At 38.5% G+C, this 72,089-nt stretch overlaps 2 protein-coding genes and 1 long non-coding RNA gene across 3 annotated transcripts in view; 2 read left to right on the forward strand and 1 right to left on the reverse strand.

The window, feature by feature from the left end:
* Nucleotides 1–9,742: 9,742 nt before the first annotated feature.
* On the reverse strand, nucleotides 9,743–29,120 carry LOC140341306 (uncharacterized). Its single transcript, XR_011922842.1, has 2 exons — nucleotides 29,003–29,120; nucleotides 9,743–10,506 (listed from the first exon to the last, which is right to left on the reverse strand). It is a non-coding gene; the product is annotated as an uncharacterized lncRNA (long non-coding RNA).
* Nucleotides 29,121–58,196: 29,076 nt separating this feature from the next.
* Nucleotides 58,197–72,089, forward strand: part of NTF4 (neurotrophin 4) — a 92,686-nt gene continuing 78,793 nt past the window's right edge. The window contains exon 1 of the mRNA XM_072425834.1: nucleotides 58,197–58,340. The gene's annotated coding sequence lies outside the window, so the exon portion shown is untranslated. The remainder of the gene's footprint in view (nucleotides 58,341–72,089) is intronic.
* SAXO3 (stabilizer of axonemal microtubules 3) overlaps nucleotides 68,535–72,089 on the forward strand; it is a 103,000-nt gene continuing 99,445 nt past the window's right edge. The window contains exon 1 of the mRNA XM_072425832.1: nucleotides 68,535–68,911. Within this exon, the coding sequence (XP_072281933.1) occupies nucleotides 68,867–68,911 (45 nt within the window). The 5' untranslated portion in view covers nucleotides 68,535–68,866. The remainder of the gene's footprint in view (nucleotides 68,912–72,089) is intronic.

Here is a 72,089-nt window from a genome sequence, read left to right on the forward strand (position 1 = left end):
TTGGAAAAAGATCAAACTTGCAGAATGCTTTTGCATTCTCCCTAATTGCTGTTTTAAAGCTTTGACCATAATTATAAAATGTTCTCAGTTGATAGTTGCTCTTCCACATTCCACATTAAAAAAACTGTTGCCATGTTTGGCACTGATGAGAGTCCAGTACAGGGTTCTATAGCAAAACAACCATTCACTGTAATGATCTACTCTTACATTAGGTAATAGATGTTACATAAATAGCGTATAAGTTCTTGCATATTTTGGTACCATTTGTGCCCTTACTTGCGGATACTTCACTGATGTATCACCATTGTACTGATGTGCTTTATCTCACTTTCGCCAGTGCATAAATGCACACTACAAAACTTTAGTACATTTACTAATATGCCCTCCTCCTCAATTTACTAAGACTGCGTCAACACACACTTCTGCACTTACCACCACTGCACTGACATGCACTACCGACTGACAGGTCAATACTATTGCACTAATCCCTACAAACTATTGATTATATATAGCAGAACTAGCTGCCTAAGAGTCAAGAAAAATGTATTTTCCAGCTCTTTACACAGTTTAGGAAATGGGAGTCCCAAGCACTTTCTCTGGTCTGGGGCCCATGTTAGCTTTTAGTGCCCATGCAAACCTGTGAATTCAGGTGCTGAGATCTCCCAACCAGAATACACAATAGTACCAAACACAGACCAGAAAGAAGCACTATAACCTGAATTGACACTCTTACTTTAGAAGAAAACATTATATTTAACCTAATTATTATAGAATTACATTTCTACCCAAAGCATTGATTTGAATCATGTCTGTAATATTGGTCTTGAAAATACTGACCATTTTATTCAGTTAATCTCTAATCCTTTTATCACAGACAAAAAAAATGCATGAGCCTTCAATAACAAAGCTAGCCACCACACTCTACTTTAGAAAACATCGGGTATTCCAGGAAAAGCAGATTTTACAGGTTGTTTATAATGAAACAGGGCATGAATTATAGAATGGGCTTGGCTAAAGGAGCTATGAAACTTGTCCTTTTCTGGCAGGTAAGACAAGGAAATTGGAGAATGCCTACCTAACTACTCAGCTATATCAATAATACAGCAGCTTTTTAAATAATGAATTCTTTGGCTGGCCTGTTAAGCAGCGTCTGGCTGGAGGCAACACAGGAAAAGCTTAGCACTGAGTGGATGCACCCTGTATTCAGATAAGGTCTTAGGGTCAGTGATTCTCCATAAATCCCTCATAATGGTGCAACTTAAACCTCTCAGGCTCCAAATCCTAGCCAGTCTATCTGTCTACTCCAAAAAATCAAATCTACACTGTTAGCATAAATTTGCATTTTATATATTTCCATAGATTTCACTTTTATTAAGAACATAAAAGGCTACAGCTGAAAAGGAAACCATACACAAGGCCCTTGGGGGATGCAAGATACTACAAACTACATGTAGACATACAAATAGCTAAAGAATGTGCTTTGTATCTTGTCCACTGCTGTCATTGACCAGTCTGTTGCAGCTGCCTTCCTATACAAACATACTTATTATTATTTTTATTAATAATAATATTTTAGTGTAGGCAAAGGGGTGAGTAACAAATGGGGTTCCTATTTTTTAACCTTGTTGGTATTCTAGATTGCCTAGCCTGAGTTATATAGTAATTTTTGTAGGGTGAAAGGATGGACAGGCTTTTGAAAGGCAAATTAGAAGGTGAATGTTATTATTTTAGTAATGTATAGTATACTTCTATACTTTACACAAATCAAATAGGTTGTGAAAACGAAAGAAGATTTATATGCGATTACTTATATACAGTTCACAGGTTTCAAGTATAATCGCAGCATAAATTTCAATGGAGTCTCAAGTTCCCGACACGTTTCGCCCTTGGGCTTCCTCAGGGGAGAATTGAGATTGGAGAATAGCTTGAAAACTGAAGTTATGTATTACAAAAATTGCAGTGAAAGAGAATAAATAAAAGCATCTGCAGGACTTCCAAACCAACTTATTCCAATCAGGGAAAGGGGGGTATATATGATAGCAATATAATGCTGTTAATAGCCCAGAACAAAATGTAAAGGGAGAGTAGGATAGAATACATAAGATAATTACATCCCTGGATGTTCTTTCCTGGGGTCTGCAGTTATTGAATTGATAAGGAGAATGGAATGGACATTTCCAGGTCAGGAAAGTATATGTCAATTCAAATCAATGAATGTTTTATGGTGTTAGAGAGATGGAACCTTTTAAGGAAGCTGCAGAGCACCATATAACTGCCTTCACAAAAAGGATGGTTACTGGTTCAGCTTGAGAGTCTGTTTCTATCAGTGCTGGTCGTGGGAGCAGCTGACTGCCGGCTCCTTGCCAACTTTACTCCGACCACCATTAATAGAAACAGAACCCTACATAATTACCTTATTATTAATATTAATGAACAGTATTTATAGAGTGTCAATATACTATGCAGTGGAACTAAACTGAAAATTAAAAAAATCACACTTACCTTTAATTCCGCAGATCCCTCAATCACTCTGGAAAAGTTCTCAGTCGGGTCTTGCACCATCCTGGAATTCTCTTTCATCCCAATGCTGCCATCCTCAACCATCTTCTTCCTTCTTCTGGCTATGTCACCTGATCTCGCACCGCGCAGGCGTTAGATCGGGTGAGGTAGTCTGCTGAGATCAGGTATGTGCAGAAGGAGCAGCCAGGAGCCTCTCGGTCTGCATGACAGAGGTATCCCCGGAGGCTCTGTGCTCCCATTTTTAGTTTAGGTCCGCTTTAAATAGGGTTAGAGCCCTGTTTAAAACAAATCTGTCGGAAAAGAGAAAAATAGGGGTTGCCGTTTTGTACCATTTTCAAAAATTCCTGTTGCCAGATTGATGTCTTTGACTTTAATATTTTGTGAATAACTAACACAAGTATGCAGATCCCGACTCTGGAATTCTCTGTCTGCATTCATCTGCTGAAATTTGTCTGGAATATACAAACCATCTTATACTATGCTTAGCTTTTTGAACATCTTGCCTGGCAGTGGGATTGTTAGTAGCCCATTATGTATAGTATTAGCCACTAGTTACTGATCTATAGCAATGTCTATACCCAGCAATCCATAGCCCAATGTTTCCAAGCCATAGTGCCAGTTTGTCCATTGCATACAAGAATCAAAGAGTTTAAGGATTCATTCCTGAACTATAATAACCACTAGCAAGTGCTTACTTTACTAGCAGATGTTATAGACATGTTTGAAAACAAATCAGCATTTCTCCTTATCATAAATCAGGAAGGGTTCTTTGAACACCAGAGTGTGCCTGTGGGCTTCTTTACACAAATAAGGAAACTACCTAGTTGTTTATTGCAAGTTGCCAGTTAAACAACAATTATGTATAAAATGTGTGGAAGTCTTTAAATTTGAAGCAATTACCTTTAGATGTTATCACATCTACAGAACTTATAAGAAAGCTGAAGTGTTTACTTTCCTTTTTAGCCACATGCGATTAACAGGAAGAGCAAAAAACACTTTATACATAGTTTAAACATAGTAAATATTTTAGGATACTTACACAGGTGTTACATATCTTTATGATTATAAAGTTGAAAGACGCGGTCCTAACTTGTATGTGACCAATAAATTGTTAGAGGTGTATTTTTACATTTAAGATATTTTTGCTCTTTCGGTTGAAATGTTATTAGGATGGACATAAAATAGTAAATGACTAAATACAAAGTTGAAAAATATACACATGATCTTTATTAAATGGCAGTTGGCAGTTGTTAAATTGCTTTATTTACTGTGTGGTTTATAATTATCAATTATATTTAAATTAACCTGTGGATCGGACAGACAAAAACTGACAGTAGGTGGCAATCGCCACAAATCACTGTGTCTGTCATTAACCAGACCCACTAGTTACTAAGACCCTTGTATTGTTAGACTTGTTTGACCCAGGGAAATACAATGGAACAGCCAACTGCGCACATGCATACCACAAGTTTGCTAAGTGTAATGACTACTTATATGTATATATACTTCTTATGGAAACTTATATTTAAAAAAAATTGAACATGTTGCAATCACAATTCTTCTGTGTAAAATTGGAATTACCAACTAAAGTAAGTATTTCTCAAGATAAATTAGCTGTGTACACGTGTGATAGGTAATTGCATGAACACAAGGTTTGCAGTATGTTGAAAAATATATGTTTTTATATTTATCAAAATACTTTACTTTGTAGTCATTGAAGGACACAGTAAGATGTTCACACCCAAACACCAGGTATTAAACAAAAAAGGTCAGTCAAAACAGTACAAAGGAAAACAATATAATATAATAACAGTACAATAAACAGTATAATAAAGATTCAAAAAAATCCATGAAAGCAAAGCAGTGCTCCAAGAGGGTGAAAAAAAAATAGAAAGCATTGTCCCCTGAGGTTGAGATATACACACCGCAAAATTTTATTATTATCTTTGCAAAACTATTGTGGACAGATATCAAGGTGGCCACCTTGCAAATGAACTAGCAGGCCACCGATAGAAAGCTAACAGGTAACACATGGTCTGCAAGCCATGTGTTGGGAACCAGAGATTTTGATTATATGCCCTGTCACCCAGTACTCTACACCTGCTGATGGCGCTACGGTCTAACCATCAGGAACTTAATATCTCACTCATGTCCTTCAATTACAGCAGAAGTAAACTAAAACAAAAACTCACTCACCTTCACTTTCGCAGATCCATCAATGCCTCCAGAGGTTTCCTGGATCAGTTCCCACATCATCCTGGAATTCACCTCTGTCCTGATACTTCCATCTTTGTTCTGCCTACTGCAAAGGCGTGAGATAGCGTGACATAGCCTGCGGTAGGTGGGGGAAAAAAAGCTCCTTCGCGCATGCCCCTGGGATGTATGATGTATGTATCCCTGGAGGCTCTGCACTCCCATTCTGACTTTATTGCCACAGGTTTGAACCCCCCCCCCCCCCCCCCCCCAAAAAAAAAAATATTTTTTACTATATATATAAGGATTGTCTTTAGTTTAGGTCTGCTTTAAGTTACATAGTTGCTATCTCTTTTAAAAACATAAGAAAGTAAAGATTCTGATTTGAGTGTTATGCCTACATCTATTGAGCAAACCAGAAAGAACACCATTTTGATTTTGCAGGTTGTTTGAGAATGGAAAATTCCACCATTCCTACTGGAAATTCTTCCTATCTATGGGAGGCTACATATTTTATGGTGAACTGATGATTAGCAAGTCAATTTGCTCCTGTCTTTTGTGAAGTAATACCATGCTCAAATGCCAAATATCATAAAATCATCAGTAAATATTCTGGGGAGAAGTGATTTTTGTATGAAACATTGACTCCTGCACCCTGCTCCCTGGCCCCTCATCCTTTCCAATAATGAAATCAAGCTGTGTGGAATGTATACATGCTCTATACTGGGTGTCTGAACATGTAATGAATCCATTACCCAATGACTGCCCAGGATTACAGATATTTCACACATTTTGCTAGAAGCAAAGGATTTGTACTTTACCTTCAGCGTCTCTTCTTTTCCAGGATACAGTGCTATGTGTCATAGCAAATGTTTACTCTCCACTTAATCATTAGGCTCTTAAAGGCATCCTGTGAGAATATAAATATGGGTGCTGTCATTGCAGACTTGTTTTAAGAGAAGACACAATGCTTTTTGATAATTTTATTCCTATTTATTTCCTATTCATGTATAATTATTTTGCGCCTGCAGTGAGGGGTTGGTGATATGTGGCACTGCACAGCCTGGATCAAAACCTCAAGTACTAAGAAGCTAGCCTGTGCTTCCTTTTTTAAATTACCCGATGGATGTTTTAATGCTACAGAAGCTACATAAAAGTAATTTTGAATAAATGAACTGACAAACGAACATGGAATCACCGTTCATTTTGTATGACATGTCATTTACCCCATTTTACTAATAACTAAGACAATGTTGTTGCTATCTGTGTCCTGAGTGATAAATGTTACCATCATTCACAGAATTCACTTAAAAAAAAACATTTTCCCTTGTGGAGTCAAAGACTGTATTAAAAAATAGGGGTTCAATTATTTCCCTACTTTGTTGAAAGATGAAAAGTTTGTTTGGGTTTTGTAGAGTACTTTATTAATTCTGGCTAGACAACAGTATTAGGGGAAGTTCTCTGGAGTGCCTACAATAAACTGTATACTTTTATTTTACTTTTCACTTTTCCAGGCACCATTATTAATTGAAGTCAGGCAGGGTTTTCATCCATACTAAGCTCATTTTCTTCATAGCATTATTTATAGTGCAATTAAATGGAAAGGCCAAAAGACCAAAAGGTCAGGAAAATAATAATTATAATTTAGTTACCCTTCTATGTGAGATGACGTATTTATTACTTCTTACTATTTCTTTAAGGTTATGTAAGCAAAGATCCAGTGGTTACTTGATGGCCAGACCCCATGCCTTACAGCTTTAATCTTTATATCTATCAGTTTAAATGAGTATATATGTGTGTGTGTGTTTATACATGTTAAAATGTTTTTTTTACAGATATACACCAGCCAGACAAAACATTAAAACCACTGACAGATGAAGTTAATAATATCAGCTCTCAATCCTATTACTCAATCCTATTACAATGGCAACTGTCAAGGGGATGGATATAAGTCATCATCTGAACAGTCAGATATCCTAGGAACTATGTTGAAAACAGGAAAAATGGGCGAGCATAAAAATCTGACAGACTTTGACATAAAGGGAATTGTGAGGGCTTGATGACTGGGTCAGAGTATCTCCAAAACTGAGGATCTAGTGGGGTGCTCATGGAAAGCAATGGTTAGTACAAAATGTGCTCCCAGAATGGGCAACTAGTGAACCAGTAACAGTGGCACTCAAGTTCTTCATGCATATGGGAGGAGAAAGCCTTGTCTAGTTTAATCTGTATATGGGGATTCTTCCATAGACACTGATACTGCGGACCAGTCAAAGTGTGCCTACAATGAGCATGTAATTGACAGAACAGGACCGTGTTGCAACAGAAGAAGGTGGCCTTTTTTGATTAAAGGACTAGTGCCATTTTCTTGTAAGTCATGTAGATGGCCTGGTGCTTGTGAGTCATTTATTTGGGGAAGAGATGACAGATGTATACACTATGGGAAGAAGTTGGTGGAGAGGTTGGACTACAAAATATTTCTGCTAACATCATAGTGCCAGATACCACGGGACACTTTCTGAGGACTTGTGGAGTCCATGCCTTTAGAGATCTTTTTGATGGTACAAGGGGGACATACACAATATCAGGCAGGTGGCTCTAATTTTTTAGCTAATTAGTGTACATGCAACAATTTTCAAATATTATAGTATGATTAATAATTCTACTTCCTTGGTGGAAATGATATGCTGAATTCTTGTTTAATGTTATGTCTTGCCTAGTGGAACTACATGGTTATTATGTAATTTCTTGTTATATGTTGCGCTATATATATATATATTTATATTTATATATATATAATCACTGTATAAAGTTCTGTAGTGCCTATCTGTATGGGGCCATCTTCACTGTAGTCAAATGTATCAAGCCTAGGATGGATGTGGGATGATGGACATTGTCCTGCATTTTTCACATTTTACAGGATCCAGGACAATTCACAGAGTTGCAGCATGCCCTACTATTTCCCACTTATCATTTTTAGATCAACTTGCACAAGGTGGGGGTGTTATGCCTATCCTATGGATTTTAACAATTTGGGTTTCAGGGGACCTGAGCAATCAGAAGGAAGTGTGGAGCACAGTGCTAGAGCCCATTTGTTGCCTTTAGGTTATTTGCACATGCTATATAAACATAACAAATCCACATAGATTAGTTTTTTGTAATTATTATCTTCAAACTAGATATTTTTAATTGTCTGCATTGTTTCTAAATATTGAAACTTACCCAGGTCTTTGTGTAATGGACTCCTAACTTGTAGACTACAGGTTTATTCTATAACCTTACATACTTGGCACCAGTTTGACTTAGCATCTCTATGACATGCCTCCAAATTGGAGCAGCTCCTATTAAAGATAGCTCCATTACCTAATGAGTTGGTCTTGGTTTGTTGCACAAGAGATCTATTCTTTAACAGCCCCACTTCTGCAACAGGTCAGATAAGGTCTCTTAGGGCTTACCTTTCTAGGGCAGTGGAAAAATCATCATTATTATTAATTTATTTTTCACCTGCACTGCTTTTTCAAATTGCCCTTGGCCACGCTGTTTGGCTGTCACCTTAGCCCCGGACGATGAAACCCAATCGATGCCAGGATACGTCAATTAAAGTAGGTAATATGTTAGATTATACCTGGGCCGAGAGATATCTAACACCAGTGAAGATAAATGCACTCAGCCTCCATCTGTCTGATCCCACCTCACCTTGGTGAAAGGTGTTGCAGGGCTTTTTTTTCAGAATTGGTGCCAATACATGTGGCCATGCATACAGACCTAGGGGTAAACACCAAAAGCAAACTTAAACAAAGGGAGGTCTTGGATGTTTAGTGACAGTTAAATAAAATCACCTTTGGGTCCCATATTATTCTCTTGCTTTTATTTTTTTTAAATTACAACAAAATTTTGCCAAAGGGTGTTCTGGATTTAGGAAAAGTTTACACTGGGAGTAAGGATTTGAAAAGATCCTGCATTTTATTTTATTTTTGCATATTTTTCATAATTCTTCAGAACAAAAAAATTGGAAAACGATGTTTAAAATTATTATAAATATTATTACGCATTGTAAAACATACTGTGTATACTATTTAAGACACATTAAAAAATGGTCATTGGAGTGGCATTGCAGAAGTGACTTGTGGGACGTATAAAGCAAAGGATACCTGTACTGTAAGTTAAACAAATGAGTGATCTACTAATGCTATCCAACAAATTCTGCAGCTGTGCTTATACCTAAAGTTCACTCATTTTCCAAATTAGCTACTAGAAGAAAAGAAAAAACACAGGTGTGCAGGAGCATGTGGCTCACTCCCTTTTTTCCTTGCGACAGAGAAGGTGCTTGGAAAGTGGCGGAGATGAGTGGAGGTGAGTAGAGAGTAGAGGTCAGACTCGAGTGACCCAGAGTTTGCACAGGACTTACAATCCTTGCTTCCAGTGGTTGAAAAGGAAAATGGGGAGTAAAGGAAAAATATGGTTACTGGGGCATTAGTGCAAATGTATTGCTCTGGCTTGCATGAGCAAAGCTCATATTTACTTTAATCTTAGTTCACTTCAATCCATATAGCACCCACCCCACTTGGTCACTGGGACTGCATTTCCCCATTTTTTTCTGTATAGCTTCTCTTTGTCTGCTTTTTATATCACCAATCACATTCAAACGTTTAAATCAGATTTCCGAAAGATACTTTTTAGAGCATACACTTTAAACAGAAAGAAGCCTGCAGTATATTTGGGTATTTTTCACAAAAAGAATTTGCAAATTAACAGAATCCTAGCAAAAGATTGGTGCACTACAATAATTCTTTCATGAAAGACTGCACAAGTTTTTCACAGTTGAGCTTTCAGTTGAGGAATTGTGTACCCATATGCTTTATCTCTGACTGTAGTTGGGATGAAGAAAAGCAAGAAAGGATCAAGTGTAAATCACTTAACAGCTGCTTAACATGTCATTCACAAACCACTTACTTATGATCTAATTTATTCATCAAGTGCCAACACAGTACAGAAAACCCAGCGGGAGTGTATGAATGAGGACAGCACTCAATTCTAATTTTCTGAAGTATTTTATTAAGGAAAAACATGTACTAAGAGAATGGGGTCTGCCATTATTGAATTCTGTCTAAAACTATTAGCCTCCTGGCTGTCTCTGATGGTAGAATTTTTTTACAGCTTTAGCCTGTTTACAATTTTCTAGCTAGTGAAGTGGGAAGGACTACTAATCTACACCAAACTGCTGACTTTTCCTGGCCTGATTTTAAAGGGAAAGTTTGATGTTTTGTTTTATTATTTTCAGGATTGAATAAACATTTAAAAGTTTTTAATTTTTTTTCTCAGGTAATTATGTAACAATGTCAATGAATATAATGTAGTCTTATCTCTTGTCATTAGGTGGGGCCCCTAGCTACATTTTAATTCTTAACTTCTGTTTCTTTACCACCTCTTGAAAAAGCCTGATAACTCAATAGCTCAAGCTGAAATGTAAACTCACAAAGTGAGTTACAAAATGTAGCTTCAAGGGCACAGATGCAGAGTCCACACCACTGACAGAAAAAAAAAAAACACATTAAGATGCAGACTGAGTCAGAGTCAGAGGACCAGGGGCAAGCAATGCAGAGTAGTACATCATAGATATCCTCAGTTAAAACCAGAGGCACTGCACAGGATTTACCCCTTCCCTTTTCCACTTCTGGTAAAATGATTTATGGGGGTCCTTTATATCAACTGCTTACATCACTGCTTGTTCCATTGTGTTCCAACAGTGTCAGTGACTTGAAGATGCAGTTTGATTATATTTAATGTCAGCTTTTGCTAAAAGAAGAAACAAAAATAATGATAGCTTTAGAAATGATTGGTTGTTTTACAAACAGTTGGCTTACAACAATATACATTTTACAAGCTGGCTTAATAATTTCAACTTTTATTTGATGCCTCAAAATTGACAAGGTAATCAAAATTGAAGAGGTAATGATTGATAATTGATAGGTTTTAAGAAATAAGAATATTTATGCACCCAATGATACCAAAAGTTTCTATTCTATTTTGACCAGGTACATAGCACATGCAAAGTAGTTTTACAGACAGATTGGGTCAGACTGATTTATGGACTGATTTAATAAAGCTCTCCAAGCCTGGAGAGGATACACTTTCATCAGTAAAGCTGGGTGATCCAGCAAACCTAGAATGGATTTCTTAAATCATTTGATTTTTTATAGCACAAGTTTTCAATCCAGGAACAGATCCATTCCAGGTTTGCTGGATTATCCAGCTTCATTGATGAAAGTATATCCACTCTATCCCTGGAGAGCTTTAATAAATTAGGCCCACTATATGGATGCTAGTTGCTTCTATGCCTTAGGTGAAATGCAATAAATGTTTTGATTTGAAAGTAGCCTAATGATATGTATGACATGTTAATAAAACATACAACATAGCAGTAAGTATAGTTTTAGAATAGAGAAAGAGTGCAGGCTTGTTTGGCAAAGTAAAGTAAAAATGTATCAATTGTATTTTTATCCAAGAAAAATATTAATAAAACCTAGATATAACATAGATCTACTATGCTAGTTTCTATGCTAGACAGTTTTCAGTTTCAGATCAGTTTTCAGTAACCACATTATTTAAAAGAAAATGGATAGAATGAGGAGTCAGTTGAGTGTTCAGTTGGCAACAGACTTGAGTGATTAGAGATTTAATAAGGTTTTCTGCTACTTCTAAATTAACCCATTGGTGATGATTTTATTAGGGTAGGTTGCAGTAACATTTCTTTACTTGACTTGTAGGATATATTTGATCTGTTATAGGGCAGTCAGTTATTATAAAGGAGGATTTGTCCGTGACCTAAAACATAAACTTTTAGCCTATATACTGTCACACAAATTAAGAGAATGATATTAACTTAGCGATCTCTAGATATCTTAGATGTCCCAAAAATGACGTTACCCAGAGGATGATACTATCGTTGGTGTATAGTGTGGAGGAACTGACTGTCAGCAGCCAGCCTGAAAGGAATGGTGAAAACCATAATCTTTGCTCATTTATACTGGAACACCAGAGGGAGGTTATTCTGCATACAATCATCTATATGGGCTGGTACTTTATTTTTTTTACTAAGGTATTACTTAATCAATAAAAGTCTGATCTGAAGTAAATCTGGTTCAGACCGCTCATAACCACCAATTTTTCTTTTCTCAAAAAAAGTTGGTAAATCTCAAATGAAAGTACATGTTGTTTACAACTACACCTTTAAAATCATGTCTGGAATGTCCTTTTCCCTATTTATGTCCTCACAGATTTACATGAATAGTCCTATGTTTTCAGTTTGTGCACCACTATTTAGCTGTAAGATAGACTATAGACAAAGCCTCTGGGAGCACACCTGCACTACGCACTGCACGTTCATGTTCATTGTTCATATGTTAGCACGCATACACTTGCTTTTAACCATAACTTCAGTCTTACTAAATACTGATTTATTGCTCATATTTGCTATATAAATTTGTTTTGTATTATTATTAAATCATACATTTCCTTTACATTCGGAACCATTCTTCCCTGGGATCTTTGTCCATATCTAGAATAGAAAAAAAAATGTCTTCACTTCTATTTTTAATTGTCCCAAGTTCTCTCCAAAGAATTAGGTCAAACTACATGCTGTCAGTTCTATGAGTTTTGCCACCCAAAGTATCTCCTTAAAATAAGGTTGTCCAACCTTTTTCTTTCAGAAGGCAACTTTGTAGGGGCAGCACTGGCATAGCCTCTATTTAGTGTGCACAAAGGAAATTTTTCTTATAGTGGCTAGATACTTGACCCAACATGCTATCTGAATATAAACAGTAAAACAAGAAAATGAGGTTCATATTAGCCCCCCAACCAAAAAAAAAAAAAAGAAAAAAACAGTTCAACGTTAACTGGTTTGCAAAGGTCTGCAGTCACTTCAGGCAAAATTTTAACTACAAAGAACTCCATAGACCACTATATGGGGACTTCCAAAGGCCTAAACACTAAAAATGTTTGTACAAACATATAAATGATTTTCAAAACCATATAACAGCAATGATGCAATGTAAGTATTGACATGTGAGCCCATTCTGATACAAAATATCACTTTATATTATCACAAAAAATGTGTTTATAGACTGCAGATTATGGTCTTATGCATTGGACAATGCTAATCAGATCTACAGTATATATAACAGACTGTAAAAAAAACTTAATAAAACTTAATAATTTGTTTTTCAAATTGTAGTAAGACGATATATTGCTGATAATTTATATGACTTACCCTGTAGCTTTTGTCAACCAAGGATCTTTAGGCATATGTTTGTTTCTGCATCACATTTGTTTAAAAAATGTTACTCAGTATAGCATCACAATTATTTGAATGTGGCCATATGCATTACAACCTTAGTGTCCTACATATAATATTACAATAAGTGTTGTTGGTCTTTAACATTAACATTAAACTATTAACTCATTAGGGACACTCAAGTTAAGGATGGGTCTTTAAGAAGCTCCTACACAATGTGGTTACCAAATAGCAGTTGAAAGTATCCTAAAATATCTGCATATCTGGACATTTTTCCAAAGGTTCTCCTAAACATGAAAGTTTACATTCAAATGTCAGCAGTCCAGTGGTGAAGAGCTACAAACAGGATGGAACATACGATATATACCCACAATACAGTATACACCCCTAGACATAAACTGACCAGTGAATGATCTATGTTACCATAAAGATGTTGTATTCATTTTGCTACAGTTTGATATGAGAAGCTGATTTTATAAACCATTGGGTTGTTTTAGTGTATGACAGAGAGGTAAATTCCAACTGAACTTTCAATTTAAAACAGCTTAAAATCTCAACAAAAAGTAACAAAAGGAAGAAAAGTGATCCGTTGCTCACTATATCATTGTAAGAATGGTTCTATCTTACCAAGCCTGAAATGTGTAATAAACAATGAAGAGGAAAGAAGAAAAAGACAGGCTTTTGCTGGCTTAATATTTGTATGTCATTAAAGTGTTTTCTATGTTCTTTGAAAAAAGACATTAGTAAGGTAATGTTGAATTGAAAGTGTATTACTTTATAGTTACATATTACAATACATATGAACTATATAGGTATAGAAGATAGCAAATCAATAAAAAGACATACATGTGAAAAAGTGTTAATCAAAGATATAACAAATTAGAGTGCATCAAAGAATTGTGCTTAAGAAATCTAAGTGTCTCCAAAAATTTCAAGATGCGTTTTGCCAAATCAATGGCTTTCTTAGGGGATCAAGAGATACAGAGATTTACTTAGTACAAATAAAATGTAATCATATCCTAATGCATAGAAAAATAATATATTGATAATATAATATACCAAGATGGATGACTCATTATCATGCATATTCAAAAAGAATTATATATACAGGTGAATGGGTAAATATTCAAACAATATAAACAATTATTTATAAACAAAAACATTACTATTCTTATTTATGTAAACATTTAATATTTTCTGATAAATGATTTTCTCAGTTAGTAAATCAGCATATATAAGTTATAGGGTTAGTTAACATTACATAAAGTTATTAAAAGGACTAACTGAAAGTAAAAAGAGTGAGTCCAAAGTCAGAATGTGAGGAAAAGGAATCGCTGTGATGTTGTGAAAGATACCAAAGTAGATATTGTGCTGGATCACAGGGTCTTTCCTCCTCATTGTTCTCAACAAAAAGTAGTTTAAAGTTTTGTAAAGAGTGGAGTCAGAATAAGTGCAAAGGTAGAAACTTTATTTCGTACATTGTATATTTCAGGGTAGTGGAGTTTGTGACAGGGATTACCTTTGCCCATTAAAGCAATATACATGTTGGATACATGTTGGACTACCAATAGTGACACTGACCACTTTCACCAGCTCCTTCAGATAAAAGTAAAGGTTATAGAAGCATTTAGGAGTAAATAAGACTCTGCTGGAAAGTTTTTATCTGCAGGTACGTCTCCCGAGATGTAGTCCTGCATCAGGTCCTTGTATCCTAGGTTCTCCTTAATAATCAAACAGTATAGCTATTTATCAGTTTGTTTATAGAGTCTAGTATATTAAAATGTTTTCAGTGATGCAGATTATGTGGTTGCCAACATTAGTTCAACAGCTATGACCTCTAGAAGACACACAAGGTGGACCAAACCTCCAAGTGAGCCTCAGTTCTCATTTACAAAATACAAGATATTCCAGACTTCATTGGTGCCATTATTAGGGATTCAACGTATGAGAAAAAAACTTCCCTTATACCACTGAGGTTCTCTTCTCAAAAGGGTGTGCCTTTATTTTGCCCCTGCCAATTTTTTTTTTTTTTTTGCCCACATTATGAAACTTTTATATTGTATTTCTGTTTATCAAAGACTAATCATTAGGTCAGAAAACAGTTCTCCAACATTCCTAAAGTTTACCTAGCACCCAAGGTGGTTCCCAGAGTTCTGGCTTTGGTATTGGCAGAGCTGGGAACCAGGGGTATGTCACTGAATGCCTACAATGGCAATCTAGGTGTTAAAACCTTATCGGCTTTGGTCCCCCATCTCAGACTGCGTGTGGAGTTTGTGTGGCTGGTAAATTACCAAAAATCATCTCTTATTCCATGACAATGTCTGAACTACTTGTTACTGATTCTGAACACCAGAATAGCAAAGCTCTTTTTCCCTAGAGGAGCTAAAACCATTAGGACTAATATCAGCAATATCCAAACCTAGCGCAGCGTGCCTCTTTACAGAGACATGAAACTCTTGGGTTTGGGAACTACAATTCTTGGTAGCAGTTTTATATCTCTCTGCAGTTTCTATGACTTGCAGGGAAATAGACAGAAAGAGTTTCTGAGTCAAGCAATGCATCAAGCTAGGAAAAGTCTGTCCTTGGATCAGAAAGTGTTTCTTTAAATCTGCCTGGGGCAAATCAGACATATATCTGACATCCCATAGCAATCAAAGAGTTTTCCAGGTTTAAAGACAGAATAAGAGACAAGGTAGAACATGCAGCTGGTGTTCTAGTCACCTGTGGATGTTACATTTCCTGACCATGTCTTAACCCAGCTTAGTTTCCTCCATGTTCCCTACAGAGAATCAGGTAAAAATGGATTGCCACCACTCTGGTATGCACAACTGAAAAAGAAATACAGACATAAATTCTCTAGTTTTGTTCTTGACCTGTTTGGCCAAACCTTTTGTCTCCATGTCCAATATTTTCATTCTCAGGGCATATTTTAAACAATGTTATCTCTACCTTGATCCTCATGTATTTTTCTTGCTAAGGTAAACCACTGCACCTACAACTGGCTCATAATTTTAACCCTTGGGCCTCCACAATCACTCAAATGTACAGTTTCCTTTAGTCTGGAATGAATCAGTGCCTGGGCTAACCACTATCAAAGACCAACATTTATATTTAGCGATTTTGTTTCATCGACCTTTAACAACACATTTCATAGTTCTTCACAGGGACAGGGTTGTCTTGGGGCCTAAACCATCCTGACTACCAGAGATTGTGTTCTTCTTTCTAAATTAGGAGGTCAAGCTACCCTCTCTGTTCATTTTCCCTCCACCCTAAAGTTGGTACCAGCTGTAGAAGTATATCTGTTAGCAAGGGCTCCTTTCTGGAATAACCTAGAAGAGAATTATTACTAAAATGCCTGTAAAGCCACAAAAATACACATACCAATGACCCAGTAATAAAAAAAAAACAAAACAAACAGTAAATGTATGTCTCATCTGCAATGTAGCAATGTGAAAAGCTAGTATATTGACAATATAAGAATAATTCAATAAAACAATAATTTAAGGATTGTGAGAGACCTGAAACACCAATGGGCAGGTATCTGAATGATTATAATGATGTGTAGCATGTCCTGGCAAACATTAAGTGTAGTTTTGCTGTATTGACAGTAAGAGGATCTTAAAAAGGCTTGTGTTGCTGGAACCTGAGCCAGCTTACATCTACCACGGTACTAATATACACAAAATTTGCTGGTTAGTATCGTAGCACAAAAAAGTATTTTAGAGGGGGCGTGGCTTGACCGGCGAGTGAGATGGCTGTGTGAACCCGGAGCTCCTGAGACGCCGGCCGCAATCCGCCTAATATCGGGACGATACTTACCCATCCATGGGCAAACAAAAGAAAGCCAGAGTGGGGAGGCTTCCCCCGATCTCCGGTGCCGCTCCTGGATGCGGGGCAGCCCTCCATACGGGCGTACATTCGGGACTCTTCTCCGGCGTCCCCCTCAGCTTTCAAGATGGCGCCGGCCTCTAATCCACGCACGTGGCGGCGGGCAGAGAGAGGAGATTGTCAAGAGGACGATGATGCACAGCAGGCAGTGAGACCCACGGAAGAGGAAGATTTACATTCATCCTCCCCCCGGAGCTCTGGAACATCATCCCACCTTGCGGTGAGTCCGGCTGGGCATGGAGAGGGTAGCCATTCCCCTGCACTCTCCCCTCAGGGAGAAGACATGCAACTAGGGGCACCAGAAGACCCAGTAGATGGGGGTACAGATGCATTGCAACAGGAGGGGGCCTCTCCATATTTGAGGGAATTGTCACCACCAAGAGCTAGGAGGGAGATTGCTCTGGGTTCATCATTATTGAACCTCACCTCCTCAGTCAGTAATACACCCTATCAGGGTAAGCGGGCAAGGGAGGACAAGGCCTGGAAGAATGGGATTTCACCCAACCAATCCATGAGGAGAGTAGAGGAGCCTTCCTTCACGGAGACTCTTTCTAATCCCAATTGGCATCATTATCTGCAGTCTCTTCCAACTAAAGATGACTTTCAAAAATTAGTGGCAGATGTTCAGGCTACTTGCCGCACTGAAATTGGGGCCTTACGTGCTGACCTACAGTCCCTAGCAGGTAGAGTGGATGACCTAGATGATACGGTGCTTCATGCAAAGGAAGATATAATTGCGCTCTCTCAAAAAGCAGAGAACAGTGATCAGAAAATCAGGGAGCTACAGCGGCAAATAGAGGATATGGATAATAAATCCCGCCGCAATAATATTAGAGTGCGGGGTCTTCCAGAAGCGACCAGAGATGTTGACCTTAAACCAGTCCTGCAAGCCTTTTTTGCCAGGATGCTGGGGCGCCCCTCCCCCAGAGAGGTCCACATTCAAAGAGCCTTTAGAACAACCAGGCGCCAGGGATCAGCCGCTAGACCTAGAGATGTGATTTGCCAATTAATGGATGCTCAAACAAAAGATGACATCATGACTACCACCAGAAATATGCGTAACCTTGAATTTGACGGAGCACCTCTTCAACTTTTCCAGGACTTATCATGGCATACGCTACAGCAGCGCCGCCTTCTCCAACCACTACTGACTGTTCTTAGAGATGGTCATATTTCCTACAGATGGGGCTTTCCGTTTAGCCTCATAGCCCGCCAGGATGGCAGAACTCTCACTTTGAGGTCCCCGGATGATTTGGACTCTTTTTGTAGAGAGCTGGGGATAACCCGCCCGAAGCTACCTGGATGGGAGCCCGAGACTTTGGTTCGTCCCCGCTCCCCCCAGTGGCAGCGGGTGGCTTCAAGGGGGAGACCCAGGGCTCGCCGGAGGGATACAACTCACCCACCTGATCGCTCCCCTCCTTTACGCCATTGAATTTATGGCTCCCCACATCATGCGGAGCCTTTATGGTTTAACAATTTAGAAAAGTTCCAATGTAATGATTATTGTTGCACACTCTGTTCTATTCGCACGGTTTAGAGTTGATTTGCTGCTATGCTGGAGTGGGGGTTGATAACCCTCCCATTGATATTGATATGCCTTGAATGATATTAGTGCCATACCCGTTATTTGGTAGTATGTTACAACACTGAGTGACATTAGTGACCTACCTGCAATCTGGCTTTCTCCCTTTGCTCTGGCAACGGGCGTGTTTTTTCTATTGAAATACCCGATACTGATGCTGCCCTGGGGGGGGCTAGGGACTGCTTCCAGCATTTAGTTGGGAGACACCTGGCCTCTTTCTAGTGGCATTTCCTGTTAGTGGCCGGCGTCGGCCAAACCCCCTTTTTTATGTTTTCCATATTTATGGCAGGGCTTCGGTGGATTCCTGACTTGAGTCCGCTGCCAGTCTGGGTTTATTGTCCCTCTAAAGGGAGTTGCTCATCTGTTGTAAGATGTAGTTCCCTATCCTCACCTAGTGGGAGGTGGGGACCGGCAGATGTCAACCCCTTTTTGGTCGCCATTGGGCGAATGTTCTTATGCTGGTTTGTTTTCTTTTCCCGGTTTTTGTGTTTTTCCCACACTGTTTGGAGGGTCATTTTTGAGCCTCTCTCCCCTTTTCCTTTTTCTGAAAGCAGCACTGTGTCTGGGTGTCAACGGATGTATTTGATTCTCTCCAGATCACTACAAAGGTATTCTGAATACAGGGGAGGCTTTACAAGAGGCGCTGTGGTTACCATGTTACTTTAATGGCTACTAAGGTTTTATCTTTTAATGTCCGAGGCTTAAATTCTAACAAGAAACGTAAACTGGCCCTTAGGGAATTTAAACGGCTGTCCTCAGATGTGGTCTTCCTACAGGAGACTCATTTTGATAGCTCGGGTAATTTTAATTTTGCCTCCAGACTTTACTCCCAGGTGTATCAAGCCAATTCCCAATGTAAGAAAAAGGCCGGAGTGGCAATCCTTTTGAAAGATTCCTTTAAATTTACATTAGCCCGCTCAATTATTGACAAGGGGGGAGATATATTATTTTAAATGGCTCAGTACAAGGGGTGTCTATCACCTTATGCAATGTGTATGCTCCTAATCAGGGTCAGATTCCCTTTCTTAGCAAGGTTCTCTCTCTCCTTAAGAAATTTGATCATACATATTTAATTGTGGGGGGTGACTTTAATGTGCTGTTCTCCCCGGCTTGTGATAGACATGCTCTATTCAACTCCCAGCTCTCTAGGCAGGGATCCAAACAATCTAGGGAGTTTAGACAACTGATCAGGAGATACCAACTTTATGACAATTGGCGTATCCATCATCCCTCTTGTAGACAGTACTCCTTCTACTCCTCCTCCCATAGTACCCATACCCGCATAGACTATCTGTTTACTAATCTTCCTCTTTTGAGGAATAGTGTCTCTGTGGAGGTACATCCGATCTCCTGGTCAGACCATGCTCCTGTCACTTTAGAAGTGTCCCTCTCCCCCAAACCGACGGGAGTGTGCCATTGGAGGCTTAATGATTATCTAATCAAATTGCCAGAAACCAAAGCCTCCCTCTCTGCTAATTTAAAAACCTTTTTTAGGGAAAATGTTGGTTCTGTCAGGCATATGTCCACACTTTGGGAGGCCCATAAGGCGGTGATTAGGGGACATTGCATAGCTCTCGGCTCCAAACTTAAACGGGACTCTAATTTACAACGCTCCCTCACCACACAGGCCCTGCGGACTGCGGAGGCTAAATATATGTTACACCCATCGGTAAGACTTTTGAGGGAACTGACTACCCTTAGGTCTAAACTTCGTGCTATTGAGTTACGAAAGGTTGGCTGGCAGATGCAGAGAACTCGCCAGCTATATTATCATAAAGGTAACAAGGCAGATTCGTTGTTAGCCCGCAAGCTGAGAGATATGCAATTAAACTCCTCACCGGGGGCAATTAAAGATAAAGGCGGGGTGGTTCACTACGACCCTTCTCAAATAGCCGCTTGCTTTGAAGCATACTACTCTCGCTTGTATCAAACGGTTCATAGGGCCCAAGCCCCCTTGGGGAGATCACTGTTCCCTGCTATAGATTCTTACTTAGCACAAGTGGATCTTCCCAGGTTGAAACCTGAGAGCCTGGAACAACTTAACTGCCCTATTACAGAGGAAGAAATTGTGACTATCATTAGTCAACTGCCTTCATCCAAGGCCCCGGGGCCGGATGGCCTCCCCTATTTATATTATAAAACGTTCTTGCCAGAGCTCTCCTCATACCTTCTTCCATTATTTAATGACTTTTTGAAAGGCAAACCGATTCCACCCTCAATGTCTATGTCACATATTACGGTTATTCCAAAACCAGGTAAAGACCCCTTAGACTGCTCAAATTATAGGCCAATTGCTCTCTTAAACTCGGACTTAAAAATTTTTACAAAAATTTTAGCCTCTCGGTTATCAAAGTTCCTCCCTGCCCTTATTCATGGAGATCAAACGGGTTTTATCCCGTTTAGACAAGCGGGAGATAACACTAGGAAGGTAATTAATATCATTGATATTATTAACAGACGGAAAACACCGTCGGTGATACTCAGCCTTGATGCCGAAAAGGCTTTTGACCGTCTTAGCTGGCCATTTCTTTTGGCTACCCTGAATAAAATGGGTTTTAGGGGCCCTTTTGTTAAGGCGATTGAGGCCTTATATGCGGCCCCTTCAGCATCGGTCAAACTCCCTCAGGCATCATCCAAGGTATTTGCGATTAGAAATGGGACGAGACAGGGCTGTCCTTTGTCACCCCTGCTTTTTGCTCTATGTATAGAGCCGTTGGCGGCCTGCATTCGCTCAAATCAAAATGTACACGGCATTCAGGTGAAAGGGAAAGAATACAAGCTCTCATTATACGCAGATGATATTCTATTGACTCTCTCCCAACCGCTTATTTCCCTCCCCAATTTATGGGAAGAATTAACGAGATATGGGGCACTAGCAGGATTCAAGGTGAATTCCTCTAAATCAGAGGCCCTGCCCCTTCATATCTCTCCAGCTACTCTGCAAACCTTACGGGACTCTTTCTTTTTTATCTGGCAAGAACATTCCCTCCAGTACCTAGGAACGCATATTACCACCACTTATCCACAAATTTACCCATATAACTTTCCCCCGCTATTTTGGGAGGTGACAAATTTATTGAATAAATGGAAACACCACCAATTATCACTATTAGGTAGGATTGCCTCGGTTAAAATGATGCTCCTTCCCAAGCTGTTGTATTTATTTCAGACCTTGCCAGTTAAAGTCCCGTTTTCAGCTCTAAAGAAGGTCCAAACGGAGTTTATGCAATTTATCTGGGCTTATAAGAGACATAGGGTGGCTAGATCTATTGTTTGCACACCCAGAGATGGGGGAGGCTTAGGGGCCCCTGATCTCCATAAATATTATGTAGCGGCCCACCTAAGACATTTTGTACTGTGGACCTCCTCACGTCCCCCTAGTATCTGTGCAGAACTGGAGAGGGAATGGATAGCACCCATTTGTCCCAATGCTATGTTGTGGAGCTCCTCTGTAAGGTTGAGGGATGGTGATTTGACGGCGCCTATGATTTTCTCGAGGAATATGTGGAGGGCTTGTAAGACCAAGTATGATCTGGCATCTTCTCCTTCCAGGGTAACTTCCATAATATATAATCCTCAGATCCCAGACAGTCTTACGCACTCAATGGCCGGGCCCTGGAGGGACAGAGGCTTGTTCCACATTAATTGTATCCTACACCCGGTGGAAAGGCGGATTACCTTTGCTGAACTGAGGGTCAAATTTGAATTACCCCGATCCTCATTCTGTGCCTTCCTACAGATACGGCATTATGTCTTATCTTTGCAGCCCTCTGCTACCTTTCAGGCCCTAACTTCATTTGAGCGACTTTGTCTAGATGGCCCTTACACCAAAGGAACGATCTCCTCTATATATCGTCTCCTACATGATGGCTTGCGGGGTAGATCTTCTAAATTTGCTTATATGCTCAAATGGGAGGAGGTACTGGGCCAATCTCTAACCCCAGAAGACTGGTTGGATATTTGGGAGGCGGCCCATAAGAGTTCCATCAATGCCTTATATAAAGAAAATCTGTACAAAATTGTCCTCCGATGGTATCACACACCAATGGTGCTCCATCGTTTGTTCCCTAATGTTGACCCCACATGTTGGCGGTGTAGTCTACATCAGGGTACACTAGAACACATATTCTGGTTTTGTCCACTTATAAAGCCATATTGGTTGCAAGTTAATGACTTGATTTCAGATGTGACTCAGGTACGGGTCCCTCTGGATCCCCTGAACCATTTACTGGGGAGACCTCTTTTACATGTCCCAGGTACATTTTGTAAATTGATAGCCCATATTCTAGTTGCAGCACGTACACTGATAGCTTCCAGATGGAAATCAAAGTCTCCGCCTTCTTTGGAGAATCTCTATGCACGGATTCATGAGATCCGTCTGATGGAATATCTCACGGCAACTATTAGAGATACAATGGGCAAATTTGAGCTGGTTTGGGAACCATGGGACCGTTTTTATGCAAATTTATGTAACAGTTGATTATGCTTTATTTATTCTCCTATAGTGCTATACCTTCTGCCTCAATTTCTACTGGTGCGCATATTGTTCGAGATCTATATACTTTTCTGTGGATGTTAATTTGCACTGCATACCTGTTGTATGATTCGGAAATATGCTTTGATACTTTCTTATAGTGTTGCTGCCCCTTTTATGTTTGTTTTGTATTTCCCTTTTCTTTTTTCTGTACCCTGTTTAAAAATGTTTTCAATAAAAATATAATTGCAAAAAAAAAAGTATTTTAGAAACATTTACATTTCAGTACAATATTTTTTTTAAACTGAAACTTTCATTACTTGTGCAGTGCTTTTCTGCACACAGAATATATACAAAGCTCAAAGCCTGACCCTACCCTAAAAAAGAAGTGAAACTGAAAAACTTAGCAACCAGCAACTGTATAATAAATTACATATAGCAATAATACACTATTTCTTGAGAACATTTTTAGATTTAAAACCCAACACAAGCTTGATTTTTTTTTGTCTTGGGCAGTAGGGTAGGAAGCCTGTCTGGTTAATAATGTAGTCTGAGACTCCTTATTAATATATCCTCTCACTTTTTTTAGGCAAGAAGGGAAAATTACAACACTAGGTACAACACTACGTTGAAACAAATTACCTTTAAAAAAACAGTACATTGCGAAAAGGATTATTATTGCAGTGTGGTTATTTCTGTTTTACTGACATTGCTCTTTTTTTCCTGTACTGCTGTCACATAAATTGAGGTGATATCTACTCTACAGGGTCACAGACAAATTAATTCTTTACAAATTCATAATAAAATTGTTTTAGCTGGAGCTGGACTTTGGATCCAATTATGCCTGCTTTACTACTTTCACTACCAAGACCTTAAGAGATATGGTACAGCAGTACAAGCAGGATGGTAAATAAACTTGAGTACAATCCCTACCTGATCAGTTTGAATGGAATAAGAAGTAGGCATTAGGAGTCTAACAGACATATAGAAGACCCCTTATCAGACTCAAATAATAGTGAAAAAGTAGAAAAGGTGTTAACATAGTAAAGTTCTTTTACCTGCATACAAACAATTACAGAGGCACACAGGAATACCAATATGACAACAAACTGTTAAGGTTAAATTATTTGTCCTGCAAATAAAAGGCTGTCAGCTCCTTAGAATATACATACACAGATTACGAATTTAAGAGAGCAGACAAGCACCAGCGTATCTTTCTTTATGTTGTTCTAATACTCCAACGTTATACTCATTATTTATTACCAATGGGTGGGTCATACAAAAACTGATATTACATGTCATCCAATCGCATAAAGATTAATGTCTTTTCTCTCATTTATGGTGTGATATGATATCTCTTCTCTAATATTAAATATTACCCATGTGTGTACATAAACTCTGTGCCTGAGTAAACATGTTTTTGTGCTAATGGGTCATGTTGCTCAAACTCATCCTCATTTACTGTTTACTTATATAATCAGTTACTAAAGCAGCTTAAAATTCCATTTATATCAAACTGCTCATCTGTGGGTCATCTGCTTTCTAAAAATATATAATATCTTGATGTTTCAAGCACACCTTTTTATACAAAAAAATGCATTTTAAATGCATCTAAAATCGCTTTACCAGCAAAAGAGATAAAAGATCAAATTTAAAGGACTATTGACTACATTCAGTTTAGGACTATGCTTTGTTTCCATTTTGTGTGAACAGTAATGTTTTTTGGAGTGTGGCCTTAAACTGTACTGTGGTATGCTGTGGGTGAAGGTCAATGTATGTTACAATTCAGTGAGCGCTTCTCAGGTTTTCACCTGAAGTGACACTATGCTAACCACTATGTTACAGTAAATTTGACATTCAGCAAATATTCTTTGCAGGTGAATCTTCCAGGTGCATATTTCAAATGGCAGTGATTCATTCACCAGCAGATGTTTGATAAAATCAAATTTACTACTTTACAAATAGACCCTTATATCTCTTTTTGAGGAATGATGTACTATACTAAAAAAAGTATCCTCTGATGATACATGCCCAGAGTGCTAACATCTAGCATCATGTTATACATCATTTTATACAAGATTAAAACAGGTCTGTCACCGGTGAAACAAGATAACAATGTTGTAGACAAGAACAGTGGATGAAATGCACAAACTGATTTTGCGATTTTAAGTAAACCTGTCTCTTGCCTATGCTGACATTTAGCTGCAATACCAATCACCAGAACACATCTCAGCACTAAAATACATTTTCTTCAACAAATGTCACTTGTTCAATTTTATTCCTCCAAATCACATCAATAAATGTGAGATTAAACGAATGAATGTAAACATTTGTGTCTCACAATCGCATGTATGCTTTTCAATCTTCCTCCTAAATTGTTTGTTATGACTGACTTATGTTTGAAAAATACATACATCGTCTTTTTAGATTATGATTACGTGGATAGCTTACAATCAGGCTGGTGACATCATTTATGCTTGTCATGTTTCGGGCCGAGTTAAATGGTGATAGCTCAACTGTAATCATAGGATTTGTAAATCTTTAAAAAAAACCTGATGAATATGTTGAATTTCACATCATCAGTTTAGACAAAGTACAAGCTGCCATTAAATTTTATTGAAAATTTATAGATTTATTATTTATATAACATTTATATGAACTTATATAACCTTATAAACATGTTAGATGCTTAGATGCTCATTAGTGCCTGCTGTGTATATGAGCTCTAAAGTCAACCCAAACCAAGCCCAAGAGCTGAAAAAAACATAATGCTTGTTGGATATATATATATATATATATATATATATATATATATATATAAATATAGATATACATACACACATATATATACATACATACATATGGTGTTCATCCTTCTGGCCTGTAGATGGCACTTTTCCAGTTTAGCCCTTTAACCACACTGCTAACCACAAAGGGATTGGGATGAGCAGGTATGGGTCGCCAGATGGTCAGCAAAACTACCTAACTTCAACTACACTATAAAATACAAACCGGGTTTATTTACAGGATTTACCAACTATATACATGACCAGTGTCTGTAGCACATCTTCAGAGCAGAGCAGAAAAGGAACCAACAACAACCCAAATATAGATTGTCTATAGACTGAAGGAGTAAACAATTAGAACAGTGACATCTACAGGTCAGAAGGATGAACACCACAATACTTAGTTACATAGTAGGTTAGGTTAAAGAAGAATGAAGTTCAACTACTAGGGAAATAAACATATCCCAGATATAAAACCCTATGGACATAGTTGGTCCAGAGGAAGGCAAAAAAAAAGAACCCTAGTACAATTTCTTCAACAGGGGAAAAAAATCCTTGCAAATGGATGTTTCCTGGATAAACAGTCTCTGTTATCTTTACTTTAAAGCCTTAATACCCAGTTATAATATGTGCTTCTAGAAAATACATCCTGCTTTTTCTTAAAGCAATCTAAAGTATTTGCTGGAAAAGAAACTACTTCCTGAGGGAGCCAGTTTCACATTTTCCGTGACCTTACATTGAAGAACCCCTTCCTTATCCGGAGCTTAAACTTCTTTTCCTCCAGAAGCAAAGAGTGCCCCCTTGTTCTCTGTAATAATCTCAAAGTGAATAATTGGGAAGAGAGTTCTCTATATGGACCATTTATATATTTATACAGGGAGATCATATCCCTTCTTAAACATCCCTTCTCAAGATTCAGTTCAGCTAATCTCTTCTCATAGCTGAGCTCCTCCATTCCTTTTAGTAGTGTTGCGGCTCTTCTCTGCACTCTCTCCAATTCCACAATATCCTTTTTGTGAACTGGTGCTCAAAACTATATTGCATATTCCAGATGTGGTCTGACCAATGCTTTGTACAGGGGCAGGATTATGTCTCCATCTCTGCAGTCTATTCCTCTTTTAATAAAAGAAAGTACTTTACTAGCTTTAGATATTGGAGCTTGGCATTGCATGCTGTTATTAGGTCCATGATCTACCAGAACTCCCAAATCCTTTTCCATTTCTGACTCCCCCAAGTGTATTCCCCCTAGACAGTATGAAGCATGCATGTTGTTAGCCCCCAAGTACTTTACTAGCTTTAGATATTGAAGCTTGGCATTGCATGCTGTTATTACGTCGATGATCTACCAGAACTCCCAAATCCTTTTCCATTTCTGACTCCCCCAAGTGTATTCCCCCTAGACAGTATGAAGCATGCATGTTGTTAGCCCCCAAGTGCATAACTTTACATTTATCTATGTTAAATGTCATTTGCCACTTGGCTGCCCAATTAAACAGTACATCCAGGTCTGCTTGTAGATTATAGAAATCCTGCATGGACCTAATTCCATGACATAGTTTTGTGTTATCTGCAAACACAGAAATGGTACTTTTAATCCCAAACTCTATATCATTTATAAAGATGGTAAACAGTAAAGGTCCCAATGCTGAACCCTGGGGTACACCACTAATAACCTTAGACCATTCAGGGTTAGAATAATAAATCACTACTATCTGGATGCGGTCTTTAAGCCAGTTTTCTATCCATTTACAGATTGATTTTTCTAAACCTATTGACCCTAACTTGCATATTAACCGTCTATGGGGTACTGTGTCAAATGCTTTAGCGAAGTCCAAGTACACTATAACAACTGCTATTCCACTGTCTACCCGTTTACTTACTTCCTCATAGGTAAATTTGTTTGACAGCTTTAGTCTTTCTTGAAGCCATGCTGACTATCACTTTTAATATTATTTTCTAGCAGAAACTCCTCTATCTTTATCAAAATCTCTAGGACCTTTCCAACTATGGACGTTAAACTAACGGGTCTGTAGTTACCTGGTAATGACTTTGCTCCCTTTTTGAAGATAGGAAACACATTGGCCTTACACCAATCTATTGGTACCATGCCAGTGACTAAAGAGTCTAAGAATTAGAATAAAAAATTAAAATGGCTTTGAAATAACTGAGCTCAGCTCTTTGAGGACACGTGGATGTAGTCCATTGGGTCCTGGTGCTTTGTCAACCTTAATTTTTCCCAACTGTTCCTCAATCATATCAATTTTGAGCCATTGTGACTCATTTAAAGCAGTGACATTGCTATTATAAATTTGGACATGAGCTCTGCCATTTTACTTTGTGTACACAGAGCTAAACAAAAGTGTTTAGTAAATTCCCTATTCTTGTTCCTTATGGTTTTTTCTTAACATCAGCTGTGAGCCACATAGGTTTTAATTTTAGCCTCTTAAACTTATTACCCATTGGAATATATTTTTCAGTGTGCTTTTGTAAAACATTTCTGTTCTGTTCTTTGAGGACAATATTGTCTTCCAGCCCAAGTCACAGAGCGGTTCCCTTAATAATGGAAAATTTGCTCTCTTAAAATGACATGTTTTTATCTTTCCTGTTTTTGCTTCCTGTTTACAGCTTACATTAATTGAAATCATATTATGGTCACTGCTACCCAGATTCATTTTTTTATGCACATTGGTTATAAGCTCTGCATTGTTAGAAAGAACTGGTTCCAGCAGAGTATCATTTCTAGTTGGGGCTTCTATAAACTGTACCATAAAATTACCTTGTAATAAATTCACAGAGTTCCTCCCTTTTGCTGTTCCTGTAGTGCCATACATACATACATACATACATATATATAACTCCAGGCAAAAGCGTCTCTTTAGCATTCCTGCTTATATATTTATTAAGCCCAAAAATAATAAAAACAAAGCAGTCTTCCCTCACAGGGGCGGTATTAGCAGAATGGCAGTCTTTTTAAAAAAAAAAACTTAGGCTCCCGGCTAACATACACCAACTGCCCAGAAAACAGTGGTTCACACCGTCACAGCCCCTTCTGCTTAGCACTAGGTGTGCTATATATGCTTATGGGCCTGGAATTGGGAATCTGCCCCACTCCAGCCCCAGGCCAGAATTTTTAAACAAACAGCAGGGAAAGATGAAGCTTCCCTGCAAACCAATCACTGCTGGTTTCACCACAATCAAAAATCACAGTCCCACATAATGTCCATCCAGAACTTTCCCAGTAACACTTGCCCTCTTTATCCTTGTCTTACTTTACAGGTAGCCTACGGGTTAAGGACATCCAACATACAGACGCCTCCGATAAAGAAGGCTGGAGCAGGGGTGTTTTGCATGACTTGCAGAGGAAATCTTTTGCTAAACACAGCTGAGGTTGTGGGTGATCTTATGGGGGGTGAGCTCTTTCTGCAGCCTCTGGTAAATCTTTAATGACCAAGACAAACCCTGCAGTTGTTTCTTTTTGCACAGCTTGTTCCAGAAGTTAATGAATGTCTAGGCTCTACAGGAATTTTTTTTTTGCTTTGTTTGTGATTAACTCACAGTGAGGATTTTATACAGCAGGGGTCGTCAAAATCTGGCCTTTAGGCCAGATATGGCATAGCCGGTAGTTTGTTTTGGCCTAACGCCCCCAGGCAGATCCGGGCTAATGCTGGTCGGCAACCTGTGGCTCCGGAGCCGCTGGTTGCCGGCGGATCGGCCAGGGGGCGTTAGGAACTGCCGGAGCCGCTGAAGCTCTGAAGCCGCCGGGGCTCCGGTGTTGCCCCCTATTTACCATGGCCAGCGTTGATACTTCCGCCGGCGCGGTAAATAGGGGGAGCTTCCCGCAATGCAAACGGAGGAGAGGGCTTTCACTTCAGGGGGCACTCCCTGGTGGCAGGCCCACCCCTGTTATACAGTAACTGACACCACGCTGCCTAATAATATGTTGGGAAAAACATCTGTCCTAATTGCATTTATTAAAATAATGTACAAACCTACAGTCCCTATCTCGTATGTAACCTGAAACATACATATATTTATATATAAATATATTGAATAAAATAAAATAAATAAAAATGTCTATACTGCATGTAATAATTGTAATAAATGTAAAAAATGTAATAATAAATGTAAAAGGGATAATAAGTAAGGGTTGGAGTTACAAAGTACAGAAAAAACACCTACCTCCTTCTATTTAGTAGGCCCTGGGATGCAGTTTTTTTTTTTTTTTTATAAAGAAATGAATCTGATATTCACTGAAACAATCTCTGTTTGAGAATCAATTCCTGCCACTAAAATGCGTGGACCTAGAAAATTCTCTACTAGGAAATGTTTTAGTGAATGTCAGATTTGCTGCTTTATAAACTGACCCCAATGTGTTGAATCACACTGGGAAACAAGTGTATTTACTCTATGTATGCCTATCAGGGTGACAATAAAAATGAGTTGTGCTGTACAATGTGCACACACGAACTATTAGTATATTAAGAAAATGAAATTATCTAGCTGGATTCACTAAAGCTAGCAGCTTGTGATTGATGGTATTTTGAAGACATACTTGAAGCTGTAATTCTGACAGCTAAATATACATAATCTGTGACCTTCTTGTCAGTCATATTGGTGTCACTCCCCTAGCTGCAACCTGCTGAGTAGACAATAAAAAAAACAGAACAAGCTTCCAGACATCTAGGGAGCTGGTCACCATGCCAGGATTTGTTATCATTTATTTACTAGAGTCTGCAAACTGCCCAACACTTCACCTCTTCTGGTGTTGTTTGGATTAGATCTTTATTGGTCCCTGAGAGAAATAATACATTTCAAACATCTCTCTCCACTCCCTGCACTTCTCATTTGTCATCTTTGAGACTTCTCGCTTGAGCATGGTGGCCGCTTGCTCGGTCGTGACTTCTCTCCATGTTCTTTGTGCTGCCCTCTGATCAGGTCTAAGTTGCACCATTTTAACTTGGTGTATAATGAACTCACTCGCATTGTACATAATTGATGCCTGATGAAGCAGATCTAATTTGTGAAATGCGTCGAAATGTACATGAGTACTACTTCTTTTTGATATTGTGTTAATTCATACTTACCAATGTCATTTGTACGCCTTGTTGTTTGTTAACTATTGAAATCGAAATCACTATACATGGAGGCTCTTTTTTCTTGCCTGCAATGTATAAGTGTTGCTTTTAACGAAGATGGTATTAATAAAATGTTTTATAGAATAATATTCTATATGTACTGCCTTAAAAGTCCCATATTTATAAAAAAATTCTTTCTAATAAAGAAGCAAAAACACAACAGTGGTACAGGTGTAGAGGAAATAACAGCAGACTGATTGCATTAAACAATTACATTAATGATTTCTTTCAAATCTACCTAGAGGTCAGCAATAAACATTATAATAGAAGGGTAACAAGCTGTCAGTGTGTGAAAGAAGATAGGAAGTGCATCTGGAAACACATGCGTCACACTTGTTTGTAGTGTATTCCGAGGAACTTGTTGGCATTCCTCTGTGATAGCTTTACTAAGTCACAATAATTACCTCATTATGTTTGCTCCCACAATTCCATTTGTGACACATTTGCGTTGACCTTTACTGATGATAGTAGCTACTAAATCATGCCAGCAGGCAATTTCACTTTATTTCTTTTAACCATTAGAGTGATGAATTCTAAATTCTAAGTACTACAACTACCTGAGGGCTACTGCAAACTATTTCTCAGCTGGGAACATAAGCCGCTACTATGGTAACCTTTTAAGAGATTACAGCAAATACATCACCTTTACAAGGCCTTGCAGGCCTCAGGCCTGTGGAACTGGATACCTGGCAACTATTTTGTTCCTCATAACACACCTTTGCCACATACGTTAAGGTCTGGAATATACAGACTTTGTGTCAGCCAAAATAAGCATGATTGATTGTCACAAAATAAGCATTGTAAGTGACGCATGTTGGTCACTCTATACGCATTTATAACTAATTTCACAGCATAAAGCAGAAGTAAGTCTTCCAGGCCAACTTTTGAGAAGATATATGACTAAAAAAATTAAGCTGATGCTGAAAGACTAAGAAGTCCTGTCATAATGACCAAGGAACACATGTTTTGCCATGCCTACCAATGGCACAATGGTATTCTTTAGTCAAATGGCAACAGGAAATAATATGTCAGCAGCACGACTATAAGGGGAGTGGCCCCATGGAATTGTCACCCCTGGAACCCCCTTTTCTCCTGTCTGTCATATTATCCTGTGTGGAAAAGATCAATGTAATGGTTGCCTCATCTGCTAAATGTATACTAAAGTAGGGGCTCTTCTTTGGCCTGTTTTCTGGTCCTTTGTTATTTCTTACAGGCAATTGGCTCTCGGCGTCACTGGGCAGAAGAGCTATAAAAGGGGCTAATGCTGTGCAGTTTAAATGTTATTGATTGGCAGTTAACTTTTGGAGGGAAAGCAGCTGTCCAGTGAGAAGTCACTGCAACCTATATATTCATGTGGCATTGTCACATTTTCTTCAAGACATCACAAGCAATTTATCTGTTACAGGTTTTCTCTGCTCCTTTTATGTCGCAGTTGCCTTTAATGAAATTTACTCTTGGTTGTGTAAGAATTACACTTGAGTCTTAATGACTAAGTTATATGGTTATCTGTTTCAATAAATAAAAAGGTTAAATTTAATTTAAACCCAAAAAGGGGGACACAGCCTGAGTTTGGTTGTGGAGTTTTTATTTAAAAGTAGTTGGTATCTAAGTTTAGTTGGGGGAGGGCCTATGGGGAGTACAATCTAATGCAACACCTAATAACAACATGTTAAAAATAAAATGTGAGAATCAAGCAAAATATACCATGAATCAGTTCTATGTACTGTATGTAAATTACCTAGAAATACAGGTGTAATCCCACCACCTATTGAGCTAGAACTCACCACATCAGATTAACTACCTGCATACAGGTAAGTCAAAAAGCATTTTATCTTCCACTTTCCTCTATGGACCTAAACTTTAGAGATCCAACCCTGTGAGAGTATTAAATTAGCAATGGTTTTATCAACACCTCCAGAAGTCTACCCTTTTATATTACTTTGTCAGTTTATAAACTGAAATAAATTGTATGCACCCTAAATAACTGCTATATTTTCTAATTGCTGTATTGGAAATTATTGTTAGACCTCTGAATTTGCAGGGTTACATACGAGATTGGGACTTTAGGTTTGTTCTTAACTTGAATTTGTATGTAAGTCGGAACAGGTACATTATTTTAATAAATGCAATTAGGACAAATGTTTGTTTGTTTGTTTATGTTTGTCTCAACATATTATTAGGCAGCGTAGTGTCAGTTACTGAAAAAAATCCTCATTGTAAGTTACAAACAAACCAAAAAAAAAGGAGCCTTTGACATTCATTAACTTCTGGAGCAAGCTGTGCTTTGATATGCAAAAAGAAACAACTGCATAGTTTGTCTTTGTCATTAAAGAGTTACAAGATGTTACAGATCAGCTCCAATCAGATCACCCACAACCTCAGCTGTGTTTAGCAAAAGATTTCTCCTGTATGTCATGCAAACCGGCCCCCTATCAAGCCTCAGTCCTACACCAGCAGGGAAGCCCCGTTCATATCTAGGAGGCATTCTTTTGTTGGATGTCCTCGAGGACTACCTGTACAGAGCTATACATTCATTTTTGTTAATATGATACTAGTGGTTATTATTATTATTATTACATTTTTACATTTATTATTACATTTTTTACATTTATTACAAATATTACATGCAGTATAGGCTTTTTTTATTTCTTTTATTTTCTTATATTCATTATATATATAAATATATACAAGTTGACAATCGAAAGTCTGGCCATCGATAATCCGGATCCTTCAGTTTCCTGGGATGAATTTCAGATCGCATTTACAAAACAGGGACTGCAGTACGTACACTGTTTGGCCATCAATGTTTTCGTGGCGCTGTTCTGCAGAAACAGCTGTTAGGTCTTGCTTGCTAAACTAAATACACGTTGAGACGTCCCTGCTGCCTGCTCCCTGGTACTGTGCCAGATGTCCGCGGTGCTGCAAGAGGAAGGCTGGCCCGTGTGTGGAGGTAGGTATAAAAAAAAACCCCGGCACTCCTCAGGTCTGGGGGCTGCCGTATATGTGTGTGTGTGTATATATATATATATATATATATATATATATATATATATATATATATATAGGAAATCCCCAGGTTACATACAAGATAAGGACTGGTTTGTACATTATTTTAATAAATACAATTAGGACAAATGTTTGTCTCAACATATTATTTGCAGCATGGTGTCAGTTACTGTAAAAAATCCTCACTGTGGGTTAATCACAAACAAAGCAAAAAAAAACCTACACATTCATTAACTTCCAGAGCAAGCTGTGCTTTGATATGCAAAAAAGAAACATTAAAGAGTTACAAGATGTTACAGATCAGCTCAGCTCTTAAGATCACCCACAACCTCAGCTGTGTTTAGCAAAAGATTTCTTCCGCAAGTCATGCAACCTGCCCCCCTTCAAGCCTCCATCCTGCACGTGAGTGAAGCCCTGTTCGTATCTAGGAGTCGTCCGTATGTCGGATTCCCTTAACTCGGGGACTACCTGTACTGAATTCTGAAAAAGTGTCCAGAAAGACAGGCAAAGTGCAAAGGACTGGACAAATGTTGCCTGTGTGCTTTCTGCTGATGTTACCAACTTCCTGATCCTATAAACTCCATTACTGACTTACCTGCCTGTTCCACACTGTGTCTTTGTGGAAGTGGCCATGTTTGCGGAGGCAGAACTTTATTTCCTCATGTCTATCCCTCCAGCAAGGAGGGAAGGAATTGTGATGTCAAATGATACTCATTATTGTTATTACTTTTTTAAATATGATCCAAAGTTTATATTTTTGTTACAAATGTTTGTGAACCTCTAATTAGAGTCAGGTGTGATAATCAATGGGATGATAATCAGGTATGAAAGACCCTACTTGTTATGTTTGAGCAAAGGCAAACAATGAATTTCAGTATAGAAACCTGATCCCACCTGTAAAACGTTTTGGCATATTCATGGTTAGGACATGCCTTGCTGACTCTGGACAAGAATGGCCTGCTATCAATAATAAAACAGTGATCACTGAATCACACCAGTGAACTCTGCAAGAGTACACTAGTTACTAGAGGAAGGGTTTACATACTTCTGCCACATACAAATACAGTATGTACAATACAGTAAGATTTCTTCAATACAGAAATTATGTTGTTTTTTTTATTCCTCTATTTAAATCTGGTTTTACAACTTACTTAAAAGACAAATCATGCTTAGTCCATATTTATACAGAAATGAAAAAAAAAGAGTTAACTTTAAAACTCCACTTTAAATAGTTTCAAACAAACAAACACAGATAAATAAAAGTAGAACAGCTAGAATGAGAGATTATAAATATTAAAAAACACCAGCAAAGTGTTAGCAAAGTTTATAGGAAAAAGGAAAATTACATTTATGACCTTTTGTAGAAACTGTTCACACCAATGTGTTTTGTACTTTGTTGAGGAAATGTCCTATGTGCTGCATTTTCATTTGTTGGTTATATATTGCCATTTAGAGGACTTGAGATAAACCTACAACCCAAAATATCTTAATTCCATTTAATTTCAGTATATGTTATGCATACATGTGTATGCATTTTGGTGTTCACTTTCCCATTTCAGTTGTCTATACTAACTATTCTGAGCATGTTTACTTTATCTATGTGCCCATCTGGAAACATTTAAATATTTGAAAGAAACTTTTACCTATGTAAACTTCATGCAAAGCCATTCTTGAAGTCCAACTCGAACCAGTATTTTTTTTTACTTTTGATAAAGTAGATCTCTGTCTGGTTTCAATTGATTTCTTTGTTCCAGTTCCAGTTGCAAGAATTTCTTTTCTGTTGAAACCCATCACAACCTGAAAAAATGTTGTAATTAGGACAGCATGTAAGGTTTTCCCAGTTGGGAGAGTTGGGACCCAACTAAAATACTAAACACTACTCCTCCCTATTGTACAATAGTGAAAATGAACCCTTCTATTCTATCTGCTGAGAATGGTGCCATCCTAGCTATATATATATATATATATATATATATATATATATATTTGACACTGACTTTGGTACCTGGCATTTAATTCAGGGTTTGTCAGTGAAGCACTGACATATGCATACTATAGCAGTAATCACCAGAGGTATGCATAGGGTATAGCACTAGAAACTAGAATAATAATACTAAAGAGAAAAAAGATAGGTTTTGGGACTTTTAAGGCCAAATTAGGTACAAATGACATATAGTTTTAAATACTTTATTTCAATATCAAACATATACCAACCATATTTCAGCATAAAGCATATCATAAAAACAGTATCTCCTGAACTAAACACCAAATCAATGTGTTCTAGATTTCCATCGCGTTTCGTGAAATACCGGTGGGCAAGCAGTCCGGGCACATCATCATTTGCCACATGTTCTCTCTATCTCTTTTCATGTTTAACTGTCTGCTAGACAGGACCACGCTGTTTAGCGTCTAAATTGTCTTTACAAAGTTCTTTTAAATCTGTTGTTATTTTTTGCATGAGAAGCTCTCCTCCTATTTACACATGGATTAATAAGGAATAAAAGGGCCTCACTTGGAGACATGTGCGTTGGTTACTGCCTTCCCCTTGCTTAACGTTTAGAACATTTTACGGGTCACGAGATGCTGGAACTGATGTAGGCAATCTTATCTCCTGAAACTGTCATGAAAAAGCGGATTTTTTATTCTGCGAAACGCGTTGACAATCTGGAACAAATTGATTTGATCTTTAGAACAGGAGATATTGTTTTTATTATATGCTTTTATGCTGAAATTTGGTTGTTATATGTTTGATATTGAAATAAAGTATTTTACGCTTTATGTCATTTGTACCTAATTTGGCCCTAAAAGTCCCAAAACCTATTCTTTTTCTCTGTAATGTTTCTAAAAACTGGGGATGTGGCCTTTTGGCAATTTGAGTAGAGGAAATCTCACCTTACTACAATAATAACACTACAAAACACTGCATTGTTATGTTGAATTAGAATTGAACAACTTTTAATAAACAACATCAAAGGTAATCCGTTAAATTAGTGGTTTTGGGATTTGTTTTAAAAAAAGCCCATTACATGCAGAGTCATTTATCTCTATGGAAGGCATGCTTGTTGGAAGCTGTACTAAAAGTGCAGTAAATGGGGTTATTAAAATGGAATACAGTGATTTAAAACTCTTACCAAAATACTGTTGGATAAAGAAGATGGGAATGTACACTAAATACTCATTAATTTCTGCAGCTGTTTCTTTTACAAAAATCTTTCTATTTGAACATAAAGTGAAATTACTATAACTCCATAATGCAGTCAAAGATTGGTGTGAAAATATCAGGAAGCTATTTTAATTGGCCTCACAATTTGAAGCCCACTTTACAATGATTGAGAGATTTCAAACTGTTTTGATTGTGTTTTCTTTCCCGAGGCTCAATGCGTGTGAACACCATAACGTTTATAAAGTTTGCTAAGCCTACCTGTAATCTGGAAGCTGAAACATGACACACCCAGGATATGAAGAACTTACATTTTTATTTCTGTTTTAAGCCTCAAATGTGTTATCAGCAGGGAAATGTCATAAAAACACAATAAAATAAGAAATGGCATATGTAGTACATCCTTTTAAAGATTAAAGTTAAACTTTAGGTAGATATTAATATGCCACTCTGGAGCAAGCCGGGCCAGGAAATTTCCAATAGAATACATCCACATGCTGTGTTACAGCATGAAGAACATGTAGCTAAGTGGAAGTGAAACCACACTTGGATGTGGTTACATTCTATAGTTTTTTGCAGCTCCAGATGGCTTTTTATCTGTTTTTTTCTCTTACACAAAACAATGTAACTTCTATTTCAAGGTATAACCAAACCTGATTACATACTATCTGGGCCAGTGTACAATAGTTTTGGCTATTGTTTCTGATACACTGATTTTTTATTGCAAGTAAAACTCTGCTTAGTATGTTTCCATTTGCTGCTTTCATGGAATCATGCACATTGACTTGATGTTGGCCAATTTATACCAAATATATTCTTGAGGATTAAGATTTTGGGAACAATTGGGAATACCATGATGGGAAGGGTCTCGTTGGAATGTGAAGTTGTGTACTCTATTTTGACATTTTAGAAAAATTGTAGGGCAGGTTAATGTGGTTCTGTGAAAAAAAAGTCAAACAAAGGTAAGGCCTTTAGACCAAAACAACCTAAAAAAGTTATTATTTGTATGTGTTTAAAGAATATGGTGTCACTGGTGCTATCCATAAAAAGTGGGCTGTTCTATAACATCTGTAACCACATGGTAAAGGCTTATCACAAGCATGTAATTTTTCCCGTGTCCAATTGTTAAACCTTAAAAATAGCTTAAGTCTTTGCCTTGAAAAAGGGCAGAATTTAGTACCAAGCTTTGCTACCCCTTACTCTGTCCTCTGCCTGGTGGTTTTTCTGCTGTTATTGCTTTCTCTGTATTCATCTCACTACAGGATTTCTTCAATTATTCTGATTACTATATTTATGGGGCTGGGCTGCCTATAAATCCAAGGGTCAACTCTTTTGTCTCTGCTATGAGACTTAAATTATTTTAGGAAAGTTCCCTTCATGTTCTTCTGTTTTTACTATGGAACCTGATTTTTAGGAAGACTGTTTCAAGACATCCACCTTCTACTCTATAATGTTTCAAATTTTTGGTTAGAAAGACCACTTCAAGGGTCTTTTGCCTAATCGTTCAGGGTGGTTGGTGCTCCTTTCCATCATGGCACTACTGGCTAATAGAAATGATAAGCCTATCTAATGTATACATTAGAACCAATGCTCACATTTTTTCTTACCATGACAGCCATTTGAGCTTTTCAATGACCATATAATACCATGCAAATGGGATGTCACAAAAGTCCTTTCAGCCAGCAAACCCAGATGGCTAAAGTTTGACTTTTGGTTGCAGTGATAGTTGCCTTTTTTTCTGCTTTTCCGTTGATACCTGTCCTGATGAATCCATGAAAGTCAACGGAAAAGAGCACACAGCAAGGTACCACTCATTCATTCTTCCTTCTTCATAGAACAGAACGGCACTGTATGTACAGTGCTAATTTGTTCATCTGTCACCCCTTTGTTGCTGGAAATGATCACAAAAGATTTTTCCCAGCAACAAAAATTGCATTTGTGTACACAGCCTTTTAATTTGAATTTCTGAATTTTTTAAAATTATTATTGGGATGCTTATGTTGTGTCAATACCAATGTTAGGAACAATGTTCTTAAACCATGAAGATAGAGGAATGTCTGAAAAAAATCTTACTTTTTTTATGACATCGGCCTAGGATTTTAAAAGCCCAACTTTCAATACAGGTTGTCCCGGGTTACATATGAGATAGGGACTGTAGGTTTGTTCCTAAATCGAATTTGTATGTAAGTCGGAACAGGTACATTAATGAACGCAATTAGGACAGATGTTTGTCCCAACATATTATTAGGCAGCATGGTGTCAGTTACTGAAAAAAATCCTCACTAAGTTGATCACAATCAAAGCAAAAAAAAAAAAACTTCATCTGATATGCAAAAAGAAACAACTGCAGAGTTTGTCTTGGTCATTAAAGAGTTACAAGATGTTACAAATCAGCTCCACTCAGATCACCCACAACCTCAGCTGTGTTTAGCAAAAGATTTCTTCTGCAAGTCATGCAAGGGAAGCCCCGTTCATATCTAGGAGGCGTCCTTATGTTGGATGTCCCTAACTCGGTTACTACCTGTATAGACATATACATTTATTCTTTTTTAATATGATACCAGTAGTTATTATGGTATTGTGATTCAATGTTAGTACCTCTTAAGTTTTGGATGAAGTCTATCTATCTATCTAAAAGATTGTTCCCATGCAGAAGCTATTTGGTGAGTTAGCCTATCAGTGGCTCAGATATGCTCATTCACAAACACAAGTATATATTATAATACAAACAGATGACATAAGCTTGCAAGTAGCAATAAACAGTAGTTATCAAGTAAAATATCTTAAATTCCATCATATCACCTCTATGAATACCAAGAAAGTGCCTTTGTAGACAGAATCCACAATGTATTCTGATAATATTGATGGACTGGCTACGACTAGAATCTCTCATAACCTTTTTAATGCATTGTGGGAGCTATGTTGTGACGCAAATGAGAGACATATACATTTTTTCCTAGGGTTTGACAGGGTTTTACTACAGTGTGTTTACATGTCAGACACACACGTGTTTAGACTAACCTGGCGTCCACACAGTCTAATGGACCAGACATACTTCAAAGATATAAACATATTTGATTCAACTGAAATATGAGCTTCAACATTGTAATAATGCATTAATAAGAAAAATTGAAGCCTTTAGCACTAATGGACACTAAGCCCATAAATTTCCAATTGTAATTGTGCTACTGAAAATCATAAGAAAGACTTTTGCTACTGTAACACATGGTAATGCACTATAGATGTATACTGTTGTGTATCACATCACAAAATCAATAGCACCGTGACACATATCTACAGTGCACTGCAACACACCTAAATTATACATTCGCCCTGTACATTGCATTAATGTCCAGCTGAAGGAATAGAAAGTAGCTTATTTGGCCTGTGTTCAGGTGCATTGACATATCTTTCATTTTTAAATGAAGATCCAAATAAAATGCACCTGTGTTGCAGCTCACTATGCTATGGTGTGAATGAGTCCTTTTATTAGGCCAATACACAGCCAGTAACATGTTGGGATACTTGACAAGAATATACTTGTTTTGGGTAATGACTCACCAAGTAGTAAAGAAAGGATAAAGATAATTAGAGGCAGATTCTGTATTTCTGCCCACAAAGGTTTGTCTTAACCAGGTGTCAACCAGTAAACCTAACCTAGTAAGCTTAATCCTAAATAGGAACAAAATTCAAAAATGTACTATATATAGGGAACATTTAGAAAAGCTAACTGTGCCTAAGCTAAAATGTTTAAATTTTTTTCTGGAGTTCCAATCGACAAATAGCAGTGCAAGTCCTGGTATGTGAGTGCCTAGGCACTCCTATGCCTTAATCCCATAGCTGTACATCTATAGACATAAAAGTAAGGCAATTCTTCCTAAAAACTATAGTGACATTTGGTTAGAGAACTACAGTATATGTCCACTGTTCTTCTTGCTGGAGGCTCTAACATGAGGAAGCAAAGCACTGCCTCCACTAAGAAAGCCTCTTTAGTGCAGAACATGGTATGTTAAATTAGTGATGGGGAAAAGGTCAGCTGCAATAAATAAATCAGTACTTGTGACTAGTTCTTTTCCCTGTGCTTTTTTTTGAGCAAACCTTCCAGTTTGCAGGTTCTATTTACCTGGCCTACTCCTTATATAAAGAAACCTGCACTGTAAATGGCATATGTGAGCTGCCATTGATGGCATCTTATCAAAATGTTAGTATCTAGCTGTCAGGTTGATGAAATAGCTTTTAAACTTTCTAGTTAAACCTGTCCAGCGTAGAACAAGCATGCAACAATACTGTACAGCATAACTGTCCTAGACAGTGACAAGAAACTAAGCCCCACCTAGAGTTATCCCTGTCCTTATTTTTTACTGAGGTCAAGGAGAAAATAGAGGCAAGGTTTGGGTCCAAAAAAGGAACAGCAAAGAGTATGCACACATGCCAACACATGTTCTACCACCTGCTGAAAATTTTAAAAAATTGTGTTCTAATTTCATGGCTAATTTATTTTCACATCTTTTTTGTTCAATAAAATGCTTTGTGAATGAATCTGCTATTTTATATTACAGGTCTTTTACACAGGCTGAAAATGGTTTGAAATATGTATAAGTAATTTTACTTGAGGAAATTCCCTGCTTTATGAATCATACTTAAGTCTGAAAATAAACAAAATATTTAAAGTATTGGAGGAATGGAAAAATCTCAGTCTTTTGTGGGAGAGTAAGCCTTTTAAGTATGATAAGCTTCCCCATGATAACATACATCTTCCTCCTGACCCCATACCTCTCAAAACATTCTAATTTCTGCATAAAAGGAAAAATTGGAATACAGATGTTTCTAAATTGCTTGATGGTAAAATCTAGCAGCCAACTTTTGTCCTAGACCAGAACTGTCCAACTCTATTGTAAGAGGGTCACGTACAGGCCAAGGTTTTTATATAAACATTATTTTCAGAATCTTTTGGAGCCACACCTTACTAACTTAATTGGTCTGTAAGAGATATACTAAAATGTTGTGTGGATCTTGGCCATTGAGGACTGTAGTGGACACTTTCCTTGCTACCAAAAGCAATACATGGAAATATCCAAACACTATGCGTCATTATGTTGAATGTCCAATATCCATCACTTCTGTTTGCTACCATCCATCACTTTTGTTTTCATCTGTTTGTTAACTCCAGATTTATTATTGCTGCTTTAACACCAAATGATAGCTGTTCCATCCTGATTATCAATGTCCTATGTATGTAGATGGGAATCTGACCTAGATCAGGTGAGATTTGAGGAGGACTAGGAATCCCATTTATTTACACACACTTGGAAATGTCTATATCTGAGTACCAGGTCTGCTGGTACATGAATACACCTCAATGTGCCTGGAGACTTGCTTCTCAGCTTTGCGTCTCCATGTACCAAATTCTTTATTCTTTACTACAGTTAGGCTTTCAAGAAAATACTTCTCTTTTCCCTTCTGCCAAACTAGAAGGGCTTAGTGATCCTCTCACATTTTGTATGGAGAGGTTTATTCCAGCATACTCTCTAATTCTCATGAAATTTTTTTAGCAACATTGTATCTTCCTTTCTTGTTTGAACTTGAACTTCCTTGTTTACCACTGTTTACTTCCCTATTCCCTATTTTCTATTCCAGCATGGTGGCTCAGAAGTTAGCACTTTGGCCTTTGCAGTACTAGGTCCCAGGTTTGAATTTAGGCCAGGACAATATCTGCATGGAGTTTGCAGGTTCTCTCCTTGATTGTGTGGGTTTCCTCCCACATCCCAAAAATATGCAGTTAGGTTAATTGGCTTCCACCTAAAATTGACTGTAGACTGTATTAAGGACATATGACTATGGTAGGGACATTAGATTGTGACCCCCTTTGAGGGACAGCTAGTGACATGACCATGTACAGCTCTGTGTAATATGTCAGCGCTATAAAAATACTGTGTAATAATATTCCTATTCCATCATCCAAGGCTGTCCAACAGTTTTGGGGGTTACTTCTTTCAACTTAAGCTTCCATGGTCATGCTCATATTATTATACATATTGGCCACTTTGAGTCATTATAATTGTTTATAAAACAGGCCTTTACCCCATTTAATCTTCTTCCCTGCTTTTTCTTTTTTCTGTAATGCTATTTTGTTATGGTGCACCTATAATAAGCCTCAATACAGCACAATTTGATGTTAACAAATGTTTATTCATTTTCAGACCTCGATAGTGGTGGGCTATTTGTATGACAATTTGTTGATATTAGGTTTGATTCTTTTTCGTATTGTTGTATTTGATTGTAAAATCTTTTGTGTCTTTTCTGAACTAATGGTTGTTGTACTATACTTTTTTACCCTAATAAAACTATTGTAATAGGAAATATCCTACCACAACATTTTGAGCTACCATTTAATTATACATTATTATCATTTTTTATTTGACTTACAGTTTTAAAAACTATTTATTCCATATTCTTGTTGATATATTATATTTAGAAATAAGCATATAGACCACTAAAGAAAGCTCTTAGTGCAATTACTCTATCCTATATCAGATTTCAGGCATATAGAGTTTACTTGTGTAATTAATGTTATGTCTTGCACCTTAATGAGTATTCAAATTGTATGCAGATATACTAAGTTCAGTGAACACTAACTTTACAAAGTAAACAGTCTTTACTTTTTTAGTAAACCAATCCTTGTTTCCAACCACCCTATATTATCACTACTTCAAGTTTAATGCCTATTGTATTTCATTTAATAGTGCAATCTGGATAGCAAAGCGTTGTTAAACTTGCTTTACCAGGTGCCAAACATCATTCTGTTTGTTACCTGTGCTCCTGTGCTTTGCCAGATCCCTTGAGGCACAAATGATTAACCATCTTCCAACATGAAATAACCTAAATGCCTCTAACAACATTGGCACAAGGTAAAAATCAACACATGACTAAACGCTCTTTGATCTACAAACAGCATGACAAAAAAAACAAAATTGCTCTATAAGATACCATTAAGGGCATCTAAAATGTTTTACTAGATTGAGCTGTGTTTTTGGACAGGGCTCTGCTTCCTCTTGTCCAGGAACATAATTTCTTTAGTGTAGACTAAAGTGTAGTGGAGATTTTCATGTAGACTAGTGTAAAGAGTTATTATTTTGTTTCAACTTTTTTTGACATACAGTATGTTTATGTGCATTGGCTTTAGAAAAATATATATCTTGTTTTTTGTTACTAATTTACAGTATGTTACAAATGCATTTTAATGCAACCATCATTGGCCTCCATACTTATGTCCACAAAATACTAAAGTATTAGACTTTACCCCAAAAGGGGTCACTATACAAATAAAATCACAACATAAAAAAAATAAATTCAGAAAATCAGACATTTGGAGACTCATAGCTTTTCATAAACCTGCCAAAAATTTTACATTTCAACTCCTTGGAAACACCATTCAGCGTGTGCACAGAATTTTCTCTTGTGGACAGAATTGTCACCTTTTTCAAGTCCCTGTATGTCTGCAGGGATGGCATATTTCATATTACAACAAAATAAATTATATTTTATTTATATTGAAGACTGTACATCCAGTTTGTTACTTATTTATAATGATTTCAGGAAGTGCACTGAAATGACCTATCTCAATATTTAAAATAATGGGCTCACTGTATATATTCACTTTAATAATAGAGTCTTAAAGAGTACCTAAACTCAGAATTTTCACTTTACATAAAAGGGTAGACAACCCCTTTATGTAAGGTAAAAAATCTGTTTTTTTTTTGTATTTTAGGTTCAACATCCTTTTAAAAAAAAAGAAAAAAAAAAGGGTGCAGCACTGCCCCCTAATTCTCCGCCTCCTAGGCAGTCGAGAATGAACAAGAGAGCAAAGCCTTGGGCGCTCCTTCTGCGCCTGTCTGAGCATCTCGGGCATGCGCAGAAGGAGCCTTTTTTACACAAAGAGAAACATTTGCCGATCTCAAATTGTCAAATTTTTTCCATCCTACGTCACCTGATCTCGTGCCTGGGTCGGGTGACATAAGATGAAGAACCCGAAAGAGAAGACGAAGATGGCAGCGCCCAGAGCCCCGGCTCCAGGATGGGTGCCGCGACGACGTGGGACACAATGCAGGACACCTCTGGAGTGATCGGACTGCACTGCAGGATTAAGTGTAAGGTAATTGTATTTTTTTTTTTTTTTTAGTTTAGTTTCTCTTCAAGTCATTACAAAGTAAACATATAATGTTTACGGACGTAATGTTTTAGGAACAAAAAAGCAGATAAAAGTTGGAATCAGAGAATGATCTTTCTAGACAATAATGTAAATCCCACATGTGTTGTTATCAATTACTTACTAAGGATTCATTCGCACAAGTGGCACATACCTTTATTATTGTGCAGTACATAAAATGAAATGTAGTTCACATGTAGATAACATATATAATATTCATCCCTATATATGAAAGGTAAATATGGAGGACAGCATGTTTATTATTGTTCAGGTGCTTCATGGGAAATGTGTTCAAATTTATGCAAACGTGTTTGCTGATGCAGGTAAACTCATGCTAATTCAGGTTCATGTCTACAAAAGTCTGAAAGCTAAGTATAAAAAATGAAAGCAATTGTATGTTGCTTAGAAAAATAATTGTGTACAATAGGCATAAATCCTTATATTTGATTTACATATACATTGCATAATCTTCTGAATTACAGAATGATGGCTTATTTTTTAAAAGAGTTTTATTTTTTATATACTTGCATATATGTAAATTAAAATAATAATAAAATTTTGTATCATTGCATGCGCAAACTTCTAGACATACCGTATTTTCCGGTGTATAAGGCGACTGGGCGTATAAGACGACCCCCCACTCTAACCAATCATTTGGGGGTCGTGTTATATGCCCAGTATTGTACTGTTCCTTCTGCCTGTCAGATCTCACTATTGTGAGAGAACTGAGAGGCAGAAAGAACTGTACACTACTAGTTCTAAGTAATGAATGGGCACGTTCCTTTAATGAATCGGCGTGTTCCAGTGAAGAGCCAATCCAGGCTCTCCACTGGAGAGCCAATCCAGGCTCTCCACTGGAGAGCCAATCCAGGCTCTCCACTGGAGAGCCAATCCAGGCTCACGTCCTGCTTTTCAGCTTACACGAGTCCTGCTGTGAAGTAACGTGAGCCTGCCCAGGAGGACTCGTGTAAGCTGAAAAGCAGGAAGACAGAAGGAGGCGCAGGAGGACTCGCAGGGACGCCAGACCAGAGAAGGGACTCGCGAGGACACCGGACGCTGCAGGTAAGTAATGGTACCCGGCGTACAAGATGACCCTTGACTTTGTCATAGATTTTTCGGGGTTAAAAAGTCGTCTTGTACGCCGGAAAATACGGTACTTTATATACTCATTCATCCCTCCGTTCCCATACCATCCATGTATACAAAAAAGATATGGGCAAAGCATTTCAGTGACAATTTAGTTTGTTGCTTCTCCTTTAGTGTCTAATTAGCAGACTGCAGATTAGAAGGTAACAATACTGCATAAAACCTGTATCACCCTCCTTGTGCTGCCTGACAAAGGCATATAAATCACAAATGCTTTATAAACCAAGGTACTGATTTTACTTGAGGGTATAGGCAACTTGCTTTGACTCAACTATAAACTTATTGCTCATTGCTGTCAACATTCAAAACAGTCATCAATAAAAATGTCAATAAATTTAACATGAATAAATATGTGTGTCATTTTTAAAAAGTTTAAAAGGTTTAAAAAATACATCACCTGGACCTAGTCTGTATATCTTTCCACCTCTTTTTACAAGAGTCTGTTAAACATTTTTGACGAGGACATATACCATCTACTGGTGTTACTTGAGTAATAAGCAAGATTTTTTTACTAATGACATTTTTTTTGGGGGGGGGATGATTTATACTCGAGTATGTAGCCGACTCATCAAAGTTCATCTTTGAGTACAAAAACATAAAACCAGAGGTGGAAAATTTTTTTATACAATGATATGTATGTGTGAGTGATATCTGAGTATAGACCTGTAGTGACAGTACCACTATCTATACAATAATTGCCCTTGTACTCCACAGGTCGATTCCCATCCACAACCTAACAGGCTGACAATGAGGTATAGGGAAAGCCCAATGAAATGTATGGTAGCTCTCTGCAGAATTCAGGGAACTTCAGTAAAAAAGCTGTTTCTTTTCAGGTAGGTAGGAAGGTTTTGTCAGATGTGGTTTTGCAGGTAAATTTACTGTCTGATATGAAAGTGCAAGATGCAGGCAATTTGGATGGGGGAGGGGGACACCTTTAAAACTTAAATATATACTACAGGTTCTTGTGGAGCACTCTGATCCTTGCTGTTCACACTGCTTATTCACTTATTATACAGAAATAATTAAATGCATTAGATTGCACAAATCTTGTGATATGATCAGGTTACAGCAGCAAGATTCTGGCCAGAGGGCCCATACCAAACTACATATTTTCCTGTTGTCGGTCTAGGAAAATCTTTAGCTATTTCAATCCCTTAATTTTGTTTACATTAACAGCTACTTGAAAAAGGAAGGGTGTAAAGTGTATTCAAACATAATCATCTATAAGAAAAGGAAAACTAATCCAGCTAAGTCCCTATCAATGTTCTGACTAAATTACAGCAGTAATCTGCCATGCCAAGAAAAGGAATGGGAGAGCCAGTACAAATGGCCTTACTTAAAGGTACACTACGTACTTTAGTATTTAATGCTGTTTGTGGAATATAACCTATTTGCTATACTTATGGTCTTATAACATTCTGGTTTTCTGGATGATCCTAAACTAGTAGCTATGAAATATTGGCTATGCTATATAAGGGAGGCCCACAGCAGGGGACTAAGTGGAGGGCCAGCATGATAGGGTGTGAAGGCAGCCCCCTGCAGGTTTGGTAAGGGTTAACTCTAAGTGGAGGAGATAGGGGTGGGATTAGCTAGGGGCTGAGTCAGAAGTGCAGTAGGAGGAGAATAGAGGGGTTAAGTAGAGGGTTCATCGGAAGTAAGGCACAGTTTTTTGCTGGAAGAAAATTTGTAGGTAGGTGATCACATCATGGAGACACCCTAAACACCCTAAACATGCAGGCTGAGCAAAGCCTGGTCTAGGCCAGGCAAAGGTTGGGAAGGAATCTCCTTCACCGGCAGAGCTTTGGAGAGGGGGCTGCGGCTGCCAGGGAGCAGAGTCCCCTCTCTACAGCAGGTGAGGCCTTGAGAGGGGAGACCTCACCTGAAACCGCCCCGGTAAAGGGCGCTCGACGCGACTAGGTGCCTCACGTACTATGGGGCCCCAGTGGAAGCCTGGGACGGACGGCCCTGTCTGGGGCATGGCCACAGAGGCTTCTGGGGGCCTTCAGCAGTGGCCGGGGCTTCAGCTCCGGTGGCTGCAGGGAGTCGCTCTGGTCCCGGAAGGTCCTCCAGGTGGCAGGCATCATGGTGGCTGCATTCCAAGATGGCGGCCAAAAATGACGTGGGGAGGAGCCGAGATGCGTCACCAGGGACTCCAGGGAGTGAAGAGGAGCTGGCTCCATCCCTGGGAGTTCCCCGTTCAGAGGGGGAACTCTTTTCATTTGAAGAAGAAGAAGATCTGGCGGGCCAGGAACCGGGAGTGGTGCGGGGCCCTCGGATGGTGGCAGGATCCTTGGCTGCGGATCTGCCAGGTAGGGATCCTTGGGAAGAGTGGGGGGGGGATGGGGTGTTGTATCTCCTCTAATGTATGTTGCAGGGGTGGGGGAAAAAGGCAGTGTTGGGGGGGCATTGCAAAAGGGGTCAGTGAAGATAGAGGGCAGATGGAGCCTTTGGGGTAATGGGATCATGGGGGGTCGGTGGTTTCTGTTAGGGGGGAGGGCAACACAGGAGGTGAGATATCTGGGGACCAGGGACCACCGACAAGGCGGTGACAGCAGACGGTATGGGAGACGCGGTGAGAGGAGAAGTATACGTCTGCTTCAAGGGACCCCTGGGAGCCCACCTGAAGGAGAATATCTGCGAGCTGGTGTTAAAAGGTAAATACGTCGATATTTTTTCCCTATTACCGTTACAGTGATTTAATATGGATAAGCCGGTGGGGGAGGGGGCGTAAGGATGACAGAGATCAACGCAGATATCACTTGATTCCTCTCACCTTTTTTACCTGGTTGCATGCGCTTAGCATTATGGCAAATGTTCTTGGCAAGAGCCAGCCAGGGTTGTGTGCAGGGCTATTCTGCTACCTGGACACTATTAGGGAAGCCTACCAGTTGTATGGGGGCACGGCGTAACTGCGGTAAGAGGAACAATTTAGTTAACCTAAGGCAGTGCAGCAGTCTTTGAGATGGGGTCACAAATACATTGGTCTTTGGATGCGCATTATGTCGGTAGGAAGGACTGGGGGCAGTCAGTTTTTTCAGGGGGGGCGGTGGACAACAGGGGGTTGGATTGCCGGCCGGAAAGGAGATGGAAGGAGATGCTTATGGAAGGGGGCTTTGATGGCAAAAGCTGACATCCAAGCCGCCTTTCGCTTGTTGCCCATACACCCTTAGTGCTTGCGTTTTCTAGGTTGTAGGTGGCAATGGAAGTACTTTGTGGACAGGTGCTTGTCCATGGGTTGTTCTATCCCATGTGCCTTGTTTGAACAGTTTAGTACCTTTTTAGACTGGGTTGTAAGCACGGTGGCGGGAGTGGATTCGGTCATCCACTACTTGGATGACTTTCTGTTGATTGGAGCCGCCGAATAGCTCGGTTTGTAGGGTTTTGTTGGGGCGCTGCAGCATGTGGCGGATCGTTTTGGAGTTCCGCTGGCAGCAGAAAAAAACGGAGGGCCCGGGGTCCACATTCTTAGGCATTGAGTTGGATTCTGGGTATATAAAAAGTAGGTTAAGCTAGCAGCTTTGAGGGCAGAGGTAGGGACTGCTTGTGACCGACGGCGCTTAAAGGAAGTTCAGTCTTTGCTGGGAAAATTGACCTTTGCGTGCAGGGTGGTGTGCATGCATAGGATTTTCTGTAGAAGACTGTCTTTGGCGATGGCGGGGGTGAAATCACCAGCGACTGTCTGAAGAAGTGCAGGCGGATTTGCAGGTGTGGAAAATGTTTTTGGAATCATTCAATGGTAAGGTTATGTGGCTAGAGGGTCTGGTCGGCGCTATGGATTTAGAATTGTATACAGATGCTGCAGGCGCTACAGGTTTCGGGGCATATTTCCAGGGTGTGTTGAGCCGTATCCAAAAGAGTGGGTGGTGGCAGAGTTGGTAAAAAACTTAAGTGCTGGAGCTGTTCCCCATAGTGGTGGCTGTTGAGATGTGGGGGCGGGGCTTGGTGGACAAAAGGTAAGGTTTTATTGTGAGAATCTAGGTGTGGTGCAAGCTATCAATAGTTTGTCAGTCTCGTCAGGGCCGGCAGTGTGGCTGTTGCAGCATTTAGTGCGGAGATGCTTGCAACATAACATTTATTTGTTTGCCGGTCATATTCCCGGGGTGAGTAATGTTATAGCTGACCCATCGTTTCATTTCCAGTGGGACAGGTTTTGTGTGTTGGCACTGGGAGCGGAGCAGCGTGGGCAGCCCTGTCCGGAGGCATTGTGGAAGCTTGCACTGGACTAATTGGTAACATGATTCAATGGTCATTAAGCGAGAGGACGTGCAATAATTATGTGGAGGTGTGGAGAAAGTGGGAGCAGCTGTGCAGGCAGTTGGGGGGTTGGAGGCCTAGGGTGGAATCAGTGCATTTACTTTTGTTTTGATTGGCACAGGATTTTGCTAAAGGAGTCTCGGTGGCGGGGATTAACAAGAAATTGTCAGGCATGGCATTTTACTTTAAGTTGTGGAGAGGGAAGGATTTTACAAAAGATTTTGAAGCAGGCGGTAAAGGGCTTCAGGAGGGGACAAAAGACCCCGGATTATAGAAGGCTGGTGTCTTTTTCTTTGTTAAAGAGCTTGCTTCACGGTTTGGGGGGAGTGTGTGAGAGTAGTTATGAGAAGGGGCTGTTTAAAGCAGCGTTTGTTATGGCATTTTTTGGGGCTATGAGGATTGGGAAGCTGGTTAACCCTGCCCGTAGTAGGGCCAGGGGGGTATTGTTTCAGGATGTTCAATGGACTCCGGAAGAAGTGAGTTTGGTCTTTTGGAAATCCAAGACAGATCAGTTTGGGAAAGGTTTTCAGGTGCGGCTCATTCGAGTGGTGGGGTCCCGTCTGCCCAGCTACGGTGGTAGGGAATTTTCTGAGGTGTAGGCCTGTGGTAGGAGGGGGGGCAGTGTTGGTGCATGAAAACCAGGCCTTTTTGTCCCGTTTTCAGTTTATGGCAAAAAACAGTTTTCAAAAAATGCTTGGTGAGTATGGGGAAACATTCGGGTGGTTACTCATCCCATTCATTTCCGATTGGGGCAGCCACTGAGGTGGCTAGATGGGGTTTGGGGGAACCGGTGATTCAGCAGATTGGGAGGTGGGAATCCAGAGGGTCTAGTTATATATCCGGCCTCATCTGTTGTGATGGGGGGGTTGGCTGTGATCAATTATCAAGGTGTTGATGAGGGGTGGGTCACTGTTGATTGGTTGTTGGTTATGTGTGTGTTTCAATTTCAGGAATACGGCCAAGCTGGGTCTGGATTGTTGGCCACTCTTAAGTATGGTGTGGCGCCAGGAGAGCGGAAGTCCGGCTGGAGAGTCGGCAGCTGGGCTTGTCAAGAGAGGAGGCTTCTGTACGTTGGCTGGGAGGGCTGGGAGTTCGGGGTCTGTTATGGAGCAGGGTGCTGCCTGAAATCTGAAGATTTGCTGAACTGGACCGGCACCCAGATGTGGTGGTAATCCACGTGGGAGGTAACGGCCTGAGCCAGCGATCCATGCGTGAGCTGATCAGGAATGTTAGGATTGATTTTCTTAGGTTGCAGGTGGAGTTCCCTGGGCTGATAATTGTTTGGTCAGATATAGTGGCCAGAACTAGCTGGAGGGGGGCACGCTCCATGGAGAGAGTAAACAAAGCCAAGATCAAAGTTAACAAGGAGGTGGGCAGGTTTGTGGCCCTGAATGGGGGGATTGTGATCCGGCAATAGGAGTTGGAGGAGGAAACGTGGAGGTTCTTGCGAAGGGATGGGTCGCACCTCAATGCAGTTGGCACCAATTTGTGTTTCTTGGGGTTTCAGGACGGGGTGCAATGAGCTTTCCGGGTGTGGAGGAGCGCTCAGGCATGGGGTATCCTGCCTGGGCTCTGTGGTGGTTGGGGTTTAGGAAGGTAAGATTCCTGTTGGTTAATTTTGGAAGGGCAACCCAGTGGAAGGGTGCCCATTTATTGGCCTTATGGTGTGGCCCCTGAGGCAGTGCTGGGCAGCTAGGGGCCAGTGTGTTATAAAATGGTTCATTACATTCGGTGGAGCGGACTTTACCTTTCCTAGACCTACAGCCTTGTGGTTAAAAGTTCAGATGGTTCTGGATACAGTGCAATAGGGCACAGTGGTTTAAAATGGGGGTTTTGGTTTATTGGTTTATAGGTGAATTTTATAAGTGGTTGGAAAAAGTTTTATATGTTCAAGGTTTTTGATATTAACCGTATTTATGTTATGTTGATTTATATGTTGTATTTGGTAATGTATGTTATTTAAATGGTTATTGTTATTTATTGTGTTCATTAAAGAAATTTTATTATTGTTAAATAAACGGCTGCTTGCCAGTTATTTTAATTCAAAATAGATGTCGGAGTGTTTTTTGTGGAGAACGGATGGCTGGTAAGTAGGTGGGGGGTGGTTGATGTTGGGAAATGTTTAAATGGGAAATAATTTAGGTGGGAAGTGTTTTCGGGTTAAGGGGGAAATGTTTTAGTGGGAAGTGTTTTAATGGGAAAAGTTTTATTTGGGTGGAAAATGTTTTGTCATGGGAAATGGTTGAAAAGGGGGCTAAGATCTGAACTACCCTAGTCAAGTGTTGTAAGCTTCACCCTTATATTTTACTGATATGCTGATTCTGGTTTTACTGAATTTTATTATACCCTGTTCATTACCTGAATTTTAATTTGCCAGAAGTTACTATTCATGCTGATCACACATGTAACCTCACTTTCTGGGTCACTGATCTGAAAAAATAAGCATTTATTAAAACAAACTTTCTTACGTATCCACCTGTTGAATGTGGCAAGGGTCTTTATGCTTCTAAAATGGAAAACTTTATATAAACTAAACTCATGCTAGTGCAGGTTAATGTGTGCAAAAGTCTGAACTCCTCTTTCCACCAATAAAAGGTTTGCTAAAATCCAAGTTGATAAGACTAAAAAGGATCTTACCTTTGCTTTTATCAAGCAAGTGGTTTCACCATATACGATTCTGAACTGGTTAGTCTTCATCCATTTAGAGGAATATCACTCCTATCTTTCTGCTATCTAAATGCCCTACCTTCTCTTGACACATATTTTGGGTGAAATCCTGGACAGCCAAAGATGCTTCTCATTCCCCTGCTTCTCTTTTTATAATATGTTAAAAACATTTTTTACAACATTGTTGCAATCCTCCCCCGAAACCAAATATCCTTCAAAAGCAAACAAAATCTGCATGGAAAACTATGTAGTTTCAGTACCTTCTTGTTAGCAAATGTTTTCAATTCTGTGCCAGATCCATTCCAGGTTTGCTGGATCACCCAGGTTAACAGATGAACTGGTATCTTCTCCACTCTTAGGAAGCTTTAAAAAATTGTCCCATAGTGTTTAATAAATATGGGGCAGACAGAAACAGCTGGAGGAGAGCTACAGACTCCAGTCACTGACTAATACTATGCATTTGAAATTGAGAGATGTGTGTGCTAAAATCCAAGTAGCTAATCTCTCCCACAACTGTATCTATGTGCTTGATTTTAGCTTGTTCATTTTCAGTACACAAACAATAGCAAAGGCCAGTGCAGCAGAAGATTCTGTTTTTCTTTATTGATACACATGTTTTTCTTCAGCACTTAAGTCTATTTTAGACTAGCATGAATCAAGAAGCTGAACAATCTACATTGTAGCCTAATAAGGAGACCAGTTCTCACATGTTGCAACATCTAGGGAGAAGTATAATCAAAATGTCTTAAAGAATCTAATCTAATAATTACCTCACCATCAGGTTTATGGGAGGGCAGTGGAGAATTCCTTTCTTTGCAGAATATATGAATCTAGTTGCTAAACTGAAATAATATGCTGATTTAAAGTGTACATATATGTTTTTATACAAGACAGCTAAGGTTTTTTTTTATTATTTTATTATTTCTTTGTATACTTGTATACATCACCATTCAAGTGGTGTCAGGCGTCCAGATACTGAACATTCAGGATAAAAGATCATATGTTATTCGTATTATCAGGTGATTCTTATGAGGAAGTTTTGACTCAGGGCAATATAATGGTGTCATCACGAAGCTATAAAAATTTACAAACCATGATTAGTTTTAGTTTTTTTATTTACCTTGTCTTACCCCCTGTGGGTCTTGTACACATAAATCCTGTAATTTTAGTGATAAAAACAGCCGAACTTGTACACAAAAGGCCTATGGCAGAATGATGCCTAAAAATGTTGTGCATGCCAAAAACATAGATCCTGTCAAGAATGTTGAAGCCATGGAAGTTGTTGAAGCCATGCAAAGCAGAGAGCTAAGAGATGACAAATGCAGGGCATAACAACGGGTTGATAGTTACATAGTTCACTTAAATGTTTTCCTTACGAGCTACACATACATAGATAGGGAAAATTACTAAACTCGCCTCCTAAAGGTTAGGTAAATAGCCCCCCCCCCCCATTCCCTTCCTTAGGAAACTGTAAATCAAGGTAAGAATAAGAAAGCAAGGGGTTTGTTTGTGGCAAATCAAAAAATATATATATTGTGCTTAAAACAAATAATGAAAAGTATAACTTTCATAAAAAAGTATGATACAGTCAATTGAATCAGTTTTTTCTCTTTCCCATTACTGTCATGGGAAGTTAGATCATTTGGCTAGATACAGATATTCCCTGAGTGATTAACGGAAGAACGTCTCTTTTTCCAACACGTTTCACCAACTGGCTTCTTCAGAGGATGTGCAGAGAACGTTTACATGATTACATGTATCACAATATAATACAACAACATATTTTGAAGTGTATTCCAGGTATTGATATATACAATTTATAATCATATATAACATATATGTACACCAAGATTTTATAGTAGTTGCATTGGAGTAGAATGTAATATTGAGGGTATAGTGGCTTAGTAATGTGTGAAGTGTTGTTGTCAGTAATGTAGGAAGATTATAACACGTTAATATCTATGTATGAAATGTATGTTTCATCAAATGTATCATATTGATATGTTGCTTAAAAGAAGACTTGCCATATATACCTATATTGTTCTCCCACTGTAAATTCAGCCACTAGAAGCAAAGAGAACAAGTTTTGAGCAAACCAAGTGGTAGCTTGGTGCTTACACAGGAAAGAGAACTTATTTCCTACCCCAATGTGACAGCACTAGGCGTCTGAGTAACTAATCACCAAGCATTGTCACATGGGAGGAAGAAGCAGGTATTTTTTTTGGCTCACAATGGCAGTAAAAGAGCAGAGGGAACACAATGGAAAGAGTGCCATATGTGGGACTTAGGATGGCACTTATGTCACTCTGTTGCTTTGCCCCTTCAAATTTACTTTAGGAACAGAGAGCACCTGGAGGTATTAGAACATAACAAGATTATTATTCCAAAAGTGCAATGTGGAGGCAACAAATGTAATTAAGCTTGCTGGTTTAATTAACATAGTTTACCAGCATCACAAAGCACCTAGTCACAAGTCCCAATATAGATGGCAGAATAAAATATATATCTTAAAAACATATTTACCATATATTAAATTGTATCTGAATAACTGAGCATAGATATAGAAAAATATCACATTGAAACAGAATCAAATAATATTTGAAAATTAATTGAACTTTCATTGCCAAACACTAAAACACTTAATTGACAAGGTAATTAAAAAAAATCTAAACTCAATTATTGATATGCACCCATCACCTAGTGATGAGTGGGCAATAATACATTTAAAAAATATATAAACTTCCATTCATGAATTATGAAGGTCATGATGAAGGTCATAAATTATTGTTTTTTGGTATAATAAGTATTACAAACCAATCCTATCTATTAGTAATACTGTTACAAATCAATAATAAGAATGGTTACAAAACACTCCAGAACCAAGTTCTTAAATATGTTCCTATAGAGGAATACCACTGTAGAACAATTTTATCTCTGTCTATGTTAAGAAAATCTTCATCGCATCCACAGATATAAAACATTATATGGAGGAATAAAAGAAATAACTCAATTTGTGATAACAGTGAACAATATTCATTGTATTTACCTAAGTAGAGCTACCAAAAGTAAATGATCTTAATCCCTATACCAATGTCCGACAGATTGAAAATAATCATTCCTGATCATTTTCAGTGTTAGCACAAAGAACAATCACTCTTCATTTCTCTGATGAGAAAGTGTGTGGTACGAGGGGGGGGGGGGGGGGGGGGGGGTGTAACGTCAATATCTACGAACGATCGTGTCGTTATCTCTATGTGCAGGATCGGTGCTATACGATCGTTCGTAGATATCGTGCAGGATCGTCCGTCGTTTGTTTTCCAACGATAATAATTGGAAGTGTGTACGTAGCTTAAGAGTCATGGGAACCCAAGGTGTAATTGAAATAGGTAAAGTAGTTGGAAAAAGAGACAAATAGATTAGTTATCTGAAGAGAGATGAAATGTGACTGTAATAGTTGAGTAGGAAATGCAGAAAGCATATTCTGCTGTGCTAAAACAAAGGAGCACATAAACTAGAGTAGAATGTACACTAAGGAAAGAGTGAATTAAAGTAGGGTCATAAAATATAAAGTATGTGCTAAGTTGTTGAAAAAGTTATAGGAGTATTGGAGTTAAATTATTTTTCCTGAAATAAAAGGATGTTAGCTGTTTGGACCATGTTTACACAGCTTATGATAATGAGAGAACAGACACACTTCAGACTCCAGACATCTTTCAATATGTTGCTCTGATATATTACAAGATTCCATTCTTATACACATTAATCATTTCCAATGGGTGGGTCATACAATAATTGATATTACATGTCATCCAATGTGCACGTGATTGTTGCTTGAGAAGAATGGTCATGCTCATCTTAGGCGAAAATTTAATGTGTGTACAGCTAGTCAACGTGCATAGTTCATCAATTTGTCCTGGTGGATTGATGAATGATCATGTGGGACCAACCAGTGTGCTTTCCTCTGAAAGACAGCATGGCGGGATACCACTCCATTCCCTTTCTATAAAATTGAACAGCACTGTGTGTACTCTGCTCAGGACTTAGGTCTCTTTTCTCTCACCTACATACTACTGGAGTAGGATGATATTGCTACCTTTTTTTTACTTTTCCTACTAAAACTTAGCTCTATGTTTACATAAACTTTTGCCAGCTATCTTTTTTTCTTTCTGAATAAACATATTTGTTTGCAAATGGGTAATGTTGCCTAACTCACCTTCTTTTACTGTTTATTTATCTAATCAGTTACTAAAACAACTAAAACTACCATTTATATAAAACATTACATTTTTTTTTTTTGAATCAGTCCTAAGATTTGTTTAATAAGAATATTTATTATTACATTTTATTATATTCATGATGTTATTCCTAACCTTCTCATAGAATATAAATGTAGTATTCATAATCAAAACTAAGAGGTAACATCTATATGTATAAACAGTGCATTTACATTTATTTAAAGGATTAATGGGACTCGCACATCAGTCCACAAGCAAATAAAACAAAAAACCCTTTTTTACAAAAAACTACCTTATAATTGTTAAAAACATGACATATTAAAAATGTCAAAAACTCCAGTCTCCAGGGTACTAAAAAACAAAAATGAAAAAAAAAGGAATTAAAGACAAAAAAAAAACAAATACAGGATGTCCCTGGGTTACATACGAGATAGGGACTGTAGGTACAAAGTAAAATTTGTATGTTTGTAAGTCAGAACAGGTACATTATTTTAATAAATACAATTAGGACAGATGTTTGTCTCAACATATTATTAGGCAGCGTGGTGTCAGGTACTGTAAAAATTCTCACTGTGAGCTAGTCATTCACATTGGCATATATTCTCTGCTTTCAGGGAATACCATATTTGTTTGCTATTCATGTTTTTTTTCCAACTACTTTACCTATTTTAACTCAACTCGGAGTTCTCTCGCATTCCTCCTCCCTCTTTTTAGTGGACTATTTAAACAGCCTAGGATCATTTGAATTTAATTCTAAGATCACTTGCTGCTGGCAACCCAACTGATCATTTCAATCAGGTAAACAGAAGTGTTATAAGTTATTAACATACAATCTTTTTGTCAATTTACTGTGTATAAACTTAATTTATGTCAACCAATTTCTATTTGTTCATTGACTATTGACTACTGGTTGCAATAATATAGAGTCCACTTAGATTCTAGCAAACAATTACAAGTATTTTTTTATTTTCCTTATAATGTTTACACTTCTATTTTTTGATTAGGATTTTGGAAACTTTCATAAACAGGAGGAAATAGGAGGAGATACAGTTGTTGCACAGTGTTATTCTCCTATATGAACTTTCAAAATACCATTTTGTGATGTAGCCTGTAACTATTCACATTATAAATACATCAGTAGCAATGTTACTAACAGATATGATTGCATTGTATTATTTTTTTCTACTATTAAATCTATCATTCATGACCTTTTGAAAGACATTTTAAAGTTTTGTAGGTGATTTTTTTTTTTATTTTGTAGAGATAATTTACTCAAAGAGCATGTATGCATAGGGTGTACAGTGTTACTGTTTAAGTTTACCCCTGATCTATGCACTCCACAAGTGTTGGGGAACCCATTCAGGAATGGAGGAACAATGTCTGAAGTGTAACTCAAATAGGCTTCAAATCTTGTTAGTGGTTCTGTATACATTGGTAGTTCCTATAGAGAAACAGCAATCAAATTGGCTGTCATTGTAGAAGAATGAGCAGGTTGTTACCTCCTATACAGTAAATGTGTATGCTGCAGTTCTCAATCGCTTCCCAGAGCATGATTATTGTATGATTGTGTGAATATGTATTGGCAGGAGAACACAATAAATGATCTGTGACATCAAACCAGCTGTCAGCTTTAGGTGATTACATTTGAGGAATTTCCACCTGCAAACCCTTGACATTCCAGCAAAAGAGAGCCTATATTTAAAATAGATTTTTGCACATCCGGTTATCTGTTATATTTCCACCTCAGCAAGCACTCCATTTTAGACTAATGAAATTTCTAGTGTGCAGGACATTTTAAGAATTTAGGAATTTTAAAATGCCAGGTATCTTTATATATATATATATAAAGCTTCATTTGCAGACAACAGGCAAATATGAAACAAGTAGCACTTACACTTACTCAGAGTATACAGCATCCCTCTTAATTTTCATTCTGAAATCTTCTAACTATAGCTGGATATCTTGCATGTCAAAAGAGAAGTCCACTACAAAGTCCAATGTGTAATCCAAAGTCCAATGTGTAGTTGATCTTTTTCTTCAGTCAGTGGCCAACTGCTTTTGTAAAACAGATAGAAATTTTACATGAATAATTAAAAAATAATTTTTTATTATTTTAATAATACATTTTTAATTTCTTTTGATCTTTGCATGTGTACTCACTCAGTTTATTCCTTGAATCTCTCTTATTTTTTTCCTTTTACAGCTAGCCACACACATTATAATCTAATAATACAAACTCCCTTAGATCTGCCAAACATGTTATAGTGTCAAGGCCGACCTAAAAAATCCATTCAGTGAAAATCCAATCCGAAAGGGTTTTTTACTAGATACAGTTAGCAAATCCAGTGGACATTGTAAAATTTCCTTGTAATGCAAGTGGTCAAGTCATATGTATTTCTTTTAGCACCGCTTTCATGTAGAGCCCAGTGCAAACTTACTATGTGATATCTCTTTACGGCCTATTTTACTCATGGGCTGGAGCTGCAGTTTGATAATATCCAGCATACAAATGACTCATATAACGTAACACATTTGTAAGCATGAAAACCCCCTCTGACATGATACATCACTTTGGTAGAACAAGGGAAATGATAAGATATCTGATCATCTTCTGGGCTGGGCATCCCATAGACAATTTTCATCCACACGAACAAAATTGAGCATTGACCATAGACAATACACCACCTTCAGGGATCTCTTTTGGCCAGTGCATTTCAATAACACAAACTAATCTTATATTGGAAAACCATTGGGCTTATGGAAACAGAGTAAAAAAGAGGAATTCGGCAGAAAAAACAAAACAAAAGTGATCAGACATGTTATTGTAACCTGTGAAATATTTATCTCAATCTACAGTGTCCGACGATGCTGCATAGACATTGGGAAATGGAATTGGACCTTAGAGAAAATATATTACTAAATAGGAATTACTTCCATCACTTTTTAAAGTTCATATTTCATAACACTATTTTGAACAAAGAATTAAGGAGATGAGACAGGAAGGATTGCTGACCTCACATAGATGTAATTGAGGGATTCTGGCACCTGGTAACATTAAGTGAGAGGAGATGATGCTAAAGCCATATGGTGACCCTGACAGAGATGAAGTGCCCGTGGGCTGAAGTCACCTACTTCAGGCCTTCAACACAGGCGTCAGCTTTATATGACCTCTGAACATGTCAGGTTACACCAGCTACTAACAAAAATAAACTACAAACACTGTACCGATGAATGAGGTCTATTTTCTGCTCAGAACTGGGTAATTTAAATAAATAAAAACTTGTCTGCTGCTTCTCAGACTGAAAAACTGACTATGCACCCAATAATATTTAATACTTCTCCTATTTATGTGGGGTTTGTATGTAGCATACAGCTAATAGAATACTTCAACAAACATAGGATTCTGTTACACCATATCATGGCTGCATTGGTTAGTGGTATGGATAAATCACCTGTTGTCACCTGTTCTACTGTACCATCCTGAACAGTCATATAGAGCAACGCTATTGATTTAGGCTAGAAAAAAGACATAAGATTCTGTTAGAGCCAAATAAACCTTTTGTTCAAGCTAACTTTCATAGCTATTTCACTGCACAATGTTTGCCATTGCTGCTGTGTAACAGACTCACAGTTGATATTTACCAATGTAAACATCAGTTCATGGGCCCTGTTGATTTGGTAAACCACATGCAGCAATCCTGATGGTTGGTGGTCGCATGGTAGTCTCATTTATCATCAAGATCAAAGTAAAAACACTTGTAGTTTTTCTTAGGAGTATTTTGTTTAGGTATTCAATACACTAAAGCATCTTACTAACACCCAATAAGGACCTGAACTGTAGAAGCTGTGTCCAAGAAAAGTAACATAGGGCTAAGGTCTTCTCACCAGTATTCCCTGTTGGCCTAATGCAGTTGATCTTTCCCCTGACTTACCATGCCTTGTTCTGAACTGTTTCTGTTGGGGGTGGCCATGTTGGTATAGGCGGTGTGGCACAACTGCTTCCAATGACTGAAAGAGGCAGCAAAGTTTACAACCTGGGTCATCACTAGCACTCTTGTTTATCACTTGGGTTGATCCAGGTTTCACGGGTTGACATGAGAAAAGATAAGGGCATGTTGGTCATCAGGGTGGTTAACCTGAGTAAAAAGGTGTGATAATGATTCCAATGGATGACCCGGGTGATAATGAGAAGGGGTGTTAGTAATTTCAGTGGTTTACCAACATGGTAAGGGGGGCTTATAAGGTGGGGTCTTAGCTGGGAGATAAATGCTGTGCAGATTCTACTCCAGCAAACAACACAGTGCTTCCATTACCAACACTCCAAATCATGTGAGACAAGCAGTTGGAGACTTCAGCTCCTCATACAGCTACAGAGCCATGATGTTGGAGGCACGAGAATCCTATCTCACATACCAGGAAGTGCAGTGCTAATTTTCAGGAGGTAATTCAGATCAATGGTATAATTTGCTGGATACTACACAGGCACAATACACTTTTCTAGATGTTTCCTTTGTCTGTATCCTTGCTGGGTAAATTCACCACCTTTATTTGTCCTGCTGACTGTTGTCACTGAGACAGAAAGTGTTGGAGGGGTTCTGAGTTTCTGAAATGAATCCCCACTTGAACATCTATTTTTCAAGTGGAACTTTACTTCCACTTTAGGGGGAAACCTGTGCAAAGAGAATACAGGGGTTGCTATTGCCGACCTCCTTTACAAAATACCAGCTGCATGATGTCACTGAAACCAAAACTGATCTCCTTTAGTTCTAGACCAGTTGGCCAGTTTCAAAGCATGAAAGATATTAAGTTGGCAGTACAGCCAGAAACTAGCATTTGCAGATGAAGAGGTAAGCCATGGCAGCTTTTTTTTTTAACTACAGATTTTTCTTAGCCTGACAATAAAACCTATTTTTTTAAATTTTAAATATAGGTATTTAAAGACAAAAGTACACTTTTCCACCTGTTGCTAATTTAATTTGGTTTGACAGTCACATTCCTCACCGCTGTCTGCACCAGCATTCTTATGGACTTACATTAAAGAAAGACTGAAATAGCTTTGAGTCATTTTTTTAGAATTTGCTTTATGTTTGTCATGTTTTTAAACAAATTACACTTTTTTGAAAATGAATTAACAAATTAGTAACATTTAATAACAATTCACTATATTTTTCTACATTATACAGTAAGTGTTTAAGCAACTATACCTGAAAACAAAAAAATATACAGAGGAATAAATGTTACCAAATATTTAAAATCTATTTAATCTGAATATTTAAAAAAAATATTCAAAATTGCAACTGTTAAAATTTTCAAGATTATTATTCTTGGAATTTAGAGCCAAACCTTCATGACTCCACTGAGTTTTAACCCACATATTTGGGTTGTTTACCATTGATCCAAAACATTGTTGTTGTTCATTAGCAAATCCTTATAGTATGGTAATGTTTTTTTAAAGAAGTCAAGTAAAAGGAATGATAAACCTACATTTATATTCAAAGGCTGGGATGTGGGCAGCACCATAAGGATGAATGTTAAGGTATGCAGTCAGCTCTTCCCCATCCTGGTATTCCCTTGACAGTGTTTTGAAACATAATATATTCAGGGATCTATATATATATATGTGTATATATATATACACACACTATATAGTGTCCTCCTGTTCTAGAAGAGTTTAGCCTATCCCTGATTTTGAATTACAAAAGTGGCAGGCTTTCTGCATATTTTTCTGTATATTTGCAGCCTTTACAATTGTGTTCAGACAACTGCAACTATTATCTAAAGATGTAAGAAGACAGATTATTACTCAAGAAACACAAGAAAGAAGTGATCGGGAGCATGTTTAATCATGAATCATTGCTATGTATAAGTACCAGAGGGTGGAATTTATCAATTAAATTATAATCTCATAGTAAATGTCTCTTCTGCCTCATACTATGTAACAAGATGATAACACCCACCCTATTGTATGACTTTTAAAATCCTTTTTGAAATCATGATGCTAGTTACCTAGCTGTCATTCTTATCCCTACATAAAAATGACATTAAAAAATAAACTTTTATGGTTTAATATATACCAGTTTATTGTTATTATTATTATTAATATTAATATTAATAACAATATTAATAGTACTTTACCTAATTTTTGTTTATCAGATCACAATTTTTGCCATCACGTTGTCTCTGTGTTTCTTATTGCACGATAACCCCGAATGGGTTGACAATGTGCAAACATTGGGCTGACTCTTGGGATAAGTTTTGCACATAATAAAGTGTTCTAATGGATGGATGTCAGTGGGTATTCCCAAGCAGGTTGCATATACATTCAGGCTTCCCTAAGTAACGCCCACATATAATACTGAGCCCCCATGATTGAACCCACTAATAAAAGGGGCAGGTCAGAGGAAGAAAGTGTTAAATGATGTTGGATGTCCTCTAGCCAGGAATTATTCAGGTTCTATTTACTAGAGATCCTACCATGAAGTTCCTTGTTTAGCCATTTCCTACTTTAGGGTGATAATGTTCTGTCTCTTTCTCCAAAATGTGCTCTTGTATTGTCTCTTTGACATGCCTCCTGATGGAGACCTCTCTATATAGAAGGGGCAGTCAGGGGACAGATCCCACTTTCCTAATTCTTCATTTTTTTCAAATCTGATCACTTTTATAAATAAATAATAATGAAAGCCAATTTATTTTATATGCTGGTGACTTATGCTCTGATTGACATCCCATATTTATCCTAAACTGGTGATCAGTAGCTCTATTCATTTAAACAGCGACTGACAGCCACTTTTTCCAGCAGTCATCGCCACCTTAACGTGTCATTATGCAACCATTATTTCAACTACTGAGTGGCATTTTTAAAAATTGCAAGTTCTGGAAAAGAGTTGATCAGGGTGTATGTCCACTTTTAAAGTGGTGAACATCATCTGGTGATTTATAAAGTGACAATTATAATAATATTGCCACTTGTTTATGAAACACAGTGTTTAATCAAGCTATATATCATTGGTTAGGGTTTACATCTACATAAAGTCAAAAAGTCATTAGGTAGTAAAGCCATAGTATAAGTAAGAAAACCAATGTCTAAAAAAAAGACTAGCATTTGGAGCTCTCATATTTCGATCATGACAGGTTCACTTTAGAGCATTTCTTTGCTAAGTAACTGGTGAGAGATTTTGACAGATGTATCCTTACTATGCCCAGGATGCTACTGACAGCGATGGTGAATGGAAGCTGAGCATATCGTTTAACAGTGATCTCATGACAGAGCAGTGTTGTGTAAACATTGTTTATTATACAATGGTCTCACCTTTTGTCCCATAGATACAAATGTCTTTATAGTACAATATCTGCATGCATCATTTCCACATTCAATCCGTCATCTTCAGACAGCATGTTGGCACAATATATTATATGACTGTGATCACAAAATTATCATATTACATTCTGTGATGTTATCAGAACAGGACTAAATGGGAAATCCCACAGTAGGAACATAATCCCCCAATAATACCCCCACTTTAACATAGATTCAATGCCATAGGGCACTGGTGAAGAAGTCCACTCTTGTTTTTGGTTAAAAATTAAATATGAAATCACAGATACTTTTTCCATTGAAATCAAATGAAATACATGTCTACACGGTATTGTAATGTTCTGTGATCTAGCTCCCTGACACTTAAACGAATGATTTTAGGTTTATTTTAGTTCAATGTACATCAATTATAGGGGGCTTATTTCATCCCATTGACACCAATGAGAGGTAATAATTTTATCCAATTGATACCAATGGAGGGGGTTTACCTTAGTCTACTGACACTAATGTAATGGGCATATTTTATTCCACTGACACAAATGGGTTCTTTTTTCATTCCACTTATAAGGATGGAAAGGATATTTTTTATCTCCCTGATACCAGTGGAAGAGGCCTATTCTATCCACCCAATACCAGTGGAAGGACCTTCTTTTGGCCACTGACACTATTGGATGGGGTTTATTTAATCCCATTGACACCATTAGATGGGGACTTTTTTATTCCATGGACACCAATAAAAAAAGGCTTTTTTTCTGCTGACACTGAAAAGGAAAATGTGAATATTTTATCTCGTTAATACCAGTAAAGAGGAATTTTTAATGTGTCCCTCCTATGTTTTTTATGCAACTATGCACTTGCATTACCATTTATTACAAAGCCCAGAAATACTTGTGGTCACTAAAAAGGTAATCCGTACCATGCATAATTAGGAATTTGGCCATGTAATTGGGCTCTTAAGGTATGACTAAACTTCCCAATATATGCACCCGATTTTAGAGTTAATTACAGTATCTGTATGGATCCATTACAACCACAACAGACACCCTGGCACCTGGTAGCTCTTGGCACAGTGCAGAAATAAGTGGTAACAGAAAACTAACCCCCGCCCTTAACCTGACCCTTAGGGCCTATTTACAGTCCCAGTTGTGTGGGTAGAGAACCATTATGGCAGGCTATTAATTTTGATAGGGCTGTCAATGTCCTTCAACACTTGAAAAAATGTGGCTGTAATATTTTTTACAAAACAAAGCATAACAGCACTACAACATGAAACCAAATATAGGAATGTGTGATTCCAACCTAAAACCTTACACTAAATAAATAATGAATCACCATTTGCATCAAGGGGTCCACTGCAGTACTTTTAATACAGGTGCATTAAGTTACATTGCATTAAGGCAGCCAATTCATGTCAGGTGGCTTCCAACATTCCCCAGCAGATCAAATTTGAAATTGCAGCAAGATTAGTCATTGCAACATATGGTATTCCAACCTCATAGAAATCACAATAAATGGCACCACAGTACACCAAGTTGTGCACCTGTTGACAATTGTCTCTTAAAGTAAATGTTATAAAACAAATGGGGATTGCCACTGTACAATTTGTTCTGAAATGCTATTGGCATGTTTGTTTTTGGCTTCTTTGCTTCAGAACTCTTGTAGGGCTGGTTCACATTGTAGTGAAGTTACCTTTTTTCCAGGCACCCAAAACTGACCACTAAACAGTCAATGGCATTTGCACATGGTCTTATAAGGCAGCTGATGGGAGTTTATGAAATGCTGGAAAACTGCTATAGGTGCATTTTTTTCAGTGAAGAATTGCAAGATGTTACTTTTTGTCCTCTACTCTTGGGTTCACATCTATACAGTGAAAAGCATATCAATATACCTAGCCAACAGACCCAGTACTATGCCTTGTGGTGAGAATGTAAATATAATATAGCGAAGAAATGTGCTGACAAATGAATAGGCATCCTGAGCAACGCACATGGCATGCTATCATGGCGACATAGATGTAAAAAAGACCTTAGTGCTTATGTTGTTAGGAGTGCAAGAAAAAAATTGACACCTGAGTATCTAAGCCAATGCCAATGTAAATATCAGCTTGTTAAGCACAACCTGGCCAATGACTTTGCTGTTGGTAGGGTAAAACTGGGGTTGTTAAGGGATTAGGTGGCCCTACGGTCCCTGAATTTGTGTATTTGTGACCCTGACAATCAAATGAAGAATAAAAAAGATGGCAGCACCCGTGACCCAGCAGGGACAGGTGAGTATAGGCAGGGTTTAGATTTGCTTTTAGCTACATACATAGTATTTTGGTCATTAGGAACAATATTTTTCGATAGTTTCCAGTGACAGTAGAACAAACAATTGCTGTACACCCAACACTGGTCAGCGGATAAATGGAGAATGAAAAAGTGGGCTAACAATTTATTTGTGCCCACTGACATGGGCTTGGGACGTTCTCTCAGTTTCCCCTTTTCCTCTCTTCTTTCTCATCTCCTTTTTTTACATTTATTATCCCCTTTTACTGGTTATATATCTAAATATGTCTAATGCAATGTTTTTTACCTTTTTTATGTTCTGGCGGGAAACTGTGGTGGAATTCTGGAAGCTTCTAAGCGTGAGCCAGTAGACTATATAGGGAGGTTCAGCGTCAGTGCATCACTGTTCACCTAACAGGACTGAAAGAAGCTCCCAACCCTCCCTCCCCTTTTACTGTTTTAATGTCGCTGGCATATTTATGTGGTTTGTCACCCCTTATTAGGGGGGTACTAATTTGGTATGGTTTTTCTTGATTAATATTGCTCGAGCTCTAATGGCTTAGCAAGTTTATTTATTGATATGTACTGAATTTTCGTGATATTAAGCTAAGATAATAAAACCAATAAAGTGCCGCAGCCATTTATTGCCAGTTTAATTTTTGAAGTTTTTTTTTTATTATATTTTATTAACATATATATATATATATATATATATATATATATATATATATATATATATATACATATATATTTGTATATTTTTTCAGTTGTTGGGTTGGGAGAGTAACGTCTGCAATCCAATGAGTAGGAGGCACCCAGCTGCATTCTCCTCCATAGGAAATTGCATTGGTCATCCCCAGTCAATCATATCAGCTGCTCTGATTTGTGAAAAAGCAAACGCAAAATTTTCAGGGGAATCACAATTGTTCATCTCGTGCAACATTTAACAACCATGTGTATGTAGCTTACATCACTGACCCAGGACAAATATACAGATAATGAATCCATGTTTACTGGTGGTCAGTGACTCCAAACATTGGAGACACAGGGTCAGCGGCAAGAAAGAAGAGGTCACCAACCACTGCCTCCATTTGTCTCTGGTGACAAGGAACATGGAAGAGAAAACTACAACATTGTGTAATAATCAGCACTTTCTAACCTGTTTGCAAAACTATAAAATAACACATCAGAACAATATCCTTGGGCTAGTGGTAAAACATCCAAACATTCCACAGTCTGACATGGAATTCCCAGGAAGGATTGCAGACAAGTCCCAGGCAAGGACCTATAAGCATGAGGCAGATCCACCCAGGTATTTTGCCCACTGGCCTGGGTGTTATTATCAGGGTGAAATTATCTGTAAAAGGGGAGTGGAGAAGCAGACACGTCATCAGAACAAAAAGAGAATTTGTGTGTGTGAAGTGTGTGTCTCGCCTCCTGCTGGGAATCTCGCCTGTGTGTGAAGCACAAGGATCAGGTTTACAGTCCCTGACCGGAGCTCCGTGCTGCTGCCTTGTGAAGGAGGAGGGCGGTCAGCAGTCGGTGCAGGGACCAGGCTTCTAACTCTTCTGGAAAATCTCTGAAGCTTGGCAAGAATGAGTGCTGTGTCCCTGCTGCCTGCACGTTTGGTCAGTAAGGTATCCTGAGCAAAGGAACAAGGCTGAGGTGACCTGGACTGACATAGACTTTACCATTCTTGGATTAGGAGGAGAAGGAAAGCCCATTGACGTCTCTTCTCCGATCACATGTGTGCCTGGGAGATTGTACAATTTACTCTCTGCTGGAGGACGGTAAGTGGGAAAAGTTCTGCAAAGTTTCCTAATATGCATGCAGAGTCCTACTATGTTCTCAGTTATAGCATAGCATCTTCGTGGCTACTATTTGTAACTTCATGGTGGTCGGTCAGTGACCTCATGGGAAGCTTCATATTGACCAGATAGTGATCTCACTAAGAACTTCATGGCTTCCATGAAAACATTTTGTTGGCCAGTTCGTGCCCTCTATGAAAACTTCTTGGTTTCCATTCAATGATTTCCTTAACATTTTTTTTTTGATGACCCCTATGAAAACATCTTGGTTACCAATCAGTGACTTCCATTAAAAACATCTTAGTGAGCAGTTGGTGTCCACCATGAAAACTTTGTGGTTTCCATTTAATGACTTCCTTAACATTTTCTCGCTGGATATTTGATGACCCCTATGAAATCATCTTGGTTGCCAATCAGTGACTTCCATTAAAAACATCTTAGTGACCAGTTGGTGTCCACCATGAAAAATTCTTGGTTGCCAGTCAATTACTTCTTTAAAATTTTTGAAAGCAGAAAGGATAAAGGGACTTTTTGGCAATATATACAATGCATTTTCAATAAAGCAGAGGATTTTTGGACAGTTTTTATGTAAAAAAAAAACATTCTTTTTAATGTTCTTATGTAAAAAACATTATTTTTTAAGCACATAAATCCAAAGGGTAAACGAAGATTCAGTGCTTCTCCATTGGGATGGTAAATTGTGAGGCTGCTTCTACTCTATGAGAAGGAGGACAGTGTAGATATCTCCAGACAAATGTGGTCATTTATATGAATACCGGGAAGACTGGATTGGATTCGGTGTTGATTCCTACTGAAGAAGTGGACTTGTTCCACGAAACGCGTAGAGGAAGTTCCATATCTAAACCATTTTTTACTATTCTTTGGATTTATGTGCTTTAATATTTATATTTAAAAAAATGTTTTTTTACATAAAAACTGTTTACAAATCATCTGCTTTATTGGAAATGCTTTGTATATATTGCAGAAAAAGTCTCTTTATCCGTTCTGCTTTCAAGGTTATATATATATCCTGGGATGTGGCAGGTGGAATAATTGAATTTGACTGTGGGAGGTTCTATATCTATATATTTCAGTATATTCCTTAAAATTTTCTTGGTGGATATTTGATGGCCCCTATGAAAACATCTTGGCTGCAAATCAGTGATTTCCATTTAAAACATCTTAGTGACCAGTTGGTGTCCACCATGAAAACTTCTTGGTTGCCAGTCAATGACTTCCATTAGAAAATTCTTAGTGACCGGTTGGTGACCACAAGGAAAACTTCTTAGTGGCTGGTCGGTGACTTTCATTAAAAACCTCTTGGTGGCCAGTGGGTGAGCTATATTAAAAAGTCTCGGTGGCCAGACATGTAACCTTTATGCTGACCAGTCAGTGACCTCACTGAAAACATATACTTGCCCTTCATTGACCTCCAGGTAAACTTCTTGGTGTTCAGGTAATGAACTAAGTGAAAACATTTTAGTGGCTAGATAGTGTCTTCATTTGTTCTGCACAGTTTTGTCCCAGTGAAAACATATGTATTTCTACAGTTATATAGAACATAAAGTTGACCTGGAGTTAACATTAAGCGGAAGGCCGCATGACAGGGTTAGGAGGGAAGGCAGGGGTTAAGTTTAATAAAAAAAAAAAAAAAAAAAGTGCAGGAAAGGAAAAGTGCGGGAAAATAAAAAAGTGCGGGAAAGGAAACCTGTGGTGGTTGGAGGGGACTATGGTGGGGAGAAGTAGTAGACAAGGCACTGTCTACCTTGACTGATGTTCATGGAGTGGCCTGCCTGGAGGAGCAAGTATCCTCCGTGGTTGAGAGGGCTGGGGGGAGTGCTGGGCTGGTGCAGCATCCCCCATGCGCGCCCAGCAGTCCAGGCCACCGGAGCGTTGGAGTCCTAGTTGGCCCCCAGTTGCTGGGAGAAATTTAGTTAGGGAAAATGTTGTTGGGGGTCATGATGTTGGGGGTATGGTTGTGGGGGGCGGGGAAGATGTTGGCAATTTTGTTGGTGGTGCTGTGTTGGATATGCGTAATGTCATGATGGAACTGGGGACCGGCAATGAAGGGGTTAAGGGAGGGGGGCCTGATGCCGTTGGGGTGCTGTTGGGGGGCTTGGCTACCAGCGATTTATTAATGGTTTAATTTTTCAATTTGGTGGTGGTAGTGGAGGTCCAGTGGGACCTGAGCTGGGACATGGTCTGCCAGCAACAGCACAGAGGGAAGGGCAGAAGGAATTGCTGGGTTGGGGAGGGCATGACATGTCTGTTTTGAGGGCACACTTGGCCCAGAAAGTACAAGAAAATATGGAAAGAGGAATATGTGGAGATATTTTCCTGTTCCTTCACTGTTGCCAGTGAAGAGATTTGGGAGGGTTGAAATCAGGTGAAGGCAAAGGACCTGGGGAAGAGAAGGGGCTTTGGCGTCAGATTCTGCGTACCTTTCAAAATTGGCTTCAGGCTTTTGCAATTCTGGCGAGTATTGTAGGAGAACGGGCGCCCGAGCATTGCCCAGCGCTATTCTGTTACTTAAACGCCATTAGTGAGGCTCATCGTGTCTACGGAGGAGTTGCCTGGCTTTGATATGATAAGCAATTCAGGCAGCGCAAGGCTATGTGACCGTGCATGCGGTGGGACCACCGGGACATCAGCCTGTAAATGCGGCTGATGATATTGGCTAGATTTGGGGCGCAGTCATTTCCAGGGGCTGCTGGGGGCTTGAGAGCCGCAAGATCCCTTGCAGGTAAGAGTGGCGGGCTCTGTTGGTTATTCAATGGGGGTACCTGTAGGTTTGGAGCGACCTGTGGCCCGGTGCTTGTCCAAAGAAAAGGGTCGCCCTCCTGAGCCTCCGGGTAAGAGGGATGACGCTGGTGAGCCTGGAAAACATGCGTCATTTTCTGGGCAGGTATCCTAACAGGGCGGCTGCAGGTTTGTTGGAAGCTGTTTTTTCTGCGGGTTTCAGGATTCCATTCGAGCTAGTGAGTATGCCAAAAGGGTCTAAGAGTTTGCAGTCTGCTTTAGCCAGTCCTAGTGTGGTTTCAGCAAAGCTGGCTAAGGAGGTGGCGCTGGGTCGCATGGCGGGGCCGTTTGGTTGATCTGGTTGTTTCACCATTGGGAGTGGTCCCGAAGAGGGAACCTCACCAGTTCTGCATGATCCATC

The sequence above is a fragment of the Pyxicephalus adspersus genome, chromosome 11 (genome assembly GCF_032062135.1).
Source record: "Pyxicephalus adspersus chromosome 11, UCB_Pads_2.0, whole genome shotgun sequence".
NCBI lineage: Eukaryota > Metazoa > Chordata > Amphibia > Anura > Pyxicephalidae > Pyxicephalus > Pyxicephalus adspersus.